We start from the raw sequence: 71,576 nt of genomic DNA on the forward strand, positions 1-71,576 counted from the left end.
TGGGTGTGAAATTTAACTATTATTCTGCAATCTAGAAGCTTCTGAGGTCAGTAATTCTATGCCCTTGGGGAAAATGAGACTGGTTAGTCTGGGGCAGGGGTTTGCTGTGGTCAGACAGAACTGGCGGAGGGGAGTGGTTTCTGAATGGGGATCCATGAGAGGGCTCAGTGGATCATTGATGCCCAGAAATTATTTGCAAAATCATGTGTGTGTGTGTGTGTGTGTGTGTGTGTGTGTGTGATGGTCAGGTTTCCAGGCAGCAAGCATACAACTTTCCTCAGCAGTTCTGAGAGACCTGTGACTCTTCCAAATGAGTTAAGAACTACAAGAGAGAGAATAACAGATATAGAGGGCAACTAATACAGAAGGGATTAGGGACTTATCTTAAAAGAAAACCCTTATTTTAGTAACTAGGGATGTCACTGGCTGTAGAAAAACTACTCAGTGGCCAAATGAGACAGCGTTGTAGGGAAGACATATTATTTGAACCTTATTATTATTCTGTGGATGAAGGCGTTGAGGCTCAGAGAAGATAAGCAATCCAACAGCAGTCCAACATTGCACCTTTGTCTGTATGAAAGCCAGAACTTGAACCCAGGAAATGTGGTTTCCAAACTTTCAAGAGCAACCTGATATTTCATCTAGAAGCTTGTTAAGCAAACAAGTATTCAAATAAGCATAATAATAAAGGTAATTCCAGCAAGCAAAAAATTTTAGGTGGTGACAAATCTTCAGATGGCATGGTAGACAGAATAGTGGCCCCTAAGGATGTTCACGTTCTGATGCCTGGAACCTGGGAGCATATTAGGTTACATAGCAAGGAAGGATTAAGGTTTCAGATGCAGTTAAAGTTATGAATCAGCTAGCCTAAAGATAGGGAGGTTATTCTGGATATCAGGGCTTGCCCAGTGTAATCACAAAGATCCCTAAAAGTAGAAGGTTAGGAAGATGTGGCTGCAGGAGAAAGGTACAGAGAGATGGATTATTGCTGCTTTTGAAGACAGAGGAAGGTCCTGTGAGTCAAGGAATGTGGACAGAGTGGATTTCACAGCCTCTAGAATCTGGAAAGGTCAAGGAAATGAATTCTCCCCTAAGGCCTCTGGAAGGAAGTCATCCCTGAGATCATGACATTGGAGTTGAGACCTGAATGACACAAAGGAGTGAATTTAGAAATATCTGGGAGAAAAGCTTACAGGCAGAGGTCATGGAGCAAAGAACCTGCAATGACGATGAGTTGATGACTCCAGAGACAAAAAGTAGGTCAGTGTACAGACTTGCTTCTGGAAGTGTGGTCCATGGACCAGTGGCATTGGCATCACCTGGGAAATGGTTACACGAGTAAATGTCCTGGTCCCATCCCAGCCCTATAAAATCCTTCCTAGGGATGGAATCTAGAAATCTGCTCTTGGTAAACCTTTCTTGCTTGCAACAATCATACTTGCAGAAAAGTTGAAAGCATAGTACAAAACATTCTGTTTTCTCTAGTCATTTAAGAGCAAGGTGCTGACCTGATGTCCTATCACCCTTTAATGTATGTTTAATCTAAATAAGGACATTCACCTACACGATCACAACACCACAACAGAATCAGGAGGTTGACAATGATGCATTGTGCATCTAACACCCAGATTTCTCCAGGTGTTCCAATAACGTAGTTTGTAGCAAAAAGATCTGTTTCAGAACCATGGGCTGTATTCCATTTTCGTGTCCTATTAGTCTCCTTTCGTCTGGAAAAGTTCCTCAGCTTTTCCTTGACTTTCAAGACCTTGCGACTTCTCAAGACTCCAGGAGAGTTACATTGGGTCTGTCTGATGCTTTCTGATGGTTAAATTCAGTTCATGTGTCAGTGGCAGGGATGGCACAACAATGAGGCTGCAGTCTTCTTGCATCCTGTCTGGTGGCTTCAGTTTGCCCTGTTACTGGAGGTGATCACCTTCATCACTTAATTAGGATGGTGCCTGCCACACTTCTCCACTAGAAAGTTGCTCTTTGTAATAAGTGTTTTGCAGGGAGGTATCTTAAAATTATGAATTACTTGATTCCTCATCACATTTTCCATTTATTAATTTATGTGTATATATCTATATGAACTCATGGTTTCCCATTTTATTCAATGGGTTCTAATCTGCTACTACTGTTGTTTAATTTGATGCTCAAACCACCTCCTTATTGACCAGTGAGACCACTCGGGTTCTTTTGACATGTCCCCATCTGTCTTCAAACATTTTCTTGCTTTGGGTACAAGACGTCATAGGTTCAACTCGTACCTTCCCCGCCCCAGGCCTGGAATCAACTATTTCTCCAAAAATCCCTTTTTTCTTTTTAGTGGAAAATGGTCCTTAGAAGCCACAATCTAGGTGCTAGGTATGTTCTTTGCTATTAGTGTCAATGCTTCAGGCTTTTTCAGAGGACAGAGCTAAATTATATATGTAAAATTATGTATTATATTATATTTTCAATGATTGTATAGGTGTATATATACATATATATATTATGTATTATTACATATTATACATGTTTATAATATATATTATTATGTATTAGATACACACATTAGATTTACATTTATTTCTATATCTAGCTCTAAATATTGGAAACCATGAGTTCACATCGATACATCTAATTCAAATTTAACATCACTAGTTTCATTGTCCCTTCCAGTGTCAGGAACTCTCTTCCCCAATAATGACAAGCTTGGTGCATGAGTTTCCCAGGGCGGTTGTAAGAAAGCACCGTAACCTGGATGGTTGGAACAGCAGAAACATGCTGCCTCACGGCTGCAGAGGTTGGACGTCCAAGGTCAGGGTGTTGGCTCCATCTGTTGGCTGCGAGAATCCGTTCCATGCTTCTGTCCCTCCTGTGGTTCTCTGGTAATTTTTGGTGTTCCTTGGCTTGTAAACACATTTCCCTGATCCCCGCCTTCATTTTCCCCCTGCGCGTGTGTCCGTGTCCAGATTTCTGCTTCCTGTAAGGACATCAGTTACACAGGATTGGGGCCCACCCTGTGCCAGCATAACCTTGTCTTAACTAATTACATCTGCAACAACCCCTTTTTCAAATAAGGTCACATTTTGAGGTACTGGGGGTTAGGACTTCCACATGTGAATTTTGGGGAGACATAATTTAACCCATAACATTCAGCCTTTACTGTCTGTGATGCTGACTTGATCAGTCGTCCTGAATGTGATTAATCTTACGTCTCAGCTGGCACCTTCTATTCCCCTACTGAACTCCCCTGGATCTGAAGTCTCCTTTCAGGCCCTACCTCTGTGTAGGTGTCATCTGCCCCACGTGGGTGCTGATACCCCCCCTACAGGGATGCCCTCCTTGCCTTGCTCAGACTTGGGCTCAGGCTCTGGACACCAGGGTGCTTCCTCAGTGAATACCCCATCACCCCATCCTTCGCGTGATGTCCTTTTCAGCCAGTCTGGTCCGTCACTTCATGCAGGGGTGCCCCTCTGGGGTGGTATCCTTTTCGCCCTGTGTGGTAATGATACTCATGTTGTCTCACTCCCTGCCGTGTGGATGCCTTCTTCTCCCTGTTAGGGTACAGAATGCCCCCAGTATGGGCAGTCCCCGTGTGTCTTGCTCTGAGCCACCATGGCTTTCTGTGCCTCACTGCAGATGTGTGTGTGACAGAGTGTGCAGGGAAGGCATAGAAGAAGGGGGCTAAGGAAGGAAAGGGGGAGGAGGAGCAACTGGAATGTGTGGTCACAAGCTCTCCTATAATCCACATGCATCACAAAGCTGTGACCCCTGGCGTGGAGGTCAGTGAGCTGGGGGCTACCACAGGATGGGGCTGGAGGGGTGGCAGAGCCAGGTCCTGGAGGGTCTTGCAGGCTTTGGTGAGGAGGATCTATTCTATTTGTGTATTTTTGAGTTGACAAAGATATGTTTATCTGGGGCAGCAATGCCACCAGGCACAACACGAATTAGCTCCAAGTCTGTTCTACCGAGAAGAGCAGGAGCCACCGGCCACCCGAGTCAGTCCCTCACCCCGCCCCACACCAGTTCTGCGTTTAGCTTTTAGCCTGCTTCAGCCAGTCCCCTCTGAAGTAATAGCAATGCTTTCCCGACAGCTCCCTCCCTCCCCTCCTGCTCCCCAGCCATACTTCTCACAAGTGTTCCCTTACTCTGTTCTTCACGTCCTGAATGCTATTCACACCTCCACCCAGTGCAATCTGGCTGCCCCTCAGGAGTTTGTTTTTATTCTGTGTACACTTGAAGCCACTGGAGGGTTTTAGGAGGATAAACATTACTTGATTTATGTTTTAAAAACATCCCTCTGGCCACTTCATAGGGAATAGGTTTGAAAAAGCCAAAAGAAAAAGCAGAAAGGGTAGTTAGGAAGCTAGCAGCTGAGAGGATGCTGGTGTGGACAGGGTGGCCGTGGGGGGCTTGATGGAAAGGGAACCAATTGGGGGCGTGTTTGGGAGATGGTGCCGGCAGGACATTCAGATGGACTGGGTGTAGGGGTGAGGGAAGGAGAGCAGAGTCGCAGAAGATGTCCAGGGGCTGGGCCAGAGAGGCTGGGTGCACGGCGGTCGTGGGAAATGACTGGTGTTGGAACAGATTTGGAGCCAAGGGGCACCCAGGAAGTCCATTCGGGTCGTATTTTATTTGACAGCCTCACCTGTATGGCAATATCCAGCAAACTGCTAAACGTAGCCACTTGGAGCTTTGGGATGGGGCCAGGGCTGAAAGTTCAAATCCAGAAGTCGTTTGGCGGATAGGTCTCCTGGAGGAGTCACTAAAATAGCGTCGACTTCAAAATGTGGCTTCCCCATGAGATGCTAAGGAAGGCTGGGGACAAGGGTCCTGGGAGGGGAGGAAGCACTGTCCAGGGGGCAGCCAGCAGGGCAGGGCTTGTCAGCGAGCTGTGGACAGGCTGCCGGCCACCACTTGTCAACACTGGTCTCACACCAAATTGCTGAACAGAAGAAGAGCTGACATCCTGGGATGAGTTTGTCCCCAGGGTAGTCACTCCCGTGTGGGACCACTGCCAGGCCCATCAGACCAACTCCTGAATGGAAGAACAAAATTTTGCCCAGTTCGATGATAAGTTCAGGGCCTGACTCGGAGCCCCAGGCCTCAGAAGGCAGCCCCTGTCGCTCTCCAGTTTGGAGACTCTGCAAGCATGCCATTAGTGGCTGCCCCTGTAAGTGCAGGGCACTTGAGAGTTTCAAATTGTGCGAACATCTGGGACCCCATATAATCTCCACAGCCGTCCTCAGAAGGCTAGAGAGTTTTCTTAAAGCTCTATTTTATAGCTAAGGAAATGAAACTTCAGAGGTTCAGCTTTCCAAGACCATACACCCAGGACACAGAGAGCCAGGACTTCAGACCAGGACTGTCCAGTTCTAAAACCTCCACCCCACCTTCTACCTCTGTCAGAGCCCACTGTGGCCTCTACTGCTGACCTGTGAGAACTGTCACCAGCAGGTCCTCATCAAGAAAACAACCAGGTGCTGTTTATCCCAGGACTGACGTCTTGTTCTCTCATCCCCAGTCCCAGTTCTTGCCCTTGGAGAGACTGCACTCTTTCTGAAGCCCTTGGCTCACTTTTCTCCCACCGGAACTGTGCTTCACCCCTTCTGTGCTTGTTGGAGCCCGTATCTTCCAACGCCACACTATCTGCTCCGTTACTGGCCCTTGGGTCTCAGCTCCCCAGTGCTTCCTGAATATTCAACCAACCGCTTCCAGGGAGGTCTCCCTGATTGCTCTGGCCTCCCTGAACTTCTCCAGGGGTCTCCAGATGGCAGCAGCCTTGACCTCTAACCCCTGTGTGCCTGTGACACGTGTAACTCAACCAAGAACCACAGCATGTGATTATTCACAAATGGCCTCATCTGGACTGTTCTGACTGTAGTAGTTACCTCAAGCTCAGGGTTTTCAAGGTCCTGAGGAATTCAACCTTTCTCCTTAGTTCAGTAGACCTGATTCAGCTCCCTCTGTGCCAGCAGAAGCAAGTGAATCAAATGTGGACTATGCATCACGGACTCTCACAGGACTTTGAAGGTCACCTACTTCAACCTTCTGACTGATGCTGTCCTGCCCTCTCTGACACCCTTCCCAAAGTCAAGCTTCTCCCAACACCTGGTGCTAACTCTTTGGGAAAATCATTCCTTCTCTGACAGATACCTTAGAATTTATTTCTCTGTCCCCCTCAAAGGTTACCTCTGGCAATAGCCTCCCCTGCCCCAAAGTTACTCAGTATAGGGTCACTCCTGCCTGATGGTGGCCATATGAGGGTTCAAGGCAGTGATCTTGACCCTGAGACTTCTCTTCTTCAGAAAAAGCATCAACTTTCCCATCCTGCGTATCATCCCAAGCTCCTCCTTTCTGAGACAGGCGCCAGGGTCTTTGTTCTTAGGGACACTTTACTTTCCACACTCAGTGCAGATTCAGACCAGATTCAATAAGTATTTATTGAGTGCCATCTCTGTGCCAGGCATTGGGCCAGGAGCTGAAGATGAAGCAGGGAGCCAGGGACAAGACAATAATCCAGATGGAGCCCACATTTCAGTGGTCAACTGCAGCTACCACCATGTGATAATCAGTCTCAAAGCTACGACTGCGCATGAGTTCTTGGCACGATGAATAAGAGCTGCTCCTGAAAACTCATGATCCCATTAGCTTGACCTGGTTAAGAGGTCTATAATGAATCTCTCTCTCTCTCTCTCTCTCACACACACACACACACACACACACGCCCTGAAAGAAATTCACCAGTTTCTGATCCTTACTGGCAAATCTGTGCATGTTGTAGATAACAATGCTGACCTGAGACTTACCCCATTCCCCTTTACCCTCTGCCTTGTCCCAGAGGATTCTGGGAGTCTTGTTCCTGGCAGGATCCTCTGACAAGATCTATGGGGCCTAACAATGGGTCTGTTGAACTGTATTACTCTGGGTTAGGTAAACATTTGTCACCAGCCACTGTGGTTAAATAATTACCAGACCACATAATTCAGAAATCATGCTTCTTAAAAGCTCCCCATTTATTGTAATACCCAACAGAGAATGCTAATCCGTTGTACAGATTACATTTTATTTTTCTAGACAGGAAGCATTTTCTTTAGGCACATAATGACTTCCTTGACATACTAATGAAGGAATGTGAATTTCAAACAGCCTGGAAAGCTGGAGCATTCTCTCTTATCTGGGGGCTGGCCGCATGGAAATAGCTGGAGTAACTGCTGACTGGCTGGGCCGTGTCATCATGGAATTAACTGCTTACTAAGACTGAAATTTACCAAATTAAATTCTAGTGGGTAATTTCTGTTCACATAAACAGCAGAAATTAAACCATTGTGGCTGTGGTAGATAGGCTGTTACGTGAGGCTGACGTTATATTAGGGCAGTGCTGTGGGGTCAGGCAGAGCCAGGAGATGGTCAGCAGGAACCTTGTCCACAGAGCTGGGGAGGGGAGCTGCTGAGCTCTGGAGTCAAGTTGGGGGCTTCCCACTCCATGTTGGTGTGACCTAGGGCTTGTCACTGGAGGCTTTCTGAGCCTCAATTTTCTTATGTGTAACTGGGCATGATTAAGGCTACTTAGAGATGGCAAATGGATTGCATCTCTGGAAGACTTTGGTTGCCTGCCAAGGTCTGGGTAAGCATGGTTGGTATTGTTATGTAGCTCCCTGTCTGAGGAAGCTGAGCTGGAACAATCAGGAGTAAGAAAGAAAGCTCTCCTCTGGTGCCCTACCTTTCACACGGGCTGGAGGTGGCTGCTCAGAGTACTCAGAGGACCGAGTGCACCTCTGGTAGTGAGTCCCACTGGACATGACCAAACTGTTGATTAGTCCAGTGATTTAGTGGTCAGTTGGATTGATTACAGCCAAATGGGTTGCTATGATGCCAAAACAATGGCTAAAAAAACATAATGTTTGTCTTTTGGTCCTGGGTAAAGTTGAGGAAATAAGAAAGAGTACTTTCTCACCTGTGAATAGCACATGTGTGCGGTAGATCAGATTTTTATTTAAAATTATTCGCACCCTCTTCCTCACCTTTGTGGAAGGTTATTTCCTTACTCCTTAATGCTGGGCTTGGCCGTGTGACTCAGTATGGAGCAGGAGCAGGCTCCTTATAAGCACTGAAATGTGCCAGTGCAGCTGGGCTTGCCCCCCTGTACCCCTGCCATTGCCATGAGAAGAGCTTCTCCCAGGTCAATGCCTCCTGCTCATCCTGGGCTCTGGAATGAACATCCAAGAAGTAGACCAGAGCCCAGCTTGGTAGCAAGGAACCAATCCTAGCCAAAACACACACCCTAAAGCAGAAGTGCTCAGCCCAGCCCAGCCAAGTTCAGATAACCTTAGCTTACCTATAGATAGGTGAATTAAATAAATGCTTCTTGTTCTAAGACCCTACAATTTTTGTGGTTGGTTGTTACACAGCAAGAACTGACTTATACAAGGTGCTTTCATATCGGCTGGCTCATTCAATCTGATGAACTATACCCCCACCACCATGATACAGAATAGATCATTTTAATTCTCTTCTTTATGTGAGGAAATTGAGGCTCAGGGAGAAAAAGTGACTTATGGTGGTCAGGAGATGAGGGAGGCCTGTCTTTTAGTGAAAAGCAGAGTGTTCTTTCTTATGTACGACAATGGTCTCTTTATAGGGGACCTGGGAGCCCAGTGAGATCCCTGGCTTCCCAAGGGAAACATAAGCTTCTTCTACTTCACACTTTTACCGAAGGCCAATCTATCAGCAGGGCTGGAAGGGCTGAGTGACCTCCTGGGGGCAGTTAATGAGTGGCCTGAGGTTCACACCTCAGCGTTTCCTATGATTTGGGCTGGTGCCAAAGTGTCACTGGGCAGAGAGAGAAAGCAGTTTGTCATGTGTAAATTTAACAGGCAATAACGCCAGCTACTAAATAGTATATCATTCCTAACGATGTTGTCAGCCTCTAATCAGTCTAATTTATATTGTCAACATGATATAATAGTCCCGTCCAGTGGGACCTTCAGAAATACGGGATCCAACAATGTGTGAGACCAACGTGGGTTTCCACTGGTTCTGACTCCGGAAGTCACCTTAGGATTGCCGACTCCCACGGCAGAGAGCAGGGGGAGGGTCTGTCAGCTGCCCAGCACAGGGCCTGACACGTGGCAGACAGGCAGTGGGCAGCTGGTACTGCTTTTTGCTGTCATGCAGCTGAACCAGCTAGTACTGGACATCTTGCCCTTAGAGCAGCGGAGAAGGGAGGTACTGGATGCAGAACGACTTTGTCGTGGTTCCTGCTCCCTCTTTTGTTATCATACTTTTAAGAAAAGCCCTGTGAGGTTTACAAAGGTGATTTTCAATGCAGTACTTATACCCCTCTACTGATAAGGCAGGGGGGCACTGAGCACAGAGTAGGTGCTTAGCGAAGGAAAATTCTCTATGTGCTCATTTCTTACCTACCTAATGAGTTAGTCTATGGGAAAGTTATGCAAATGATGAATTTCCGTGCAAAAGTAAAGATAAGCTGATTATATTTTGGAGAAGTTTTCATGTGCTACATATATCTTTTTTTACCCATCATCTCATTTAGTCCTTCCAATGAGCTCAGGTGGAAGAACTTAATAACGACTCTGAAAGTGAGAAAACTGCAACTCAAGAGGCTAATGACTTGACCAAGGCAACCTGGCTAATAGTGGCAGAGCTGCAAAGGAGCCCGGCCTCCCTTGTCACAGCCCTGTACTCCCTCGACCCCTAGTGGGGTCACGACCCTCTCTCCCTAAATAAGCATTTGCTTTAGAAACTCTTGGATGTTAGGCATTGGCTAGACAAGGCAGTGCCTCTGTTTTTTAACTTTTCATTCAGATGCTTTGTTGCAGTCTACATATGGTCCAGCACTAAATTCCCCACCAAAGGGCACCATGTTCCAGCACCAATTTAGCCTGCCTGAGCTGAGTGCCCTAGTCATTCTCATGGCCCCCTTTCTCTGGGCTCGCTAAAGTAAATTTGAGGTCTCTTTGAGACCACGAAGCTCACCTGTGGGCTCACAGAGCCTCTGGCAGGATAAAGAACAGCTCAGAGCCCTGGCTGGTGTATCTCAGCGGACTGAGCGCAGGCCTGTGAACTGGACGATTGCAGTTCACTTCTCAGTCAGGGCACATGCCTGGGTTGCAGGCCAGTTCCCAGCAGTGGACACATGAGAGACAACCATACATTGATATTTCTCTCCCTTTCTCCTTTCCTTCCCCTCTAAAGATACATAAATAAAATCTTTAACAACAACAACAAAAAGAACGGCTCAGACTCCAACACAGTGGCCCACAACCAGTAGACAGCACAGAATCCACTGGTTTCTTGGGGGGGAGGACTGGGGTTCAGCAGGGAGGGGGCTGGTCTACCTACAGTTACTAGCAACAATGACCAGACAGAGATCACTTAGGACACGACTCTCACCTCCTCACTGGACAGTCGTCTGGGCATTTTGGTTGGGATCATGGCGTGAAATCCTTTAAGTAACTTCAGCTTTGCTGTCCTCATGGTTTAAAGCAGGGCAGGCAAGTGTTTTCTGTAACGGGCCAGAGTAAATAATTCAGGCTTTGCAGCTTGTGTGATCAATCTCAGTCACAACTACTGATCTTTGCCCCATGCTCCTAAAGTACCCCTAGCCAAATGTAAATGAATGGGCATAACTGTGTCAATAAAACTTTATTTACAAAGAGAGGCAAGGGGCCAAATTTGTCCTACAGACCATAATTTGCCTACCCCTACTATAAAGATCAGAATTTTGCTGGGAACTGGTCTGTATGCAGTCCATGGAGCATGTGAATGCCCTTCCTTTTGCCCCGCCCCCCAAAAAAGACAGGATCATGATTGGCCAGTTAGAATAAGGGACCTCTGCCATGAAGATCAGAATTTGGAAAGTGCCCAGGCTACTGTGGGGCCACCTCTGGCTATCCTTGGCCTTTCTCTTATTGAGAGGGGCTTCCAATGCATTACTTCTGAAAATACACGTGGCTAATGAAAAGAGTGTTGATGGGGTACATAAGAGCAAGGAGGGGCTCCTTGACCTGCACGCCTGCTGGCCAGGAACCCCCGCTGTGTTCCCAGAACCGCTGTACTCCCTACCCTGGACCTTATCTCACCTCGGGGTTTTCATTTTTCTGTCTGCCTTTGCCACTGAGCTGGGACCCCTTGAAGGCAGAGTTCACACCTAGTTTGTTGCCGTGTCCCGGGCCCCACGTTGGGCCTGTTAGGCTACAAGTGGTTGAGTAAATAAATAAATGAATAAATGAGTGAATGGATTAGTGAGTTTCAGCAGGGGAGATGAGGGTCCTAAAGAGCCAGGCTGCAGCATTTTGGTTGGAGGAGGGGAAGGCTGGTGCAGAGGTGACACTGGGGATGAGGAACCAGCAGACCTGCTGGCTGAGAACTCCTTCACCTGCAGCACCGGTTCCTAGGTTGTTTAGAAGGGAGCCAGGGCTTCGGTGTCATTTTGATGCATTATGGGCAGGGACCAGGAGACGTGATCCTACCCTGACATTTATCCCTCCAGCCCAAGTGCTTCCAGAAGGAGCTACACAGACAAGGAGCACAAGCAGGGTGGGAATGAAAGCCTACATGGGTGATCTGTGTCCCTCTGTCCCCCAATTACACACACACACACACACACACATGTCAAAACCCTCCAGTCCCTCAGAATGTGATCATATTTAAAAATATGGTCTCTACAGAGGTAATCAAGTTTTTTTTAAAAAGGTCATCAATATGACTGATGTCCTTATTTTTTTTGAAGAAAGGAAATTTGGACAAAGAGAGGTGTGCACAGAGGAAAGACGACGTGGACAGGTATGAAAGACAGCCGTCTGCAAGCCAAGGAATGAGTTCTGAGACAGATCCTTTCTCAGAGGCCTCAGGTGAAACCCAGCCTTCCAGCACCTCCATTCTGGACTATTAGTTTCCAGAACTGTGAGGGATGGACATAAATCTCTGCTGTTTAAGTCACCTAGTCCATGGTACTTGTTTTGGCAGCCTGACAAGCTAATGCAAGGTCCTTGCCTTTAAGTAACAGTATGGGCAGCTCATGTGCTACATACACCCCGACACAGAGCCTGGCAAAGTGGGACCACGTCACCCAGGCCTGCTCCTAAATAGGAAAGAGATGGCAGGGGAGGGGGATGGACTTGGAACTTGAACAAAAACTACTTTGCTTCCTCTCTCTTTGGTTGGATATGTGATATTAGTTGTTCAATACGGTGCCATTAGCCACATGGGGCTGTTTAAATGTAAGTTGAATAAAATAAAGAATTTAATTCTGTGTCTTTAGCTTGTAGACAAGATGGAATGGTGGGGACCAGACTTACTATCCTGCCCAAAACAATAGCAACAAAAAGGCAACTGATAGTGAACATGAAGCAAGTAAGTACAGCGATCTCTGGGTTCCTGGAAGGTGTGCAACAAACAAGGAGGTCCAGAATCACCCCAGTTTTGTGCCTTGACTAACATTCCAGACAATGGTGCAACCTGTCTTTTTTTCTTTCTTTCTTTTTTTTTTTGGTGACACATGCATGAACTCCTCCCCGACCCCGGTCTTTGCACAACAGTTCCAGCACTTCCACCAACACCATGAGTACTGAAAAGGCTTATTTGGGGTTGTTTGTTTGTATTTCTATGAGTCTGCAGGCAACACGATCCCACTGGGGTTATGCATTCAAACACCTGTGTTTCCAAGTTGTTGGGAGACTTCCTCTCTGGGTGGCAGTGTCACTAATGGGGCACATAGCCAAACTCCTATGTTTCATTCTATTTTCTTTTCTTAGGGATTACTGTTTAATATTTAAGTTTGTTTTATGTTTTTGTACAATTAGGTAAAATATTCACATGGTTCCAAAACAAAAACGTAAAGCAACCTGTATTCCAAGAAGCTGACTTTTATCGCCACTCTCCTTCCTCACCCTGTCCTTTCCTGTCTCCTTGGGTACACTTTAAAGTCTTTCATGGTTTATCCCTCCATTAAAATAGCAAACAGTTATGTATTTTCATTTTCTTACTTTCTTATATAAACCATGTACACTTTTTTCACCTTGTTTTAAATTTTAACTTAATATCTTTCTTTTTTCCTCTTGCTTTTTTTAAAACCTTAAGAATATACCCCCAATGGTTACCGCAGAGCAGTAAAAAGAGGTAACCCCCATGCTTTTATAGTGCATAGTATTCTTTGATGTGCACGCATGATCGTTTTTTCCTCCCAGTCTCTCCACTTGATTTGCTTCCTGTGTTTTGCTACAAATACTAAGGACTCAAATGTGAACACAGCACCATCTGATTCGATAGCCAGGCCTCTTGACCTCCATGCCAAGTTCATATTGTTCTGCTCTTAAACGTACTTACCAGAAAAGGGTTTTCAAAGCACGGCCTAAAACAGAAAGCCTGGCTTCATCCCTGTCTTTCAATGATCCACTAAGGAGTCTTGGTAGTTTGTGCTCTGTTCCAGGTCCTGAAATGCCAGGAAGGGTTACTGGTTGGGGTGAGCCTGGAGGCTGGGGGATGGAGAAGTGGACTGAGGCAACAGATTGATGAGACTAAGAGAACAAGACCAGGGTGTTGGCTGTGTAGGCAGAGAGGAAGGGGTGAATTCTGAGTGTCCCTTCTCCCCTCTAACCAGAAGCCTCTCCTTTTTAACCAGGAGCCTGGAATTTCTCTTCCTTCCCCTCCTTCCCTACTGAAGGGAGGAGGCACAAGCTTCTTGTGTACTTCAGCCACAGGTATATTAATTTCATTGAGTTCTGAGGCCAGGATGGCTCTATGAATCCTGCCTCTCCTTAAGCTAATGGGGTGGCATAAATAACTCCGGGAAAAGTGTTTGGCCTGGCAGCTCCCAAGTCAGGCCTGAGTTAATCCATCCTCTGCCCATGTGTAGCTGAAGGCTTGGATGTTGGGTGAGAGGCTGCACATGTTGGGGGCTAATTGTCTCCTAGCAGATGTCACTGCAGAGAGCCTGTATGACCTCTGGTCAGGGGAAGGCAGGACTGGGGAGTTAGGACTCTGACCTCTGATGCTTTCCTTGGCCTAGAGACAGACAAAAATCTAGCTTGTTCATGGAGTGAGTTTGGGCAGCTCTCTGACCCTCCTACTGATCTCCTGGGAGAGGCTGGTTCATCTTCCCATAGCGGGGGTCAGGGGTAAAGCACCAGTGCTGCCTGTCTGCTGTCTGCATGTGGCCCCAGCTGACAGCTCCCCTCATCCAGCCTTGTGAGAGCCTCCATGTCTCCTAGGAGATGGGGTGACAGAGGGTCTGGATGACACAGGGTTTGGGGTGACACACATCCCTGCAGCCAGATCTTGGATCCACTATTACGTGATCTGAGACTTTGGGCAAGTTACTTAACCTCCATGATTCTCTTTATTTATTTATTTATTTTTAAAAATATACTTTATTGATTATGCTATTACAGTTGTCCCATTTCCCCCCTCATTCCCCTCCACTTTGCACACCCACTCCCACCCACATTCCCCCACTTTAGTTCATGTCCATGTGTCATAAGTTGATTAGCTTCTATATCACCTTCCCCTGTCTATTTTCTACCTACCATCTATGCTACTTATTCTCTGTACCTTTCCCCCCTCTCTCCTCCCACTCCTTTGTTGCTAACCCTCCATGAGATCTCCATGTCTGTGGTTCTGTTCCCATTCTAGTTGTTTGCTTAGTTTTTGCTTTTGTCTTAGGTGTGGTTGTTAATAACTGTGAGTTTACTGTTCTTTCACTGTTCATATTTTTGTCTTCTTTTTCTTAGATAAGTCCCCTTAACATTTCATATAGTAAGGGCTTGGTGATGATGAACTCCTTGAATTTGATCTTATCTGAGAAGCACTTTATCTGCCCTTCCATTCTAAATGAAAGCTTTGCTGGATAGAGCAATCTTGAATGTAGGTCCTTGGCTTTCATGACTTGGAATACTTCTTTCCAGTCCCTTCTTGACTGTAAGGTCTCTTGAGAAATCAGCTGACAGTCTGATGGGCACTCCTTTGTAGGTGACTGTCCCCTTATCTCTTGCTGCTTCTAGAATTCTCTCCTTCATTTTGGTCTTGGCTAATGTAATTATGATGTGCCTTGGTGTGTTCCTTCTTGGGTCCAACTTCTTTGGGACTCTCTGAGCTTCCTGGACTTCCTGGAAGTCTATTTCCTTTGCCAGATTGGGGAAGTTCTCCTTTATTATTGGTTCAGATAAGTTTTCCACTTGTTGCTGTTCCTCTTCCCCTTCTGGTACCCCTATAATTTGGATGTTGGAACGTTTAAAGATGTCCTGGAGGTTCCTAAGCCTCTCCTAATTTTTTCAATTCTTGTTTCTTCATTTTTTTTCTATTTGATTGTTTCTTTCTTCCTTCTGGTCCACTCCCTTGATTTGAGTCCCAGTTTCCTTCCCATCACTATTGGTTCCTTGTGCATTTTGCTTCATTTCACTTAGCGTAGCCTTCATTTTTTCATGTAATTTGTGACCAAAGTCAACCGATTCTGTGAGCATCCTGATCACCAGTGCTTTGAACTGTGCATCTGATAGGTTGGCTATCTCTTGGTCACTTAGATGTATTTGCTGTGGAGCTTTGATTTGTTTTTCCATTTGAGCCATTTTTTTTTAGTCTGGTTGCTCCTGTTACATATGAGGGGTGGAGGCGGGGCAACCCAGTTGCTGGGTTGTGATGCTGTATGGGGGAGGCGGGGCCAGAGAGGGAACAATGGCGCTTGCTCCACTCTCTCTTGAATTTCCGTCCCCTCTGCCACTTTCCACAAGCAAATTGGGCCCCTCTGGTGCTGGTTCCAGGTATGTGGGCTTGTGTACGTTCTAGGACCCTGTGGGTCTCTCCGATGAACTCTCCTGTGAGGCTGGGAGTCTCTCCCAACACCTCAACCCCCACGGGTGTTTTCAATCAGTGCTTTTAGGTTTTATTTCTGGGCACTGGGGCCCTGGGTTGCACAGTCTGTCTCACTGACTATTTTCATCTACTCACAAATGTGTGACCGCGGTCAGCCAACCGCCTTGTGCACCTCACTGGGTCTGCTTGTTTCCACCCTGTGCCTGGGGTCTGCCAGCCGCCACCTGCACACCCGGGCCGTCCAGCCACCACTTTTTTCCTGCCCTGACCCCTCTGTGCCAGCCACTGACTCTGCCCCTCTTACCGGTCTGGATGAATGGTTGTTGGACTTCTGTACAGCTCAATTTTCTGTCCGTTCTGGTTGTTTGTTTGTTTTTTTTGTTTGTTTCTAAATTTCTGTTGTTCTTAATTTTGGTTGTGCGAGGAGGCACAGTGTGTCTACCTATACCTCCATCTTGGCCTGAAGTCCTGATTCTCTTTATTTAGTTTATAAGATAGGTAGAGAATGATGAAGGCAATGATCTAGCCTGGCTCTATTTAGCAGCGAGGCTTATAAGGACTTAAGGAGTGACCATGTGTGAAGTCAGAGGCCAGGGCCTGCCACATCCATCAGCTGTGCTCACTGTTAGCCATGGTTGGATCTCCCTCCTTGGGGTCTTGTCTGTCCTGGTTTTTTGGGAAGCATCCTTGGGCATCCACAGAGGCCCCAGTCTTCCACCCAGTGTCCCGAGAGAAGGGCAGGGCTGAGAGTTAAGGCCCCCTCTACTGGGGCTCTGAGGTTCCTGCCAGCAGGCCTGGGAGTTGTCCAGCTTCCAGACCGGGCAGGGGTTCTCCATCAGCCCCCTGGGTGGTCCCTGATGGTGAGCCACTGTGCACTGTGCTGCTGCAGGCAGGGGACCGTGACTTTTGGGCTGAGTCACCTCTCAAGCTCCTTGCTCGATGCCTGGGGGACTCTTAGGAAAGTGAGCGGGGGTTCACATACCAGAGGACACAGTGTCCTCTTCACTGGTGCACAGGCCTTTACAGTGCCCTTTTACCCCGCTTTGAGGTCTTTTGAACCTGTCTAGAGTATGAGGAGGCTGGCAGTTCAGAAGCAGTCCCATTTCACAGATGGAGATGTGGAGACTTGCAGAGGGGATGTAGCTTGCCCAAAGGCCTGCAGTCAGGGCAGGCAGACCACCTTGGGGTCCTGCAGCTGTCCTGCAGCTTTCTAGCTTGTTCAACCTTCCCAATCCTGGACTGACATGGCCCCCAGGGCTCCCCTCTGGCCTACCTGCTTCTCCCAGTCCTGCGCCTCTTCAGTCCCAGAGAGCTGAGTTCAGGCTGCTAGCTGGGCACAAGGAGCAGAAGGACCCCACAAGACTCCGAATGGGAGCAGAACGTCTGCTTTCAAAGGCCCCAACCCGTGTTTATTTTCAGAAGTCACCGGGATAAACCCAACTCCCAGAGATGGAGGTCCAATTCATTACGCTCAGATGATTAATTACAGGGCAATTAAATATTTGATTAAATTAATCCTGAGGTGTTTAAACATTGTTTTGCAAAGAATGTTTGCTCATTAATTATAAAGGCTAAATGCACGAATTAAATAGGAACGGGGGAAACTGGGAACTTGCCTGATGGAGGCTCTTCCCTGGAGAGGAGGGAAATTTCTCTGTCCTGAGAGTTGCTCTGCTTGGAGTGTTCCACTGACACCCTGCTCTCTGTGCTTCCATGTTCTCACTCACAAGCGTGCCCAGGGAGGAAGCAGGCCTGGAAGGAGCCCTGAGAAGACTGGGGTCGGCAAACAGGAGATTAGCCCTGACTCGGTCACCGACTTGCCATGTGCCCTTGGGGGAGGCCCTGCCCCCTCTGCCTCAGGCTCTCGGTCTTCAAAAGCACACAATGTTGAGAGCATCAGCTCTCCCATTTCCTCTGGGTCTGGCTCTTGAGGGGTTGGAATACAGCTGGGTCTGTATTCCCATTGCCAGTCAAAAAGAATGTCTATTCACCTGCTGGTCCCCACGTCTGCAGGCTCCTGGCATCTCTGGGAGGCCTCTCCATCCACTGGATGCCACTCTGACCAGCTGGTGACTGTGATGCCAAATAAAAACAAATCTCGACTCAGAGAGGGAAATGCTCTGGTCTCAGAAACCTGCAAGCCTCGCAGAAGCACACAGAAAAGGGTTTTTCGTTCACAGGGCAAAGAGGGGGGATGTGAATGGAGATGAGCAGAATCTTTGAGGAGGAAGCTGGACAAATGAGGGGAAGTGACCAGAAGGGTCTGACAGTAAGTGTCCTGCTATGTCAGTGATTTCAGGAGAGTGAATAAGGAGACAGAGAGGGGGTGGAATGAGGGGTCATTCCACTTCTTTCGTGCTTGCTCAGGCTCAGGGGCAAGCAGAGTTCAGGGGCCTATGGGAAGAGAAGGCTCTGCCAAGACGGAGCAGAGAATGAGCAGCGGGCACTTGTGGACACTGGACTGAGGACAAGCCAGTTTCGATGGTGGTGGGATGGGAGCCAGGCCAGCATGGGGGAGCGGATGGGCAGGAGGTGAGCAAGGAAGTAAGTGCAACCAGCTCAGCTACGCTTCATCGTGCGGCAGTAGGCAGATGGGGCGGTGGCTGGACGGAGAGGAGATCATAGAACGATGGTGGGGATTTTTTCAGGTGTGAAATCACGGAGTCTATTTTTAGGCAGTAGCTAGTGATTCATTAGGGCAGGAGGCTGTGGCATGGCTTGCACTTGCAGGCTCTGCTCTTCCCTTTCTATCTGTTACGGCCACCTCTGGGTGGCCTTCCTCCTCCTTCAGGGTCCCCAGGGCTCTCACCGCTCAGGACAGCACCCACCCCTGGAGGCAGGGCTGCCTGCAGGACTCCCTGAGTGGCAGTCAGAGCCCTGGACCTGCTGGACATACCAGGGAGCTGCAGGCACGGCTGTCGGAAGAGCCCTGGGCCAAGGCAGGAGTGCTGGGCTCTCTCCCTTGGTCTCCCCTAGCTGCCTGCCTGTCAGTGGGCTGGCTGCTTCTCTACCCTGGCAGACATCAGCAGCTCTCACTGCTGTTTTGTGAACTAGGCCCCTGCAGGGCCTCGTTTTCCTGCTCCAACCTCCACACAGCATGACCCTTGATGTCCTAGTGATACAGGGTGCAGCCAAGGGGGGTGCCCAGAAAAGATTTGGAATGGTGTCCAGAACTCAAAGTGTACAGGAATATTGGAGGAAATATTAAGATATCCTCACCCCACCCCCCAGGTGTCAGTTGGGGGAAGAGACAAATGGAGCAGGGCCATTGAGAGTTGTTTTGCATAGCAACAGTTTTGCAGCTAACCTCTGGAATGGTCATTTAACATATCTATAACCTTTAACTGGTTTCATAGATATGTTAAAGAGCTGTGGCCAAGTTTTGGGGCCGGGGAGAAGTGAGTGGCAGCTACCCAGGATGGGAACTGGGGCTGCTTCTCTGAGACAGAGTGCCTGCGAGAGAGGTATGTGGCTTTAGCAGAGTGAGGAAGCCCCTCTTGGCCAGGTGAGGGGGAGAGCCACGCTATTTAGGAAGATGTAGACCCCTGTAGCCATTAGGAGGGAGAGCCATGCGGTTTCAGCAGAGTGCAGACCTCCTCTTGGCCAGGTGAAAGGGAAGACCACGCAGCTTTGCCAGAATGGAGATCCCTGCGGCCAGGTGAAGAAGAAAGACGCGCGCTTTTGGTGGAGTGCGGCTTTGGTAGAAGAGGCCCACGCAGCTTTGGCGTGCTCCCTTTGGCTGAGTGGACTGGAAACCAGGAGAGACTTTGACTAGGACTTGGTACAAAGAACTCTTGCCAGTGAAAGGTGCCACATGACTTTGGATTAATTGGAGATCCTGCCTGGACAGGCAGACGACACAGCTCACGTGCTAGCAACCTGAAAAACGGACGTGTGCTCTTTTCCTGATTTACAGTACCCGGAGTTGGGACAGTTGGGAGAAGGGAGCGCTGTGTGTGTGTGTGTGTGTGTGTGTAGGTGTATATCCTTAAAGACTTTAATATTTTAAGGAAGGCACTAGGCCTGAATAGCATTAAATAAACATTTTGTTTCCTTTTCACAAATCTCTGGCATTGAGAGATGTGTTTCCAATTGGCGGCGGACAGAAGAGCTCTATAGATATTAGTGTATCGTCCTTGGGAGGGGCCCCTGTTTTCTGTAGCAGTTTTTGGCACCCCTCGGTGGGCCAAGTATTGCCCCCCGCCCCGACCCCTTGTTCGGTAACACTAGGTCCCCCAACCAGTCCCCCAGACGCCTCCTGTGCTGTTGTTTACACTCTTCTTTTTCCCTAATGTTCCCACTGCTTCCTCCTTCCCTCCCATCGAAGGCAATTCAAGCCCACTTCCTCCCCCCATTCTCCAGCCCTTCTCTGGACAGGCTCCCAGGATTCCATGACACAGAATGAGCTCAGTCGGCATTCACCTCCCACCTCCAGCCCCTCCTCACCTGGCAGGCACAGTGAGTTCACTGGCACTCCAGGCGGAGTCTGAGCTTGGGGCCTGGGGTGGGGGGGCGACCCACAGTTAGATTCCTTCTGTTCCACAGGAAACAGCCATCACTCTTGGAAGCTCCAGATTGTCACTCCCACACCCTCAGGGCAGAGCCAACAAACTTCCACCTTCAGAACCAAAGCCTCCTCCAAAGGCAAGCCTAAGCTCCCTGCACACCTGCACCCCCCGCCCCACTGGCTGCTGTGCTCAGCTTTTGGGTCACCAAGAGGATGAGAACATTCAATTTGCTGTGCTTGTGAGGATTAAAATAGCAGAGGGATTCCTGGTCCCTACCCAGCCCAAGGTGGCCCCTGCACACTCCACACACCTGGAAGCTTCACGTTGCTTAAATCAAACGCACACTTAACTCCCTCAGCTGTAGACATTTGAATTCTCTATTTCAAGCTTGAAAGAAGAGGCGATTACCCTGCAGGAAGACAGTGCGATGTGGTAAAAAGACCGTTAGGTTTGGAATCCTGTTGGAATTGACTTGGGAACTTTGCCCTGCTATTTCCTAGCTGGGTGAGTTTTAGGCGATCCATTTATTCTCTGTGTGCCTCAGTTTCCATCTGTAAAGTGGGGATATTAGCCATAACCCCAGTGTACCTGCCTCACAGGTTTCACATGGAATTCAGGTGAAGGGTCCGTGGGATTGTTTTAGAAACTTGTGGTCCGCTGGGTGGTGGGAGTGAGGAAGTGACTGGGCTTGGCTCACACCGACTGCCACCACCAACTGGGCTGCGTGGCGGTCACCCAGGCCGTGCAGGACATGGCTCTCTTTTCAGCTGGGATCACAGAGAAGCAGTAACTGTTCCTGCTAATTGGAGCAGAACAAACATCTCCTGCAGTGAGGCAGAAAGAAGAGGCCTGGGGCAAGTGCCTGGGGGCAGACTGCTGTGGGTGCAGAGAGGGTGGTGGGTGTTGGCAGGCCAGAGGGCGGTCTTGGCTGTGGGAGGGAGAACTGGTCATGGAGGTCCCAGTGTGTGTGGTGGTTACCGTTGTGATGTGCACTTGGGTCTCAGTTAAATTTTAAGTAAAACTCATTGAGCTCTCCTGTAACAGAGTGTAGCTATGTGTGTGTGTGGGGGGGGCAAATGGGGATTTGTAATGGGGTCCAGAACTCAGTGTGTCTAGGAAATATTAAAAAGAAAAAAAATATATAGGATGTCTGTCACACTGACAAGTCTGAGCTGGGGGATGGGACACATGGAGCAGGACATTGAGAGCTGTTTTGAATAACAACAGTCTTGCAGCTAACCTCTGGCATGGTCATTTAACATATCTATAGCCTTTAACTGGTTCCATAGATATGTTAAATAGCTGTGGCCACTGCTTTGAGCCAGGCATCCTGAGTGACTTCCACCCAGGATGTAACTGGGAGGCAACTCCCCCTGGTTACAGAACCTGGGTAAAAGAATGCAGATGATTGGCTCCACCACATGGGGCGGCGCCTGCCTGGACTTACTATGGCAGCCCAGTAAAGCTGGAAGAATACGGGAATGTTGGCAGGTGTAACTGAATGTGGGAGGAGTTGGAAATGGGGCTGCAGAGGAAGATTGGCACTGGGATTTAAACCCAGGTGCAACAGCCACGCGGGGCTTTTTGGGACCACAGGGCTTTGGCAGAAGTTGGAACCGTGTAGCTTTAGGGTGTGCCCTTTTTTGCCATGTGGCTTAGGAAGCAGGAGAGACTTTGCCTGGAAGAAAGGGGTGAAAGGAGTCTTGCTGGTGGGCCATGAGAAGGTGCCACGTGGTTTTGGATTAACTGGAGATCGGGGTGGAGACACAGATGATGCTGCTGGAACGAGGGGCTGCCTGAACCACAGACTTCTTCTTTTCCTGAGATAGGTGCCCTGGGCTGGGCAGAGGGAGAAGGAAGGGCTGTGTGTGTTTGTGGGTATTCTAAAGGACTTTAGTATTTTAATGAAGACACTAAGTCACTACTCTAAGTCTGTATAACTTTTAAATAATTCCTTTCCTTTCACCAATCTCTGCTATTGAGAGCCGTCTTTCCCTGGCATTGGACAAGGTGAACCTAGCACGGGGGTGGGGATGGGGACCCCGGAGCACAAGGGTGGGTCCTTTCAGTAATAGTATTTCATTCACACCCCACCACAGGTCTGTTCTGTAACACTCCTTTCAAAGAGAAGTCTCCATCATTTTCAGTTAATCTTCTGGTCTTCACAAGAGGGACTTAAAATTTAAGTCAGGCCCTGGTCCGGTAGCTCAGTTGGTTACAGTGTTGTCCCCATACACTGAGGTGGTGGGCTTCATCCCTGGTCAGGGCACATACAAGAATCAACCAATGAATGCATGAATAAGTGGAACAACAAATTGATGTTCTCTCTCTTTCTCTCTCAAACCAATAAGTAAAAATTTTTTAAAAAATTTAAGAGTCAGTTTTCCAGATGCATCTCTGTTTTACTACTGCCCTTGAAACACCAGTGCCCTGGAATGATCACAAGCAGAAAGAATTCTATCTGAAAACACCTCTCACCTGTGTTTGCTGGTTATTGCACAACTGGAAGCCACACTCAAGGGCTGGCAACCTTAAAGATGCTTTCCTAAAATGACAACTCAATGAAATAACAAGATTGAAATTCCAGCTTTGTCACTGGAGGAAAATGTCACTATTCACTCAACATGAGGACCAAAATAAAAGGCATAGTATCATCTTAATAGTTACTCTGAAAATAATTCGATGACAATCATTTTAAAACATTATAGTGTCAGAATTAAAAGTATCTTCAATAGAATAAAGCATACCTGTTTTAAACCCCAAAGCAGCACGGGTAAGGTAACTTCAAAATTAGGAACAAAAATGAATTCCTTTATCTTTACACTAATAATGAATGAACAAATTAGTTTACACCCTACCCAGTTCCTGAAAGGAGTAAAGGTAGTTCAAGTTGCTCTTGTTTGGAATCCTGGTTAGTTCAGTAAGAAAAGATAAAAGAAAAAACAGACAACACAAGAACCTCTGTATGGAGAGTTGGATACAAAAGAATCAGGAAAAATATACTCTGGTTTCTCTTCAGATCGCATAAATCTTTCTCCTTTTACAAAAGAATCAGGAAAAATATACAAATTGAAGAGTTTAAGAAAGAATGCTAATACAAGCGGCACACAAAAAACTGGCAATCCCTCTAAATACCAGCAATTGCTAGAAAACATAATGAAAAAATCCGTGTATGACAGAAACAAGTGATCTAACACACTTAAAAATAGCCATAACATATGCCTGGCCTTTCTGAAGAGAATTGCAGACCCTGTGGGGTGGGGGCAGGGTGACAGACGTAATATATTCCAAACGCGCACTCTTGGTGTTGGGAAATGTCTCAGTGCCTTAGGTCATTTTGCAAACATAACCTACCTCCGATCGATCTCAACAGTATTTTTCTGAACTTTACAGGCTCTGGTAAAGCAAACAGATGACAATTTCAAAAGGACAGTCTTTTTTTATTTTTTAACTTTATTTTTATTGTTGGTACTATTACAGACGTCCCCATTCCCCCCTGCCCTTTGCCCACCTCCACCCAGGCCCCATGCCCCCTTCCCTCTGGCCATCACCACACTGTTGTCTTTGTCTATGGATTATGCACATGTGTTCTTTGGCTGATCCCTTCACCTTCTTTCATCCAGTTCCCCCTCCCCTCTGTCAGCTGTCAGTCTGTTCCATGCATCCATGCCTTTATTTCTATTTTGTTTGTCATTTTATTTTGTTCATTAGATTCCACATATAAGTGAAATCATATGGTATTTGTCTTTCACTGCCTGGCTTATATCACTTAGCATAATGCTCTCCAGGTCCATCCATGCTGTCACAAAAGGTAAGATTTCCTTCCTTTTTTTTTTTTACCAGTTGAGTAGTATTCCACTGTGTAAATGTACCACAGCTTTTTTAACCATTCATGTACTGATTGATGGACACTCAGGCTGTTTCCAGATCCTTGGCTATTATAAATAATGCTGCTATGAACAAAGGAGTGCATATGGTCTTTCAAATTAGTGTTTCGGGATTCTTAAGATCTATTTCCAGAAATGAAATTGCTGGGTCAAAACGCAGTTCCATTTTTTAATTTTCCACAGAAACTCCATACTGTTTTTCACAGTGGCTGCCCCAGGCTTCCCTTTTCTCCGAATTCTTGCCAACACTTGTTTGTTGATTTATTGACGATAGCCATTCTGACAGGTGTGAGGTGATACCTCATTGTGGTTTTAATTTGCATCCCTTTGATGACTGGTGATGGTAGGCATTTTTCATATGTCTATTAGTCACCTGTAAAAAACCCCCTTTTTAACTGGGCTGTTTGTCTTTCTGGTGTTGAGTTGTATAAGTTCTTCATATATTTTGGAAATTAACCCTTATCAGATGTATCACTGGCAAATGCGTTCTCCCGCTGGGCGGGTTCCCTTGTTGTATTTTGCTGGCTTCCTTTGCTGTGCAAAGGCTTCTGGGTTTGCTGAGACCCATCTGTTCACTCCTCCCTCCGTTTCCCTCGCCTTGGGAGATGCATTGGGAACAGTACTGCTGTAAGAGATTTTTGAGATTTTTACTGCCTGTGTTTCATTGTAGGATTTTTGTGGTTTTGTGACTTACATTTAAGTCATTTACCCATTCTGGCTTTGTGTATGGTTTTGTTTGGTGGTCCTGGTTTCTTGTTGGCCTGCACCTGTTCCGTTTCCCAACACTGTTTATTGAAGAGACTGTGTTTACTTCACTGTGTTCTCTCACCTCCTTTGTCAAATATTAATTGACCGTAAAGGCGTGGGTTTGTTTCGGGGCTTTCTGTTCTGTTCCAAAGATATATGGGCATCAAAGGACATTCTTTAAAAAGAAGGGCAAGTCTCAAGATCTAGAAGGTTCAACATTAGAGCACTTTATAAAATAATAATTTAAAAAATTATTAAAAATGAATGATGGGAAATTGGCTAGCATTGAAGAATTTTAATTTTGAACTCCCCCTTATACCAAAATAGACCACAGATGAGCCCTGGCTGGTGTAGCTCAGTGGATTGAGCACGGGCCTGCGAACCAGTCTATCGCGGTTCGATTCCCAGTCAGGGCACATGCTTGGGTTGCAGGCCAGTTTCTGGCAGGGGCCAGTTCTCTGCAGGGGATGCACGAGAAGCGACCATACATTGATGTTTCCTTCCTCTCTCCTTCCCTTCCCCTCTAAAGATAAATAAATAAAATATTTAAAAAAAAATAGACCACAGATGGATTAAAGAGCTAAAGATCTTTAAAAAATAGAAAAGTTAGCACAAAAGGCAATAATTATTACATTTATAAAGAACGACCCCTCTCATCTTTGAAACGCGGGGAGACCCCACAGGACTGTACAGACCACAGCGAGAACAACGCAGAAGCTCCTCCCCACGAACAAAGTGCAACAGAACGAGAGAACGCCGGGCGGGCAGAGGCGGTCGCCCCAACGGCAGTAACGACGGGCTGATAGCTGTGCCACAGAAAGAGCTCATTAAATTTTTTATGAGGAAGAGAGATTATGACCCAACAGATAAGTAGGCAACACATTTAAGCATGCTATTCACTTGAGGCGAATCGATGTGTTAACAAACACCGGGAAAATGGTTAGCCTTGCTAGGAATTCAGAGCAATTAAAATTAAAGCAGGCTTGAGGTGCGGTTTGATAGTTACTAAAATAGCAGGAAACGTCGCCCCCAAATGTACACTTGCGACGAGCCACCGTGGCGAGGTTGGGGTGAGGGTGTGGGCGGCGGATCGGGTGCAGCCAAACTTGGTTGTCCTCAGAGGTGATGTGACTAGCTCCACTCTTTAAGGAAACTGTGTGCAATGAGTTGAAAATATTTATGTCCTTTGGTCCTATTAGTTTGCTTCTGAAAAGAATAAAATGATCCCTTTGAAGATACTCGACATGGCATGACTCAGTAATTAAAATTTCAAAGTAACCTGTATCCCCAGTAACAGGAAAGTTATTTAGTAAATTAGGGGGCATCCATGCTATTTTGGTTTACACACTATTAAATTTGATTATAAAAATGTACAGGAACACGAAAAACTGTTTTTTATGTGTGGCTAAGCGAACAAAACCCCCACGTGAGTACGAAACTATGCGCATATCACAATTGCGATAAAGAAAAAAGGTGTGCCTGTGCGGACACAGGCTGGAAGGAGAGACATGCAAATGCAAACCAGTTTGTTAGGGTTGGAATTTTCAGTGCCTTGGTTGTTACTGTTGTTTTAATTTAAAAAGTCCAAGGCTTGCAGGATCCACATCATACTCTTTCCCAGCCATAGTCCCCACCCTGGCTGGAATCTGTCCCCTAGGGCAGCCTGGAGGCCCGGTGCCTTGGGTCCGGGCCCTGCCCGGCTTCTCGGAAAGCAGGCTGTCGATAGTCCCAGATGTGGACAACCAGGCCAGCAGCTTCCCAGGAGGCCTGGCAGCCTCTGTCCACACTCCCAGCAGCTCTGAGGCCTTGGTGCCTGCCGCCTCTGCAGGTCCAGTCCCCTGGGGGCAGGACCTGATTGTCGTTCCGGACAAATTATTACTGTGGTTCTCAAACTGACCAGCTTCATCCTGGTGGCTAGGGTTGCCAGGCCGCCTCAGATAGGGGGCTAGAGCCACGGAGCCTAGAGCCAGCAGAGCTGCTTTCCCAGCCCAGCCTAGAACTTCCACCCCGAACACAGCCTCCTTCGAGTCACAGGGACGGGTCCTGGGAGCTGGTGCAGGCAGCCAGGAGCCCACTGCCACAGCTGCCCTGGGCGTTGGGCCGCCTCTGAGAGCCGAGCTACCCACACCTGGGACCCTGCCCTGAGAGGACCTCCTCCCCCCCCCCCCCATTCCCAGAGCTGCATGTGTGTGTGTGGGGGGGTGGTGGTGGTGGTGATGTGGCTGGATTCTTCTTTTTTTTTCTCTCCTTCGTGCCTTGTTCATTTATTGATTGGGTCCCCTGTCCTGGTTTCTGTGGGGACTGCCCTCGGGCTCCCACCATCAACTCTGAGCTTGTAGTCTCTGTGGTCCTTTCTCCAAGACTCTGCTTATAGGGCCTGGGTGCCCAGGGTTATGAACAATAATAAGGGTAAAGGAATAAGCACAGCAGGTGGACTGCACTTCATAGTATACAAAGGGCTTCCATGTACACTTCTTATCTGTGCCATTTGTTCCCACAGGACAGTCTCTGTTCGGAGCTAATCTTAATGCGGAAGTTGACTCCATTGCTGGTTTCCACTAAAATCTTCAGCCTACCAATGATGTCATGATTTCCTAGAGATTCAAGAGAACATGAGGAGAGGTCGCACCGTATAGGATGTGGTCCTTTGCTGGGAAATTTGTGGCAGGCGTGTTTCTTCAGCCACAGATCTTCTCTCTCCAGGCCTGACGCTGGGTGTGAACATCCTCCTTGCCAGAGATGGTCTCTTCCAGCAGGGGGCTCTCGTTCCAGCCACTGTGGCAGCATGGTTTGTCATCCTAGGAGCAAGGGGCCTTCGTTGCATTTATACCATAATAAAACTCCTATTGATTTTAATAAAATTGAAAAATCCCTTTGTGAATGAAAACCCTGGGGCCCCACCCGATAACTGCTGACTTGCTGCATTTTCTCTGCGCCTTGGACACTATGATTCATGCCCGGGCACCGTTTCGGTTGAGGGCTGGTTTCCCCGGCAGAATAAATGTGATCCATAAAAAGTTGCACATTCAAGGACCTTCTGAGGGTCGTGGCTGGAGGGAGGAAATGCTCCGGTGGGAAGGTCAGAGGCGCGGATCATCCTGGAGGCAGCCTGGGGAAGGAGCAAGGCTGGTTTCCACTCTTCCGATGATGCCTGTGTCCTCAGCCCTACCGCTGAGCTCCGTGCAGCTCACGCCTTGTGAGCACCGCCTTCTCCCGCACTGCAGACTGCCCACACTCAACTCTCCATCCCCCCAGTCAGACCACTGTCCAGAGGGGTGCTCCCACCAGCAACCAAATGTCCTGTCCTTCTTGACTCCTGCTCCTGCTCCTTGAAGGACCTGCTGTGCTTGTAACCCACCTCCACCCCTTCACCCATGCTGAGGCCTCCACCTAGCACTGGGTGCCCCGTGCTGTTCCCTGACTCCTCTCTCCCCTCAGTGCACCCAGCAGCTCCCTCTGCAAACTGTTCCCCCCTGGCATCCACGCTGCCCTCTCCACACTGTGCTCTCGTGGACACCGTATACACCTCTCTTTCTGCTTTGGAAAGTAATACATAGCAGGGACTATGTGACGGTCACACTGTTAACTACTTCAGCACTTAATCTTTACAACCATTCCAAGGGGGTAGGTATCGCTATCCCACCCTCTCTCGCAGATGAGGAACAGGCCCAGAGAAGTGAGGGGATCTGCCAAAGGTCACAATGAGGAAGTGTCAGAGGCATGGTGAGCCCTGGGCTTGCTACTAATTTCCCCTTCCGATGGCAAGTGTGCCAAGGCCTGGCATCACATGTCCTTCACCTTCGGTTCCCAGTGCTGCCACTGGGCTGGGACACAGCCTTCAGCAATGTGAGTGGGACCCACAGCTTGTATGGTGACATCCCCTCCTCAGGGGAATTGGTCCTGAGGGCCAAAGTTGTTTTCCCCCCACCAGAGTCTGGAGGGTGTGGATGGCCAGCGACGAACTAGGCACCATGCTTGGCCTGTGGCCTCTCTCGCTGGGTCTCTCTCCGCAGCATCGGGAAAACTTGCTGTGGGAGGCCCGGTGAGGTTGGAGCGACTTGAGGAGGACCCAGTACTCACACACAGTTCAGCCCAACCCCAAAGCCAGGGTCTCCCGCCATGCGCCACTGCCCCCTGCACCCATGTTTTATAATCCTTAGTCCAGGGCTTCTTTAGAACTGCAGACTCTGTCTGCCAGCTCTGGGTATGTCATCTTGAGGGAAATAAAAAGTTATTTCATATCCTACTCATTCAGCAGGACGTAAGATATAGGCCGGATAGACCAGGATCCAGGGGTATTGTCTCAAGGCCAGAGGCCTGGTGGGGCTGCCGTATTCCCAAAGCAGGGGTATGGGTGTGTGTGGCCTTCAGGTGAGGCGTCCACGTGGTAGGGAACACCTCTCCGTGTGCATGTTTCATCCATTTTCCTTTTTCGGATTCCCCTCAGACACCCAGGGGCCCTGGGCAGTCCTGGGCCCTGTGGCTGCATGGCTGCCCCTCTCCGCACCACCATCCCCATCACAGTTGAGGAGACTGCAGGTGGACAGCTGACTTAGGCCGAACCTGTCAGATTCTCTCCCAGCAAATGGAATTATGCAGAGACAATGACCAGCTTTAGCTGGGCCCTTGAACGGAAGTAATACAAAGCCAGAGCTGGGACAGACTGAAGTTGAGAGTGGTTGAGAGTGGGGGGTGGGGAGAGAGAGAGGAGGGGAGGGGAGGGGAGGGAAAGGAGGTGGGGGGGGGAGAAACAGCAGCTGCGCAGAAGGAGGGCGCAGAAACCAGGGGCCCTGGAGAGGCGGGGAAGGAGCAGCCTCAGCTCCTACTCCGTCTCTAGTCTTGGTTGTATTTCCTTTCAAGACCTGGAGGGTCCTCTTATTTTGTATTCCAGGAGACACCCCTTTAGTTTTTCAGTTGCCCCCATTTTTATTTGTGTGAACTACTCCCAGTGCATTTTTGTTACCTGAAACCAGAACCTCGAGTAAAATGTGGGGCACCCCTGCCCCTGTGAGAAGGTGGGGAGGCCCAGGGGCTGTGAGGCGCTGACCGCTTTGTTCTTCTCTTGCAGGAAAAAGTGACCCAGGCTCAGGGCATCAGGGCCCTCGGCCAGCGTCTCTGCCTATCTGAAGGTCTTTGAGGCAAGGCTCAGGCCACGGAAAGTCCACAGAGAGAGTTTCAGATCTACATCAGAAAAGCCTTCTCGGTCAGTGTGTCCTGGGAGGAGGGGGCTGCTCTATGTGTGTCGGGGGGGCTGGACCTCCTGAGACTGGAGCTGTGTCAGAGTGGAAGTCAGCACCTGGGCTACGCAGTGCCTAAGGCCTCTCCCTGCCCTGGCTTCCCCAAAACAATGGCTTCCTGAAAAATGACTTTGTCACCGGTGCTCCAGTGATGGGCCCATTATTCCAGAGGCTGGAGTTCTTGGTGTCAAGGAAATGTGTGAAGTTCCCTGATGTAGGCGGGACTGATGCCTCCCTCCCAGGAAATGGAACCACACAGAGACAGTGACCAGGTTCAGTGGGCTCCCTCAAGGGGCCCCTCACTCACCTTCAGGAGCCCTAGGAAGCTGACCCAAAACCAAGGTTGTACCCTGTGGCTCAGCATTTCAGAATCCCCTGCCTATAAAGCTGACCGAGGAGACCAACCCCCCGCTGTGGCTTGTCCCTGCTCCTAGCGCCTGTCTTCTGTCATGTTGAAGGTATGAATGACAGAGGGGAGATCAAGTCAGGAGCGTCTGGAAACGGGCTGTGAGATCGGGATGAGTCAGCATCGGGTCTGATCAATTCTTAGAGAAATTCACTCCTGGGATAGTCACACAGGAAGGATCCTGGTGTTCAGTGAGGCCCGGATCCACTCCCTAGGTTGGGCTGTGATTTCCCTTCCAGATCCCTGGGTAGAGGTGGCTGGGGTGGCGAAGCCCCACACCTCCAGCCCGGTAGGCTGATGATCACTTCCAGGTGATGTTGGGAGTTTGTGGTTGATGTGGCTTCAGAAAGGGGGCCTCTTCTGTCCTGCGCACCTTGCCCTGGACGTCTCCCTGCAGTGAGCTCTCCAGTTCCTCTCTGCCAGCTTCTCTGCCCCATAGCCATCTCCCTGGGCTGTGTTCCCTCTGATAACGACCCCTCCTCCCATCTCCCCCTGCTGCTTCCCCCTCACCCACAGTGCCTCCCCTTCATTCTCCTGTGGTTCTGGAACCCTCTCCTCTGCACCATGACTCAGGCATCCAAGGCTGTTCCTAAGTACATAACCTCATAGCCTCACAACCTCACAAGCTGATTGCTCTGTACCTCAGCACAGGGCAGCCATGGGGAAGGGGGCTGGGATCTTCTAGCGGGTGTTCAAGTCCACCAATTTCTGACCACATCCCTGGAGCTGACATCCTGTGCTGGGCCCATGAGGTAGTCCTTGCCCCTTTCCTGCTCTGATGTCTGGGCTGCTGCTTTCTGAGCTAGAGGGACATTTCAGAGCATGCTGGCAGCATTTCTGAGGATGTGCCAATGAACCCAGGAGCCCGTGGAAGGGGAATGGAAGGTCCTGGGTTTCAGCCAGGTTGGGTCTTGAATTCAAGAACTCCACAGAAACCGAGGGCAGAGACTAAGTCTGAATTTTGGACTTGAACCCAGAATGGATCTGCAAGCTTGGCTTCTGCTTAGACACTCTCCTCCTGCTTTTCTTAAAAAAGTTTTATTTGTTTATTTATCTCTTTGAAAGAGAGGAGGAGGAAGGGAGAAAGAGAGAAAGAGAAACATCGATGCACAAGCGAAACATCGATTGGCTGCCCCCACACACCCCCAACCAGGGACCCAGCCCGAAACACAGGCGTGTGCCATGACTGGGAATCAAACCAGCAACCTTGAGGTTTGTGGGATGACACCAACTCACTGAGCCACACCAGTCAGGGCTCCACCTGTTTTTTATTGATTCAGTTTCTCCTTCATCTGTTTATTATTCACCTCTAATCTATCATCACTCACTCCTTTATTCCTCATTCATCCATTTTTAAACTTGTATATGCAGTCCTGATCTATTTACTAATTCATATACTCATCCATTTTCTTCTTTTCATTTCCAGCTTTATGGAGAGAGGCACAGGAAACAGGACACACTAGAAGTGTCCAATCAGGTAAGTCTTGACATATGCATGCAGCATGAATCCACCACCACAATAAGGAAAATAAACACACCCATTGCCCGAGGTTCCCTTACACTTTTTGATGTACTCCCACCTGTAGCCAACCACTGATCTGCTTTCTTAGGCTGTAGATTAGTTAGCATTTTCTAGAGTTTTATATAATGGCATGCTATAGTACACACTCACTGTTCTTTCCTCTCTGGCTTCTTTACTTTAGCCAGTGGGGAAAGAAAGTTTCCTCCATGTTGTAGCATGTATCAGTACTTTATTCCTTTTTCATGGCTGAATAATACTCCAAATGCATGGATATACTGCAGTTTGTTTATCTGTTCAGCTGTTGTTGGACACTTGGGTTGGTCCCAGTGTTGGCCCACAAGTCATTGTAAAGACATTGTCTTGCATTTCTCTTGGGTAAACAATCAGGACTGAAACAACCAGATCTTATAGTAGGGGTATGCTTAATTTTTTAAAATTTTATTTATTTATTTATCTTTAGAGGGGAAGGGAAGGAGAAAGGGAGAGAAATATCAATATATGGTTGCCTTTCATGAGTCCCCTGCTGGGAACTGGCCTGCAACCCAGGCATGTTCCCCGACTTGGATTTGAACCTCGATTCTCTAGTTCACAGCCCTGTGCTCCATCCACTAAGCTATGCCAGCCAGGGCTAATTTTTTTTAATTGAAATTTTTATCGAGATAATTATAGATTCACATGCAGTTTTTAAAAATGATACAGAGAGAGCCTGTGTAATTTTACCCATATTCCTCCAATGGTAACATTTTGCAAAACTATAGCACAATGTCATAACCAGGATGTTGGCCTGGATAAAATCCATCCATCTCGTTCAGGTTTCTCCTGTTTTACTTGTGTGAATCTGTGTATACGTGCGTGTTTAGCTACGTACAACTTCATCACATGTGCAGTCACCTGCTCGCCACCACAATTAGGATACCTAACTGTCCCATCAGAACAGCAGTTCCTCATGCTGCCTTTTCAAATTACACACACCTCCCTCCTGTTCTTGCCCCCGGTCCTAATCCCACACAATCACAAATTTGTTTTCTGTCTCTAAAATTTTGTCATTTCAAAAATGTTATATAAATGAAACTGCCCAGTATGCACCCTCTTGGCACTGGCTTCTTTCATTCAGCATAATTCCATGTGGAATCTTCTAAGATGTTGCATATCTCAATCATTTGTGCCTTTTCACTGCTGAGTAATATTCCATTTTATGAATGTACCACAGTTTGGTTAACCATTCATCTTTTGAAGGACATCTGGGTTAATTTCATTTTGGGGTTATTATGAACAAAACTGCTATAAACAAGTACGTACAGACTTTTGAGTGAATACCGCTTTTATTTCTCTAGGATAAATGCCTAAGAGCACACCTGGTAGATTGTGTGGTAATTGCATATTTAGTGTCATAAGAAACCGCCACACTGGTTTCTAGAGCTGCTGTGCCTTTCACATTCCCACCTGCACTGGAGGAGTCATCCAGTTCCCCACATCCTTGCCAGCATTCGGCGTGGGCACTATTTTGATGGATGTGTAGGGATATCTCATTATTGTTTTAATTTGTATTTCCCTTTGTATTTTGATGTTGGATATCTTTTTATGTGCTTAGTTGCCATCTATATATCCTCTTCAGCAAAATACTTCTTTATGATTTTACTCACTTTCCAATTTTATTGTTTGTGTATTTTTACTGTTGAGTAGTGAAAGTTCTTTGTATATTAGAGATACAAGTTCTTTGTTGAATATATGATTTGTAAACATTTTCTACCAGTCTTTTGCTTTGCATTTTAATTCTTTAACTATATCCTTCCAAGACAAATTTTTTCCTTTTGGTACAGTCTGATGCAATTTTCCTTTTTCTGAAACATCCTTTTGGTAACAACTCAAACAATTCTTTGCCTCGCCTTAGGTATGGAAGGTTTTCTCCTATTTTTTCTAAAAGCTTTATAGTTTTACATTTTAGTAGAAGTCAGTGATACATTTTGAGTTAATTTTGTATAATGAATAAAATTTAGATTGAGGTACAAATTATATTTTATTTATTTTTAAAAAGAGGGGAAAAGAGGGAGAAAGAGAGGGAGAAAAACATTGATGTGAGAGAGAAACACCAATTGGTTGCCTCTCATACAGGTCCCACTGGGGACCAAATCGGCAACCCAGGCATGTGCCCTGACCCACGGGCTCAAACCTGTAAGGATGTCCAACCGACTGAGCCTCACTGGTCAGGGTGCATTTCTTTGCCTGTGAATGTCTTTTCTCCACTGAATTGCCTTTGCACCTTTGTCAGAAGAACAGTTGGCATATTTTTGTGAGTCTCCTTTTGGTTTCACTATTCTGTTCCATTGATCTGAGTGTCTCTCCCCACACTGTTTTAATTGCTATGACAATGATATTGAATCAAGTGATCCCTCCCACTCTATTCTTCATCATCAAGGTTGCTTTAATTATTCTGTGGTCTGTACCTTTCCATATAAATTTTAAAATAAGCTAGTTTATGTCCTAAAAAACCTTGCTAGTATTTTGATAGAAATTACATTAAACCTGTAGATCAATTTGGGGACCTTTTAACTATGTTAAATCTTCTAATCCATAAACACAACATGTCTCTTAATTTATTTAGAGATAAATAAATTGATGTCTTCCACCAGAATTTTGTAATTTTCAATATGCTGATCTTGCACATATTATGTTAAAGTATACCTAAGTAGTCCATCATCTTTGAAGCAGTTGTAAATAGTATTGTGTTTTTGATTTCAGTTTCTGTATATATGTTGTTAGTACATAAAATATAGTTGGTTTGTGTGAACTGATCTCTTATCTTGAGAACTTGCTGGGCTTGTTAGTTCTACGAGTACTTTTTGTTGTTGATTTTTGAGACTTTATACATAGATAATCATATCATCTGTGAATAAGAACAGTTTATTTCTTCCTTTCAATATGTATGTCTTTTATATATTTTACTGCAACTGCAGTAGCGAGAATTTCTAGTGCTATGTCAAATAAAAGTAGTGAGAACAGACATTTTGAGAAAGTATAACGTCTCTAACCTTTAAGTATGATGACAGCCACAGATTTTTTTTGAGCTGCTTTTATCAACGGGGTAATTTCTTTCTATTCCTAACTTCCTGGTTTGTTAAAAACTCATGAGTGGGTGTTGGATTTTGTCAAACGTTTTTCTACGTTAATGAAGATGATCATATAATTTTTCTTTAGTTTGTTGATATGGTGGATTACAATGGATTGATTTTGTTCTTAATTTTTTCTTTTTTTTTCCAGATGTTTCTTTCTAATGAATTGACCATTACATTTCCTAAGCTCTGAAATGGTCAACAGACCACAGAAAGACATTGTTCTAGGCTCCTGCTTGAAACCAGCAGCTTCAAGCAAAGTGCTGGCCTTGACTCAGGGCCAACTGATTGATTTTTTTGAATGTTAAATCAACGTTGCATACCCACTTGGTCATCGTGGATAATACCTTTTATACTTTATTGAATTCACCTTGATACATTTTGTTAATTTTTGCATCTTAATTTATGGGAGATATTAGTATCAGTTTAGTATTGGTCTTATAAAATAAGTTGGCAAGTGCTTTTTCTTCTTCTGTTTTCTGAGAGATTGTGTAAAATTTGGGTTAATTGTTTTTAGCTTTACTGAGGTATAATTGGCAAAAATTGCATGCATTTACCATGTACAGTGCAATGTTTTGATATAGATATACACTGTAAAATGATTACCATAATCCATCTAATGAACACATGGTGAGAACACTTAAGATCTATTCTCTTAGCAAATTTCACGTACTCAATACAGTATTATTAGTCAGTCACCATGTGGTATATGAGATCGTCAGAACCCCATCCTGTGTAACTGGAACTCTGTACCCTTTGACCAGTACCCCCATTTACCCCAAACCCCAGTCCCTGACGGCCACCGTTCCACATTCTACTCTCAGTATGTTTGGCTTTTTAAAAGATTTAACATGTAAGTGAGATTATTCGGTATTTGTTTTTCTGCATCTGGCTTGTTTCACTTAGCCCCAGGTGTATCCACGTGGTCTGAAATGGCAAGATCTGCCTTTGTGAAGTGGAGTAGTATTCCATTGTCTCTATGTATTTTCTCTACCCATTCATCTGTTGGAGGGCCCTTAGGATGACGGCATGTCTTGCCTGTTATGAGTAACGCCGCCATGAACTTGGGAGTTCAGATATCCTGTTCTGTTGTGTATGCTCGTGTACCCAGAGGTAGGACTGCTGGGTCATACAGTGGTGCTCTTTTTAGTTTTTGAAGAACCTCCAAACTGCTTCTATAATGGCTGTAACAGTTTATATTCCTCCCAATGGTGCACAAAAATTCCTTTTTTGTCCATATCCTTGCCAACACTGGGTATTGTTTTTTTGTCTTTTTGATGACGACCATGCTGAGGGTTTGAGATGATCTCTCATAGCCGTTTTGATTTGCATTTCTCTGATGATGCATAATGATGAGCACTTTTTTGTATGCCTGCTGGCCATTTGTATATTTCCTTTTGAGAGGCGTTAGTTATTGTTTAAGTGTTTAATAGAATTCTTCCATAAAACCACCTGGGCTTGGGGATTCCTTTCATTGAAGGTTTTAATTATGGATTCAATTTATTTAGTGGTTCTGAGGCTATTCAGGTAATATCTTTAATCTTGGTTAAGTTTGGACAGGTTAGGGTTTTCTAGAAATTGGTCCATTTCTTCTTTACTGTGTTGTACTATGAATGTAAAGGTATTTGTAGTGTTCCCTTGTTCTCCTTTTCATGGCTCCAGGGTCTATGGAGACACCCCCTGCTTCACTGCTGATGCTGGTGAATGGTATTTCTCTCTTTTGTTAGTTTTGCTAGACGTTTGTAAGCTTTATTGATTTTTTTTCAAAGAACCAGATTTTTGTTTCATTGATTTTCTTTATCATTTTCCTATTTTCAACTTCATTAATTTCTACTCTGATTTTTATGATCTTTCTTGTTGCTTTGGGTTTGTTTTACTTTTTTTTTCTAGTTTCTTGAAGCAGAACTTAGATGACTGATCTGAGACTTCTTCATTTCTAATGTAAACATTTAGTTCTGTATAATTTCCTTTCTGCACTGCTTTGAAATGGTCATTTTCTTGATTCTTGATGTGATAAGTGATTTTCGGTGGTACGCTCAACATTTTATCTTTTATGTTAGGAGACATTGGGTAGCATTTAATTGTTTTATTTAGCAGGCAGGCACCCTGTCTGCTTATGCAGGCAGTGGTTCTAACGACAGTTCAAGGTTAAGGCTTGTGTGGTGTGATACTGGTTTGTTCGGTGTACCTGGTGTCACTGTTGCTCCCGCCGTTCCCAGTGGTGCTGCCTGAGAGGGCACAGCCTGGGCCGAGCTGCCCAGTGAGTCTCTTGCATAGGGCGCTTCAGGCCTGTGGGGACAAAGAAGCTCCCTGGGCTGGGCCGCTGGTTGTGGTCGGTTCCTCTTGCCAGGGGGCTTGTGATGGGAACTCCTTTGACAATGCCACTGGCTTCCCTGGTATCTCTTGGCAGGAGAGTGGAGTCTAAGACTTGCCCCAGACTAGAAACTCTCCAAATATGTGTCAAAAAAGTGAGAGTGAATGTATCACCCATCATTCATGCTCTCCTTCCTCCCCTTCACTCATTAGCAAATTCATCCTACTTGTCTCCACTGGGAGACATGGTGCATTTTGGCTGTCCATGGAGCCAGCTCACGACAGTGGAATCGGAAGGCATTTCAGCTCAGTCCAGCGTGGCTGGGCCACGAGGACACTGCCCGCCACTTAAGCACAAACTGCCAGGACCTCTCACGGCTGCTGCTTCCTCCCTGATCCCTTCCGGCAGCTACGCACTCACAGTTTCCTCTGCTGATCAGGTCACGAGAGGGGAGACACGCTGCACCTCAAAGCTTTATCACTCCATTCCAATCTCTCCCTGAAGAAGTGAGCATCTTGCCTCCTCCCATACCTTCTCCCTCTCTGTCTCTCCAGCGTCCCTGAGACCTGGATCTGAGACTTGCTCAGCTCTTGGCAAAGAGAAACGAGTCTTCTTGTCTTTGCTGCACCTCAGAAGAGAGAGAAGCCCTGGCCTTGCCTGGCTGCTGGTGCGGAGGGAGCAGCAGAGTTGCTAGAGGCCAAGAACGAGTTGCTCTCACAGCAGAGGTTCACCGAGCATGAGCCTGAGTTGCACATTGTGCTGAGCCAGACAGACCCAGTTCCTGCCCTTGCAGAGCCAGCGGTCTTGTCTCAGGGGAGACTGACAGACATCAAATAATCAAACACTGAAATGTAATCTGCACAAACTGGGTGTGAGATGGGGTGGGTGTTGTGAGAAAAAGATGTGTGATACGACGAGAAAATAGAACATGGGGGCCTGAGCTAATCTATGCAGTCATGGAAGTGACAGTTGAACTGAGAGAGAAAGGGAGAACAGTATTTAATTGGAGAAGAGAGATAGGGTGTGGAAAGGAGAGAGCATGACAGGCAGTGAGAACAGCATGTGCAAAGGACCTGTGGTTTGAGACACAGGAGACAACTGTATGGCTGGTGCACACAGAACGAGAACAGACCAGTAGGCAGGCACCAGGTCATACAAGGTCTTGTTGGCCACAGGAAGGATTTTATTCTTTTTTAATGGTCATTTTGTTTATTTTATTTTATTTTAATTGTTGTTTAAGTACAGTTTTGTGCCCTTTACCCCCATCGCAGCCCACCCCCCAGCCTTCCCCATCTCCCTCCCATTTCCATCCCCAGGATTTTATTCTTTATCCTAATGGTTTTCAAAAAAAGGGGGATGATGTGATCTCACCTGTGTCTCGAAGAGGTCGGTCTGACTGCTGTGTGGAGAGAGGATTCAGCAGGTAAGAGCGGAGCTAGAAAAGCAAGCTGGCTGGCTAAGGCCAAAGCCCTGGCCAGAGATGCAGTCAGCCCGGTCTAGGGTGGGGAGGGTGGGAGGAAAGCAGTGGGCAGGGAGTGTAGGAGGTACAGCCACCGAGACCCCTGCACGATCTTGGTGGGGTGTGGATGTAGAGGGTGAAGGGCGGGGCCTCACAAAGAGCAAGGCCCAGGCTCGCCAGCCATTTTCTAAGAGAGAAAGGAAGTCAGATTTAGGAAGAAAGACCCTGACTGCAGTTTTGGATTTGTCAAGTTTGTGGCCTTTTTGTGATGTCAAGTAGACAGGTGGGCACTAAGTCTGGAGCCCAGAGCAAAGACTGGAGACAGAGCCTGAGGGCGGTGACTGAAGTCATGGCTGAAGGACAGTCAATCACCTGGGGAGAGAGTGGGGGGTCAGAGGGGAAAAGTGAGGGAGGAGACAGAGATGCGGGAGGCAAGGAATGGGTGCAACAGTAGACACATAAAAACATCAAAAGGAAATACAAAAAAAAATTAACAATAAAATCCTGGGGAAGAAATGCCTTTTGGTGTGAGTCACAAAGCCCAGAAGGCATAAGTAAAAAGATAGGTCTGAATGCATCAAAACGTGGAACATCTCCGAACAAGGAAGACAAACAAGGTTAAAAGACGAGCAATGACTGAAATGCAGTATTTGCAATATATTCAAAAGACAAAACTAAAATCCCGAAATTCCATAGGAAAAAGACAACCTAGTAGAACCCTGGGCGCAGGAATGAGCAGGGAGGAAAGTGTGACCCACGTTCCCGAGAACCAGCTATGAGGCCTCTTTGCCGTCAGTGCGGCAAAGGCTGAACAAAAGAATCACCCGCACTGTGGGGATGGAGACGCTTGCATCTTACTGGCGAATATGTTTGCAGGGCAATGTAGCAGAACCTGTCGAAACCGTAAGCAGAAACACCTTATTTAAAAGCAAACTCATACATATGCCTCAAAATACATTTATGTACAAAGAAGTTTATTGCAGTATTTTTTTAGAGAGGTTGGAACACTGGGAAGTCACATGACTCTGTATATACCTTACATGCGGTGTGGGCCGGCTCCTGTGGCAAAAGCACGGTGTCTGTGGGCGTGAGGTGATGACTGTGTGCAGCACTGTCCCTGAGGGAGGAAGTAGGAAGGTGGGTGGGGGGGAGGGAGTTGGAGGGAGGTTTTACGTACTGTTCTGGAAACTTCTGCCTTGTTTGAATCATGCATAACAAGAACATGTTCTTGTATTAGCTGTGTAATTTTAAAACTTACAAAAAAATACAAATCCTGAATTGGCTTCTGTGGAAAGAGGGCTGGAGAGACAGGCCTGGTGCTGGCTGTCTCCACTGCCTCTGCTCTGGCCCCTGCTGGCTAGAGAGTGGGCATTCTGGTGCCGTGGGCCGCTTGTCCTCAGGCCCCAGGTCCCTCTTGGCCCAGGTGGCTGGCCACAGGTCGCTCCTTCACGGGCCAGCGTGGAAGCCCGCAGCCTGCTGGAAAGGGGTGCCGTGGGAGGGAGGCCCGGCACCACTGTACGGCATGCTCCGACCCCCTATTTAAAAGCTGACTCCCCATTCATTCACAGAACCTGGCAGAATATTTTCGAATAAATCATGAGCATGGCAGTTACATTCTCTAAACCACACTGGAAAAAAGATTACGGTATTTACTGTGGGGACAGGAAGATTGATTCCCGCCCAGAAAATCTGCCAGGTTCTTGATTTAGGGAGTCAGTGATCAGCACAGGTTAGCTCTGATTTATATCAGCTTGCTTTTCCACAGGTTCCTCTCCTGCTCCAGGGCACACTTTGGATGGGACAGCTCGGGAGTGGCTACTGTCCTGCTAGTCCCTTGCAGGATGTCCCACAGGCTGATGGACAGAGGCAGAGATCACTGCCCTGCAGCTGCCTCCCACTGTACCCTTCAATCTGATCCCTGCTTGGTACCCCTGTCACCTGCTGGATGGAGCTCCGCTCCTCAGCCTGGAGTTGCAGGACCTTCTACGTGGAGATTTGGCCACCTCTGCAGGCCTTGCTCCCGCCACCCCTGTTCATGCTACACACTCTGTGTGTGCTTTCTTCACCGTGTGCCTCCTACATGACCCTGTCCTACGGTAAGGGACACACACAGAAACCAGGCCCCATCCCACCCTTGGCTGGCTCAGAGTCTGGCACAGGGCTCAGGCTCACACTCAGTTCCATGTGGTAAGTTCTGTGATGGGTGAGCTGAGCAAGCAAAGGAGAGGCAGCCTCCACGCCTCTCCTCCTCTGTCCTCTGTGTGTCCCCAGTGTCCCTGGGTCACTCTGTCACAACCCTTGTCTCACTTTCTTGTCCTCGTTGCCTTACTCCTTGTTCATGAATGCCGTATCCTCATTTCTTCCAAGCTAAGCATGAGGCCTGGATGCACTTGGACTCATTAAATGTCCACTGACCTGACCTGAATGATCAGCTGCCCTTGTCCTAGATGTAGCCCATTCTTGGGAGTGAGCACCTGCTAACCAGGAGTCACCAGTGACTCTTTGTAGGGATTTCTGAGGGGTCTGTGGGCAGTGTGATCAAGGCCACTCATCCTACAGGTCGGTGGGGTTTGGAACAAGTCGTGGACTCAGAGGCTCCTCTACCTGCTCAGGAGACCCAGCCTTTCACCCCCTCAATGCCTTGCAACAGGCCTCAGCCTCCTCTATTTCCGTTGAGAGAGTATAATTCCAAAGTCTGTTTTCCCTAATTGGATTTGTGGTTTTGTGGTTTTGTTTGGTTTCTGGCTATTAACCACCCCTCTTTCTGGGGTCTCTTCAGCTCTGCCCCCGACTCCCTGCTGCATTTTTTACCCATTGTCTGTGGTGGATATTGCCTGGATCTACCATAACCCTGGCCAGGAGAGAGACACCGAGGTTCACTGAAAAGAGGGTACAACACGGACCCTCAGTCCAGCTGCACCACATATTGGCTGGGTGAGCTGGGGCCCAACGCTTTATGTCTCTGAGTCTTGGTTTTAGGTACACTAGCTCACTTCCTATGACTGCTGAGAAGTAACCCGTGGGAAGGTACTTCATCTGTCTCTGATGACAACATGGAGTCACATCTTGATAAAGTACCCAGTTACCACTGACAGCAAACACTTACCTACTAGACTCCTACTGCCTGGGAAATCCCGTGGGGCTAGTTCTTGTTCATGAGTCTTAATTGCTCGTCCTGGCTGTCCCTCCACTGCCCTGCCCATGATGGCCGATGGGGGCTGTGGTGTCACTGCTTTCTACCAGGGACCCCAGTCCCTCATCATCCCAGATGCAACCCCAAGCACAGGGCTGGCCTTTCTCTTGATTCTCTGTAGCTCAGCCGAGAAGAAACTTCGACTTTAGATACCTTTTCCTGAAGGTTCTATGTTCAGAGAAGGGAAGAATAGTACCAAGAGGAACTTGTTCCTGCTCTAGAAGGGGCTGTGCTCAGATTGGAAGGACCCAGACCCTGTCGAGCCAGGGAAACTTCACTTCCAGCTGCCTCATGTAACAAAGGCCAGCTCAGCTCAGGGAAGGCTGGAGTCCCCTCATTCCCATCTATCATCCCGCCTCTTTCCCCACTTCCTTCCCTGGGGCCACTCATTTCCCAACATGATTGACAGAGGGAATATCCAGTCCCTTCAAGGGAAGCCCCACTCCACAGGTGTCAGGCTATTGACCTCAAATAACTCCATTCCCAGGACACTGGGTCCCATCCAGTTCCCTTTCCCAGTCTTTCCTCCAGCAGGAGGTCAGGCAGTGATGTCAGCATGCTCTCTCTGAGGTCGGGAGCCTCTCTTTGAGTTAGCGCTCTGCAAGGGACCGGCATTTCCTCAGGAGCCAGCTCCAGTTTGCAGCACATTCATTTCATGCAGAAGCAAGAAAAAATTCTTATAGCTTCTACTCGTACCCCTACCACCTTTTTCCCTCATGGGGAGGGGGATGTAAGTCACTGCTGTTAAACAGAAGCCTAAGGTAATTCTTGGTTTAAAAAATTTGTTTTCAGGTTAATGGTAATTTTATGGTTTTCTCCACAAACAACTGGTGAGTATTTGTGTAACTAAAAGGCACATCATGGTGATTTTCCTAAAAAAAGAGTTTACTCTCTAAGATAAATGCCAGATTCTTAGGAGCAAATTCAAAGGTGTTATGGCTTTTTCTTTTAAACACAAGAGACCACACTTACCAACTCAACATGCTAAGCTTTTTTTTTTTTTCAGTCCTCGCCTGAGGATATATTTATTGATTTTGGAGAGGAAGGGGGAGAGAGAGAGAGGTTGTTGTACAAGAGACTCATCCACCACTTGCCTCCCATGTGTGCTCCAACCAGGGATTGAACCCACAACCTAGGTCTGTGCACCAGCAGGGACTGAACCCACAGCCTTTTGTCATATGGAATGACACTCCAAACAACTGAGCCACTCAGCCAGGGCTCAACATGCTAAGTTTTTATGAATCACAGTGTCGAGTGGCAGGAAGCAGGACCCCTCCCTCCAATGCATGTGAGCCATTTTAAGGATTACAGATTCCCAGGTAGTCAGGAATCCTGGAATCATCCAATCTATCCCCAGGAATCAGGTGACCTCCTAGTAACATCCCTATCAGGTGATGTCCCAGGTCTGGCTTGCATGCCTTTCATGAAAGGGAACTTGGTCTTTTCTGGACTGGTCCATCACTGGCCAGCTTCCACAGCTGGCTCAGGCCCAGCCCTTGGGAACACACAGAACCTGCTCTTCCTGGGACATCACCCTATTGACGTGCCCACTGTGAACATAGTGTCTGACTGTCTCTAGGCTGAGGCTGAGCGCCCCGATTTTCATCCCACCCTTTCTGCCCTCAGTCCCCCAAGCCCAGGCCCACGGTTTTCTGTGATACAAAGTCTCCGGTCCCTCCCCCAGTCTGACCTTCTCCTGGGGACTTGGCCCATCTGCCTGGCTCTGTTCCATTATCTGCCCACTGCGGGCAGAACCAGGAGTCAGTGCTGCCGTCCGAATTCTGGCAAACACACTCCAAACTGAGGCAGGTTTTTTCTCATTAGAATTTTTACGGCATATTTGTTAATAGGCTGAGAGGTGACCAACACAAGACTTGCAATTACAGACGCATCAAGGCACACTCTCATGGGTGCCTGTGGTGTACAAGAACAGTCTGCCTTGTCTAAGTGAAAGCAGAGTGACTTTGATGTCAACACAGGGAGACTCTGGGGGCATGAAGCCTGAACTCTACCCTCCCTGCTCATTTGCCAGCTGCCTCTCAGTGCCCTCTCCAAAGCAAGGCTGGTCGACCAGTACTTTTCTGGGGAAGCAAACCAATTTGCCATAAATTACTTCAATGGTGGTCAAGTTGTCACATGGTCAATTTGGCCAATGACCAATTTGCAGGCTGTTTTTTAAAATTTGTGTTTTGCCATAGCAATTTTGCCATTTATGATTGAGTTGCTGGTCGCAGATATTGAGTTTGGGGGAGGGCTGCCTGGAGGCAGAGCTCAGAGGAGCAGAAGCCCTGTGCCTTCTCACGCTGGTCGGGCTTGGACGATTGGAACTGTGCGCCAGGACCTGCAAACCGCGCAGGCGCAGAAGACCACTGCAGCGATGGCGATGGAAAGCCGGGGAGCAGACCTGAGCGAGACCTGGGGCAGGGGTCTCTTCCTGAAACAGATCCGGGCGAGAGCAAGGGGATTTTAGCACCGCAACGAAAGAGAATGCGAGCTCCTAAAGGGGTCCAATGGGAACTAAGTAGAGATGTTTGGAACTTAGAAGGAAGTGGCTCCTGAATTTCAAAATATAGACATGAATTAGAAGATTGTTTCTTTTGAGAATTAAAGTAATAGTTGTCTTACAAGATCAGGTGTAGAAATATGTGAAAATACAGAGCTTAAATGTAAAGAGGAGAGAGAGAGAGAGAGAGAAGGAGGAGTACCAGGCAGAAAGGGCTCTGGCGTGTGGGAGGGGGTAGAGTAATCATCGATACCTTGTTTTAATATAGCAACAGAAGAATATGGGGTATTTTATGTGGGTAAGAATTAGGACAATCAGCATGAGAAGAATGAAAAACAAGAGAGAATTGTCAAAACAATGGAGAGTGGGGAAGATAGGAATAAATAGTCACTTGACACAGTGAGATAAATCAAAGAAAAGGAGAAAGGAAACAGCAACAAAGTACAATAAATAGCAACCACAGTGTAAGATGGAAGAAATGAGATGAAGTGTCCCTTGTTGCTGTGAAAACGGTTGGCCAAATTCCCGATTCGGGGCAGACTGAGTTCAGAAACCAAGCTGGTTTCCATGGTGTTTATAAGACTCTCACCCAGAATAAAGTGATTGAGAAAGGTCAAAAACTAAGTGGTGGGCAAAAAGATGTCCCCAATTGCCTCACCCCCAACAACAACCACAAGGAGGAGGGGTGACAATAGTATTGAAGTAACATTGACGGTGAATGGCATCAGACAGGACCAAGGTCACCATGCAATGGAAGCAGAGTGACAGTAGCAAGTACTGTTGACTGAACTCCTGCCGTGGGCGCAGCGCTGTGGGCTTTAAAGAACTTAGCCCCCACCGCGGCCCAATAAGGTAGATAATGTCATTATACCCGTTTTGTAGAGGCACAAATCCAGGCTTGGGGAATTGGCCCAAGTTGACACCCATATTCTTTTCTTTTAAAGATTTAATTTATTTTTAGAGAGAGGGGAAGGGAGGGAGAGAGAGAGGGAGAGAAACATCGATTGTTGCCTCCTGCCTGCGTCCCAACGAGGGACAGGACCCTTAACCCAGCCACGTGCCCTGACTAGGAATTGAACTGGTGACCTTTTGCTGTGGGGATGACGCCCAACCCACTGAGCCACAACGGTCAAGGCTGAAAACCACGTTCTTACCCAGCACCTTCTTCACTGGAGATAGACATGACCTGGTCCTGGACCTCCAGGACCAGCACCTATGAAGAAGCCAATTGCCCCTCTATGATACAACCTTTGGGGGATATCACCCATTTAAACATTTTTAACAGTTTTCAAGATACCACCAATGGATTTGTTTTCAGTGAAATGATTCCATCTCATTAATCATGGCCACTCTACAGTCTGAATCTTCCATCTCACCAGGAAGTCTCTCCTGAGCTTGCTCAGGCCCCGCTTTCTCTGCTTAGTAAAGACACATTGAAATGACACAGACTCATGCCCATTGAGCCCCGAGGGCCAGATCAATGGTCTTTCTCCCCGAGAACGCCCAGGTGCCTCCATCCCACGGTCTCTGCAGGTCAAACACCTGCAGGGCAGTGGAGGGTCAATGCATCTGAAAGAATCTGGTTCTGTGAGTCGGCATCAAGGTAACTATAAAGTCCTCTGGTTAATGAAAAGTAGAATGTAATTAAGATAAAAAGGATTTTACAGCAGTCCCTCAGTGCCCNTTAGTAAAGACACATTGAAATGACACAGACTCATGCCCATTGAGCCCCGAGGGCCAGATCAATGGTCTTTCTCCCCGAGAACGCCCAGGTGCCTCCATCCCACGGTCTCTGCAGGTCAAACACCTGCAGGGCAGTGGAGGGTCAATGCATCTGAAAGAATCTGGTTCTGTGAGTCGGCATCAAGGTAACTGTAAAGTCGTCTGGTTAATGAAAAGTACAATGTAATTAAGATAAAAAGGACTTTACAGCAGTCCCTCAGTGCCCTGGCTTAGCTGAGATAATACATTAGATTGGACTTCTGCTCCAGCTACCAGGGTGTGAAGCTGAAATGAACTCTGTGCTCGGTGGCAATTCATGCTTCACATTCATCCCGTCCGACGCTTGTCAGTGCGTTGGCTGCGAGGTCCCACGTCCTCCGCAGTCACCAGGACAGAAGGAGGAAGTGGACACCATGGTGCAGTCTCCACTGCCATAGATTCCAAAACAACAGCCGATGTAAATGACATGTAATGTGTCTAACTGGTATCGAATTATCAGGATGTTAAATTACCAGTAAAATGTGAATGACTTTAAATACCTGATATTGATAAGAAAGTTGTTATCACTGAGTAGTTACTTACTCCTTGTGCCAATTTTGGTTAAGAACATGATAATCAAATTTATTTTTTATAAAACCTTCAGTCCTCTGCTACCCATTAATTGGTATCTAATTGGGTTATTCGGTTAATTTTTTAATAGGGTATTTGTAGGGAGTCGGGTTTGGAGAGTCCTCCCAGCTGCATTTTCAGGGCCCCCTTGGGCTTTTTGGTGTCCTGGGGCCCTCGGGGGGAGGCATCGGTCCTGAGGCTGGAGATGACTGATGAATTACAGAGGCTCTCCTGCTGGTAGAATGTTAGGTAATCACTCGGGAAGCTTTTAAACATTCATATGCCCTGAACACCCCTACCCTCAAACAACCCAAATTAGGCTTTCTGGGAGTGGAGCCTAGGGCTCAGAATTGTTTTCAGCTCATGGAGTGATTCTGTGTGCACGCAGGGGGAGAGCCAGGGGGAACTGAGTGGAGGTATGAGTGGACTCTGTGCCCTGTGAGGGCTGAAGGTCCAGTGTGGCCCCTGGCACTTGGACTGTGCTCCTGCAGGGGAGTTCTGCTCATTCCTTCCCCAGCCACTCTCTCCACCCCCACCTCCCAGGCATCTTGTCATGGCCTTTCCATGTGCACTCTAGAAGGAAGACTCCCCTTCATCCAGCCAGCCCACCTGAGCTTGGTCTGTGGCCCCAGCCGCTTCCTCTCCCACCCACCCCTCTTCTCCTGTCTTCCTGTTTTCTTTCCTGCTTTCTCCACTCTGAGTGTGGCCCTCACCCAGCCTGGTGGCTCTGGAGGCTTTCCTTCTCTGGCCACACCGTTCAGGGGTGGCCACGCTGGCTCGGGAGGCAGTCCGGTCCAGTTCCCTGGGGCAGGCACTGTGCTGGCTTGGTCAGCGTGGAATGTGCAGTGCCCAGCGGAATGGCATGTGGTATGCAAGGACTTGTGGACATGGGTGTGCAAGCATGAGTACACGCTCACCTGTCTCACCTTTGTGGGGAGGCCCTGTAGTGTGGTCATTGTCAACATTGCCGCGCCGGCAGCAAAGACAACTTCCTGTGCGACTGCATTTATGTAAGATTCTAGACGAAGCAAACTAGCCGGTAGGGATAGAAAGCAGGCCGGATGCTGCGGGGTGCATGGGTGGGGGGCAGAAGGGAGCTCTTAAGCGTGATGGATGTGTTCATTATCTTGGTGGTGGTGATGATGCTGTGGATACAGACACACGTCGAATCTCATCGAATGGTGCCGTTTAAATATGGGAAGCTTAGTATCTCAATAAAACTATAAAAGGATTAATGAAATACACTCCCTCCCCCCAAAATGAATAAGACTTCTGAAGTCAGTCTGGGTTCTAATCCCAGCTTCCCTGCTTTCTAGCTGGGGTGACCGTGTAAGATGGCTGTACCTCAATTTCTTCACCTGTAAAATGGGAATAAATATCTCCTCACCTCATATACGATGCAAAATGAATAAGATGGTAGTTGAAGTAGGGGTTTGCAATTCTTATGTCAGTGCCTGGCACATTCGCACTGGGCAACAGATGGCATCTCTTGTTAGTGCTGTTGGCGGGCAGGCACTCCCATGTGGTGTGCAGTGTCTGAACATTTGCAGGTCTGTGAGTATCTGTGCCTGTGCATGCAGGAGGGAGTGGGGAGGTCTGTGTGTCCTGTATGTCTGTGAGGGGGCTGTGGATTCCGGCACACGTGTGTGGTGAGTTCAGGCGTGAAACCTCCCCGTTCCACACCATCCATCACAGCCTCCTCCTCCTCCAGGCTGTTATGGGTATTGATTTTTTAACAGTTACTAAACTGCTACGTTTACTGACTCATTCAGTCTTTTATCATATCCAGTAACACAGTGCATTTTGGAAATCACATCACCCCAGTTCCTTCATGGCTTCTGCAAATCAAATTTATTTTACTATTGAAAATGTCAGAAGGATTCGGCCCGAGGAAACCTGGAGCTTTCTGGGGTGGCAGGACCCTGAGGCTGGCCCTCAGGCTGCAGTGAAGGAAGCTACAGCCACCCCTTTCCACAAGGACTGAACTTCTGAGCATTCGCTAAAGCTGGGAGGGAGTCAGAGCCCTGCTTCCGGCCTGTCTGCGGTGGGCCCACTCACGCAGGAGGGGGAATTAACAGAGGCCTTTGGGGGTTGACATGGCATCACCAGGACGACTTTCTGGGCCCTGTCTGCGCTGCCCTGTCCTGGTAGCCTGGGTGGTGAGAGAAGTGTCAGTGTCCACTGTCCTTGCCTTCAGAGAGGTCAGAGAGGAGCGAGGCAGAGATGAGGCCCGCCCCCGAGCTCCAGGCTAGGTTTGCACGCAGTGATGTGAGGAGAGCTTCCCAGGGTCGACTCTGGGACCCGACTGCTCTGGGCTGCCTTGCGTCCCAGTTCTGTGCAGCCTTGGACAGGCTGCTTAGCTTCTCCAAGAGTCTTGTCTGCAAAATGGGGAGAAGGACACCTCACACGTTGGCTTCCACTTCCAGATTCTCAGCTGTGTATACTGAGTCTGAATTTGAGTCTAGATCTTATCAGAGGATTCTGGCATCTTTGTAATAAATCATAAGTGTCGTGTCTCAGGGGCAAGGCCCATTCATTCCCATGTTTTCAGAGGAGCGAGGAAGAATAAAGCTAAAAAAACTTCACTGAGCACCTATTGTGCGCCGGGGCCTGTCCTAGTTAATAGGGTCCCTGGTTTGCAACCCTTGGGACCAAGTTCCTAACTTCCTGGCACTCACCACCTTATGGGACGTGGACACAGTGGAAATGCTGGAGGCAGTGGTGTGGTGGGGACGTGGGGTGGTATGTGGGGACCGTGGAAGGTGAGGCTGAGAGGCCAGTCACAGCCAGCTCATAGTGGTACTGATGTAAAATGACATGGGCCTTCTGCTGGGAGGTACTTGTAAGTGTCCCAAGACCACCCCCATGTGGGTGATGCGCTGAGAGGACTCACAAGACTCGGCCTATAGTCACACTTGTAGCCAAGGTCTATCACAGCCGGAGCAAGATCAGCAAAGGGCAAGGGTGCATGGGCCAGAGCGGGGCAAGACCAGGCGCCCGCTCCCACGGGGCCCCTCCCAGAGGATTTGCACAGGGTGTGGGACTAGCAGGGATGACACATGTGCAGTGTTGTCTGCCAGGGAAGCTCATCAGAGATGATGAGTCCAAGAATTTCATTGGGGACTGGTCACTTAGACAACTTGGCCTAAGACTTACAAAAACCCCAGACTCCAGTAAGGGAAGCAAATATTTAGCGTCAACCACTTTGCTTGCCTAAGCCCTGTGGGCACAGGGAGACCCTCAGACCAGTTAGGGTGAGCACCCTCCCAATAGCAAAGCTCCCAGACACCGGGAAGGGCCGGCCTGCAGGCGGGCCTGGCGAGGGAGTGCTGCCTCGGGTCTGCAGTGTTGCCTCTTTTCTGCACACAGGGGCTCAGACCTGGGAGCTTAGCCTGGAAGCCCACGTGAGATGGGGCAGGGGGTGGGGCTGGGGCAGACTGGAGGCAGGGAGACTGGTGAGAAAGCCAAGGCCAGAGTCTTCTGGAAAAACCACCTGGCCTGACCTGGAGCAGGTGTCTTCCTTATACTTTTGGTTACAGGTGCCCACGTCAGAGTGGCTGAAGAAAATGAAGGAGTATTTACTCCATGGATTCACAGGTGTCTCACAGAACTAACTCAAGGACGGAGAATCCTAGGGATCCAGTCAGGAGACCAGAACTGGAACCCGTAAAGCCATCGGGGAAGGGAAGGAGCCTCTTGGCTTCACCTCTCTGGGACCACAGGAGTCTCTTTCTACTGTGTCCTGCTCATCTTCTTTTCTCTTTCTCCACAGATTGACTTTCTCTATGTCTTTAATAGCAGCCACAAAGTAGAAGTTCCCCATCTCTCCCGTATTCACCTATTCTCTGTCCTTGCAAACAGCCTAGAGTGACACTGGCATGTCTCAACTACAGTAAAAATGTCCCAGAGGATAGAATCCGGCTGGTGCACCCTGGGTCATGTGTGCTCTTGCTCCAGCGAACTATGGCCGGCTGAGAGTTGTGTAGTATTAACATGGCTGCCCATGAGTTGGTACAGGTGTTGGAGGGAGAATGGTCTTAGGGTTCCTGAATCCCAGTTAGCAATCAATCATTTAAGACAATTCTGATGAATCTGAGTCCACTTAGGGACATAAAGTAACTGAAAAATCAGGAGAGTGAGAATTTGACATTGTTAGTAGGAAAACTTCCTTGTGCGATGGACATAAAATAGGCAGTAGTTGTAACTCTGACAGAGGGTTCTCCTCTCCAGGGAGACTCTATTGTGGTAGTTCTGAGAGTGAAGCGGCAAGTCGTGGACTGAGAAATCTTTTTCATCATTACTACTACCTAACCGTTACTTGGAGTGAAGTCCTGAGGGGATAATGAGCCACAGAAGATGGGGGGGGGCTGTTCTCAAGATCACAACATGTGTCCATGGAATCATCTAAAATCTCTCACTCACGTGCCCGATAAACATTTCCAGAGTTCCTAGCGGGGCAATGTGGATCTTTAGGGCAGGGACACAGTACACATTCTCCTTTGGAGAGTTTGTCTAGTTACCGGCACAGAGATGTGCATGGTTTGATAGAGGGCATAGCAGGAATGTCAGTTCAGGGTTTTCTAGTTGTCAGCAATGGAAATGAACTTTGAGTAACTCAAAGGAGAAAAAAGGAATTAACTGGGAGGCTATGGGGTGACGCACAGAATGGAAGGACACCCACAGCACCAGACTTTGGCCTGGTCAGGTAAGCAAGTAGTTCTGAGGACCCGGCAAGGTAGAGGAAATGGGCGGTTCCTTCAGGGTTCCAGTGTCAGGAGTAAGGTCACTCCAGGCATTTTTCACCTTAGCTCATTTGGTGACAGTTTAATACCCTGGAAGGGAACCTCTTTGGGCCATGGGAGCATCCCTGGGCTTAGTCAGGGCCCCTGGGCTGGTGGTATAGCAAGGCTGTACCCCCAGGAGGAGAGGTAGCTCCCCACAAAACCTACACCCCATAACTAGAGTCAGGGGGAGGGGTGCTGGGTAGGAAAGTCAGGACTGATGGCTGGTCCAGTACGCATTCTTTTTTTTTCTTTGGCATCAGGTTTCTTTTTAGTGGACTTACGGCCACCTGATACAAAGACTACCTTTCCCAGAATTCCTTGTCAGCAGGCACAGCCACAAAACTAAATTCCAGTCAATGTAATCGAAGTGGAAGTGTCATATGGCAGCCCCCATAAATTGTCCTTAAAAGAGAAATTCTTTTCCACCTTCTCCCTGTCCATGCCAGCTCCATGGAGCAGCGCCGAGTGTGACAGAATCGTCATTCTAGCTGCCCACCTGGACCAACAGCCCTGGCGCCGTCCCCGGGAGTGACTGAAGAGAAAGGCAGAGTAGCCAGGACTCCAGAAGGTCATAGAACTGCCCTCACGACCCTGGTCTTCTGTGTGGGGGTAAGTCAACTTCTATTCTGTTTAAGCCAGGTTATTCGCAGACCTGTTACTTGCAGCTGAGCCAAAATCTGTACAGCAGGCGAAATAACAGAGACCTGCAATAAGAGGTCATTGCAGTTTGCTGTGGGAACACAGAAGAGGATGGGACAGAATCTACCTGGAAAAATCAGGGAAGCCTTGACAGAGGAGGTGACACGTGAGCAAGGTGTTGTAGAAGGAACTGGACATTTCAGGCTGGGAAGACGGGTTAGCAGTTTCTGTCCCTCTCTGGAGCCCTGCCTGCTCTGGGGATTTGGCTTCTGGCTCGGTGATGTGTTCTCACAGTTTCTGTGATTGAACACCATACTACGCACCAGGAGAAATTAGGAATTTACTGAAAGTGGAGGCAGTTGTTATGGCTCTGCGACATATTTTAGTTCTGGAAGGAAGCCAGTGTCTGACTGCATTCCCACAGGTCTGAGATTGCAGGAGGCGTCCCAATGGGACCGAGTGTGTGCCTGTTTGTGCGCGTACCCCTGAGTGTGCTCGTGTGTATCTGTGTAGGTCACGTGGGATGTGCATCTTCAGGCTGACCTTTTCCTTTTTTTTTTTGTCAAGAATCAGATGGATATTTCTGCTCTTGCTTGATTCAATTTCTTCGAGGTGAAGAGGAGACAGTGTACTCAATACCTCTTTGGCAGTTTCTGACAGGGGGGATATATTAGGGCTAGTTCCAGGGCATAGCAGCTCAGTTCCCACAGCCTCCAGACCCACGCAGCTGCTCACCGAGAGCCACCGTGTGTGCAAAGGAGTTGGTGAAGAGGTGAGCACTGGGAGGAGCCAGTCACCTGGCAGCAAATCCGTGCTGTGCTTGTCCACTGCTGTTGAGTCGTGGCCTTGGTCTCCACCAGCCCCCTGCAGGGCTGGGAAGAGGCAGCACCTGGTCTGAGAACCTCACAGTAACCAGACCCCATGCCCTGAGCATAGAGGCCAGCAGATTCCCACAAACAGAGCTGTAGCTCTGGGTTCAACTTTGCCCCTCCTTGGATTAAGGAAATGGCTGGAAATAACTCTGCCTGGGGGAGGCCTCCTTCCATTAGGCAGAGACGGGAAGGATGGACTTAAGGCTTCCCACTGTAAAAGGAGTCCTCAGGCAGCTGCTTGGAGAACCTGACGGCTGGTCTGTGGGACGGGGGCTCTGGAGGAGGAGGCAGTCAGGAACGAGGCCCATGTGGTCTCCTCCCCTCTCCTGGCCCTCCAAGGACCATTACAAGAACGCAACTTCATTCAACTAATGTTCGATAATTTTGTCTCTTGGACTAGAGTCAGACCAGGGTCACATCCCGCCGTGCCAAGGACTACCAGAAACACACATGTAGCTGAACCAAGTTGGATTAGGCAGTTGTTGCAACAAGGAGCCCACCACAGGGAACCTTGAGGCATCCAGTTAGAGATTATTAGGAAGCACTTAGAGGATTTGGGCTTGTGTTAGGAGATTTTGGGCAAGGTTCAGGGAAGTGAAGCTTTGCTCTGGGCTGGATGCTGTCAGGAAGTGAAGGTAATTCTATGACTTGGTGTCTTAATAATTCCTTTCTATAGGGCGAGAGGAACAGAGAGAGATCGAGGCTGTGGTTGATAAAGAAGCAACAGGCACTCCCATTAGGCAGGACTGGAGGATATTTGGTGATTTTCATGGTGTGGATAACGTTCAGATTTTGTCTGTGCTCAAACATGACCATGAGGAGTTTCGTTTTAGTTTTGCTATCAGAGTCTCTTTGTCTGATGTTGGCATCCTGTGAAATCATTTGTGTTCATCAAGAGACCGCCAAGGCTGACAGCTGCCCTGGGGTGCTGACCCCCAGTCTTGGAATGGGGGCTGCCTAATGGTGGTCATATCCTCGGTTCACAAAGTCAGCTATGCAAATAAAAGAAACTTCATTTTTCTGTAACAGAACCCAATTTCCTCTTCAAGCCTTCCACTCAGCTGGGTAGTGGGAACTTCTGAGTCAGGTTCTCCCCGGCTTTTTCCATGGTGACATTTCTGTGTTCAGGAGGGTTGACACAGAAGTGGGGCGAGGCTGACAACTTGAAAGGAAAATTCTAGATGATCTGCCTGAGGTGGGGTGAGAACTAGAGTGAAGGCGTGGTCTCCATGGAGCGGAGGGCTGCATTTATAGATTAATGCTACAACTTGCAAAAAATTAAAAAAAATAAACCTTAAGTGGCTTGCTCATAATTTAAAGATACAGAAGCTAAAAATAGAATATATTACCTCTAATCCAATAGAGAAGAAATATCTGCAGTAACAACAAAAAACTTGGTGAAGGCCATGGAAAACTGGGAAAGAAAAATTAAAAAACAGAAAGCTCAGAAAGTAGAAAACATGACAGCAGAATTAAGTGTAAATACATCATTAATTACAATAAATGCAAACATATTAAATTTACCAATCAAAATATTTTTTAAATTTGCTTTTTAAAAAGCCAGCTGCATGCTATTATAGAGCAAAACAGTTGAAATTAAATTACACCAACATATTAAACATGAAGAGATAAAATGATAATGAGTCTGAAAAAGAAATTACTGTCAATACTTAAAACTGAACTTCAGGTGAAAGGTATTGAAAGTGTCGATGTCAAACGTCCCACTGCAGGGGGACGTGCTGACAAGCCAACATGCATTGTGGGTGGATTGAGCACATCCTTCTTAGAAGCTGATAGATTGAAAATAATATACGATCATGTATGCATATAAATGGAAGTTTGAACTGCACAAATAGAGAATTCATGTGAAAAAAGGTATATGCACTAGATCACAGAGGAAGTCTCCATAAATTCCAAAGAGTTTTTGTTATCAATAAGTTCTGTTGCAAGTTTATGGCATATTTCAGCATGCAATAAAAGTATTCATCAGCAATGAAGAGATAGTTTATGTATATGCTCGGAGACTAAAAACACAGTTCTAAATTAGCCATGGCTTAAAAAAGGAAACTATAGCAGAAATGAGCAAGTACTATGAATTGAAAATAAGGCAAGTGCCACATATCCAAGCTCGTCTGATGTTGTTTACCTGGTTCTTACAGGGGTGATTTATAGCCTTGAATGCATTTATTTAGAAATCATAACAGCTGTGCATAATCTAAAACCCAGTCAAGAGTCTAGGAAAAGAATAAGAGAAACCACAAAAAAATAAAGGCAGAGATAAAAATGAATAAACAATAAAGCAAATAGACATCTTCAGGAACAAAAACAACAAAGTAAGTGAGTTGCTTGCAAAGGCCAATACTTGAACAAACCATAAGACACTGATCAGAAAGAGAGAGATTGTAGAAATGAACGATATTCAGAATGAAAAGAGAAAATGTCCACAATCAGACTGGAGAGTTTTTTTAAATACCCTAAATCCCCACGAATGAGCACATGCCCATCTGTGTGAAATTCTGGAGTGTGCTTCTTCGAGTTATTTCCACCCCCACAGCACAGGGCACAGAGCCTGGGACAGCTCAGGCTCTCAGCAGAGATTTGCTGACTTGCAGGGTGGAAACGAAACTCTGGGGAAATTTCATTTCATTGTGGTAAGACTCATTTCACTCTGTTTTGAGAAATGGAATTAGCCAAGTGGTATTTGTTTGGAGTGAGGGGAGTTTGATAGGAGAAGGAATGGTCAGAAATCAGAGAGAACCGTTCACTGGGGCTCTGAAGCAGAAGATCATCAGGTAAAGATAGTAGAAGAGGGAATTCACTGATGAAGAAACAGCATTTGCCAAGACAAGGAGCCCAGTCTGGGGACTGTTGGCTACTTGTAAGCTGTGTAACTTACAGCAAGTCCTTCTACCAACCTGAGCCCCAATTTTCTGGTTTGCAAGCTGAGGACAGTCAGAGTGGAACTAGAGACGAAATGAGGTAATGGATGAAAGCCCCTGGTCCAGGGCCTGGCAGGGTCTGCACTCAATGAGTGCCAGTGGGGGTGGTGACGACAATGACATTTATTAGTATTAGCAGCAGAGCCGCACGGGTTGTGTGGGATGGAACAGGAAAGTTCAAAGACAAAAAGGAAAGGAAAGTCAGATTGTGAAGAGTCATAAATGTCAGCCCCAAAGGTGGACTTCATTCCAGACATGCCAAGGAGACATCAAGGACTTTGAGTTAGGACTTGCTGAATAGAACGTGGCAAGTCTAGTGAAAGGGAGGTGATGAGCAGCCGTGAGGAGGGGGGAAGAAAATGTTTGTAGGTCCTGACCTCCCCATGTGCCATGGGTCCAATGATCAAGTCAATCTCTCCTTTTTTCCCCCTTTTTTAATATTTCAATTTCTTTTCAATTTTCCTTGTTGTGTGGCATCAGCTCTGTGTGTGTGCGCACACTTATGCCCATGTGCATGAATATGTGCTTAATTATTGGAGCCTATCACAGCAGAAGCGTTATACAAACTTGATCCACGGCCGTGGTGATGGGCATCCATCTATTGTGTGGGTAAGAGCATAGTGGAGGAGTATTTACCGGACTTGGCTAAGTAGAGAAGACTCCTGCTTTGAGGGAAGGCTGGGATGGGAGCACGCCTGGCATTCTCCAGCCATGTGCATTGCGGAATGGCTGGCCTTGCAGCGTAGGGAAGCTTCAGAGGCTGCAGCCAGCTGCTGCATTTGATTCCCCTGTCACTCTGCTTCCTGAATGCACTGGGCCCCTCAAGGGTGCAGAGAACCCCAGCCCTGATGAGTCTTAATAAAACGCACTACAGGAAGTCAATCTCCTGTTGAGTGAGGCCTGCCTGCTTGCTTGCTCTGTTAAAATAACTATGCTTTTCTGCAAAAAGCTAATTCTTAGAAAAATAGAGGAACTGGTTGATGAGTCAGTGCTGCTGCGTCAGCTAAACCACACTTGTAGTTCATCTTCTGGACCGTGTGGCCTCCGCAGTTACACGTGAAGCCTTCTCCATGCACTTAACCCCCTTCTTTTACTATCCTTGTTTGGTAAGTAGGGGCTGAACTGATTTAACAAATGTTTATGAAGCACTTACGACAATTCAGGCCCAATGTGGGGCATGAACAATCCCTTGATGGATAAGATGGATTCTTAGCCTGCAAGGGCCTGGTGGGGAAGCAGGTGAACAAGACACAGGTAAATGGGATGAATTCAAACTGGGGGATGCGCGAAGGGCAGGGGGAGCACTGGAAGTGAGGACCCTCCCTTGGCCGGGCAGGTTTTGAGTGGGGTGAAGGCTTCACTGAAGGGCAGCATTTGGTGGAGTCTGGAAGGACGAGGACCAGCTCTCCAGATGGGTGAGGGGCAGAAAGGGCGACATGGTTCATCTGAGGCAGAAGTGGGACTTCCGTGACCGGGAAACTTCAAGGAGGCCCATGGGCTGGGACAGAAACGTCCCCTTGCTCCTGAGGAAGCCTGCTCACAGTTTGGACAGTCCAGCCTGAGAGGCACTGGGAGGCTTTGGCAGGGGGCTTGCTGATGGAAAGCATCATTGTCATGGCCACCACCCACATCCTGACACCACCAGCACCATTACCAACACCATCACCATCATATTATAGTTAACACTCCGGGAAGAGCCATTTTCTCACTTTCCCAGCGTTTCTGCCCTCAAAATAAACACAGGAACTTCAGGTGTTTGCCCTTGTCTCCACCCAAGGGAGACCAAGTGTCTTATCTGGTCGTGAGGTCAGCATGAAGCTCAGTCTCTGCAGACACACTATGCTCTCTTCTTTGACTAGTCTGTGGCAGGATAATGAGAAGCTAGGGAAATTCCTTGACAGGTGCAATAAGGGAAGCATAGACAAAATAATTAAACAAGGCCAATTTGTCTTCCCTAATCAAGGACACTTAGAAGCAAGTGATTTACACATTCCAGCCTCAGTCCAGTCCCTCTTGGATGACATCCTTTGAAAATAAAACCAACCAGAAAATAACCCTGACCCCTCTATATGCACATTTTGGTGAATCAATATATTGGAGGACACACTGGAAAGCTAATGGATATTCTGTTGAGACAATTCTCTGAGATCTACCCTGGGACTCCAGCCTGCCAAAAAAAGATAAAAACCCTTAAGATGAAGGACCCCTGGCGCTCTCACTAGAGCACGCCCACGCCTTGTATCTCTGCTCTCTTTCTCCTAAAGTCTAAGGGTTACCCCAGACCTGTAACCAGTGGAGCGGCGGGCAGCAGCAGCTTGTCCCGGGCTTACTCCTATCCCTGTCTCCAAGGCCCCCCTTTTCCCTGACTTCCCATTGAGCTGACAGTGGCTCTGCCTAAGCTCTCCTGCTACTTCTTTTACCTTAATCCTCTCCTTTGTTTCACTGTCCCAGCTTTAATAAACATACTCTCAAAATCACCAGGACTAGTGTTGTGTAATTTTTCCTACATGAAGCCAAGAACCCACATAGTACCGGTCTGAGGCAGACCTGCTCTGGGCCCTGTCCTCACCTGGCATCGTGACCACAGTGGCAGGTGTCCTTTCCTCTAATGTGATAAGCTCATCCAGGAAGTCATGGGTGGTTACATTTAAATTGGGTAGAAAGCCCACTTTTGTTTACCATTCTTAAGTATTATTCTCAAAGTTTCACCAGATCAAAAGGAAGAGTGTTTTGTTACCTGTTTCCTGTACTTAGTTTTTGATGGCTTCGGAAACTAGAGAAGCATATCTGTTACTTATTGCCGTGTGTCCGGGGTCAGCTGCAGCCAGCCAGGTGGCCCTGCTGATCTTGGCTGGGCTCATTCACATGTCTGGAAGCAGGTGCACTCTTGGCCCATCTGGAATGGCTTGTCTGGGCCAACCAGGGTGATTTGGCTTTCCATCACCTGACCCTGTCCCCTGGAGGCGAGCCCAGGCACGCTCTCACAGTCGTGGCAGAGGGGCGAGAGAGAAGGCGGCAACGGGCAGCTCTGCAGAGACCTAGGTTTGGAGCAGGCACATCATTTGTGGTGCGTTCCACTGAACACAGCAAGTCATGTGGCAGGTCCAGACTCAGTGTGGCCGAAACAACTCCCCTCAATATGGAGAGGAACTGCAATGGGCACACGAATGTGCAATGGGTGGGAAAGCAGAATGGGAGTGATCGGTCACTGTCACCCCCCTCAGGGTCTCCAGCATCATTGTCATCGTCTCCCACTTTCTCCTTCATTGAAGACCCTCTGTCCATGAGGTGCCTCATTCTTCCTCTCTGGAGGATGTGGACTTGTCTCAGCAGCTCTGAACCCTGGGTCCAGTGTCCTTGACACAGGAAGGAAAGACACCACTTTCCTTCTCTACGGGAGGAGACTGGAATCCAGAGAGGTCAGCTCCTCTGGTGAAGGTCACACAGCTGACCTCCTACCTTTGGTAGGAGTCCCAAACCCTCCCCTACCCCACAATTCAGTGCCAAATGTGCACCTTGACCAGTGGTTGCAAATGTCCGGCTTGTCTCTGGCCTTCTCTCCATGCACAGAACAAAGGTTCCTAACACAGAGCCTCTTCCAGCATCCAGGCTGCCTCATCCCCGAAGCGCAATTAAAATGAAGATGAAGTGCTCTTCCTGACAGGTCCTGCTCCCTGGCAGCCACTGTGCCAAGGACCCCGGCGGGGCTTCTGCTGTGGAGAACTCTTCTCCAGCTTCCGCTCTGACAGCAGCTTCCTCCGGGAGCCTCTTTATAATTCCTTTGGTAATTAAAACAACAGATGTTATAATTAAAAGGCTCCTCATTAAATCACGAATAACTGAAGCTTGAGGTGGGTTCTCACTGAACAGTGTCATCGAGTCACCTTTGGAGGGAAAGAAAGGCTTGTGAGAGGGAAGGTCTCCACCTGGCCCGGAGCTGCAGAGGCTGCGGCGGGTTGCGGTTGTTGGCGAGGGGCTGACAGACAGGGCAGAAAAGCTGGGGCCCAGAGAAGGACTGTGGACAGGAGAGCAGAGACCCCCTGAAGGGGCTGGGGTGGAGGAGACGGTCCAGCAGGAAGAGCCTGGGCGGGGGGCCTTCTCTTGCTCCTTCTCTTGCACCCAGGAGCTCCCAAGAAAATGGAGTCCCGGAGAACGTGAACGGGGGTTAGCGTCTGATGGAGACTCAGGACACTTGGTTCTCATCCTAGCAGGGCTGCTCACCACCTTGCTGTCCCTAAGCAAGCCCCATTTCTGAGCTGCAGCACCCTGGTCTGGGAAATGGGCAGAAGGACACCTCACCAGAGCTGCTGGAACACAAGAAGTTTGTGAGCATATAGCTCAGCGCCTGGGGTGCAGCCACTGGGGTGTGAACCACCGGGGCTGCTGCAGTGTGCTTCTGAAAGGCCCTCACCCAGGGGCTACCTGAGTGTGACTGTGTGTGAGTGTGTCCCATGCTGGCCTCTGGCCATGCTGGATCTGGAGGGAACTCTCGACAGCTTGGGGCAGTGATAAGAGCCTGACCCGGGCTCTTCCTTGTGGGGAGGAAGAGGCGAGGCTCTGCCAGCTGGAAGCACTTGGCTCCAGCCCTTGCTTCTCCCAGCTTTGGTCTTGAGGTGACTCTGTTCTCAGCCTGTCTCCTCAACTGCAAACTGGATGCTCTGCACAGTTGCCTTGAGCACTGAATGATAAAATAGTAAAAGTAAATGTTCCTGCAGTGCTTAGCACATGCAGGGAACTTTCTAGAAATTTACCCATGTGAGTTCATTTAATCCTCACAACCCAGTGGGAGGGCAGGTGGGAGAGTGAATAGATCAGCTGGGTAGGAACCTGGGGTTGGGGGTGATGGTGGGATTTGGTCAGGTTAGTGGGGGCCAGGCCAGGCCAGGGCCATGCCGGGTACTTCTGGAGTAACTCCGTTACAGATCAGAGGTCCAAGCAGGGGCAGTATTTGGCCCACCCAGGGACACCAAAAACTGTTCCAGAACAACAGGCTCCGCCTCCCTCCCCCCAGGGACGGTATACTAATACTCTCCTGACCACCTACTGAGCTCGTCTGTCCGCCGCCAGAGGAAAGACGTCTCTCAATGCCAGAGATTTGTGAAAAGGAAAGGAAGGGTTTATTTAAAGCTGTACAGACTTAAAGCAGTAACTCAATGTCCCCGTTAAAATACCAAAGTGCTTTTGTATACTCACAGATGCCCATAGTGCTCCCTTCTCCCCCTGCCCTAATTCGGGGTACCATATCTTAGGAAAAGAAGCACGCGTCTATGTTTCAGGCCGCTGCCATTGTCTGGTGGGTCACCATCCAAGCAGGATCTCTAATTAATCCAAAGTCATGTGGCACCTTCTCATAGTCCACTGGCAAGAGTTCTTCGTAGCCATTTGTCCAGGCAAAGTCTCTCCTGCTTCACAGGCCATGAGACCAAAGGGAGCACCCCAAAGCCGCGTGGGCCTCCTCTACCAAAGCTGCAGGGGTCAGCACTCGGACCAAAAGTGTGTGGCTTTCTTCTTCACCTGGCTGCAGGGGTCCCCACTCTGGCAAAGCCACATGGCTCTCTCTCAGTGGCTGCCGTGTCTAGGTTTAAATCCCCGCGCCAGTCCTCTGTACCTCCATTTCTGACTCCTCCCACAGTCAGTTATACCTGCCAGGATTCCTGTATTATTCCAAGTTTACTGGGCTCTCATTGTGAGTCTGGACAGGTGTGGCCCCATGTCCTGGAGCCAATCATCTCCAAGCTCTCATGCAGGCGCTGTAATGGGGGCTGGGAGTTGCCTCTCAGTTACATCTTGGGTGGAAGTCACTTCTACCCCTCTGGCTCAGAGCATGGCCACAGCTATTTAACATATCTGTGAAACCAGTTAAAGTTTATAGATATATTAAATGATCATGCTAAGGGTTACCTACAAAGCCTTTGCTGTACTAAACAGCTCTCAATGGCCCTGCTCCATTTGTCCCTTCCCCAACTCATACCCATGGGGGGGAAGGGGGGAGGACATCTCAATATTTCCTGGACACCTTGAATTCTGGACCCCATTTCAAATCCCTTTTGGGGGCCCCATCTTGGCTGTGCCCTGTTACAACTCCATGTGGCTTAGGGGAAGGTGCAGACCCTGGCACGCTAGGCCCTGTCCCAGCACCATCCTGAGCCTTCTTGGCCATCGCTGTGGACCACCTCAGGGCAGCCCATCCCAGCCCACAGGCACCAGGTGGGCAGCTGCGAAGGGAGCCAGGGCTCCTCCTCCAGCTAGGCTGTGGGGTCCATCCCACTAGCTCAGAGAAGCACCAGGTCAGGGGATGGGATGGGGGTGGGTGGAAGAAAACCAAGGTTATGATCTCAAACATCAGAGCAGGAGAAAGAGAGTACATTACAGTGTCATGGCCTTCTTACTCTCGGCTGCATCCCATCCACCAGCACCCAGAAAACACTCGGTAAATATTGATTGGATGGATGGATGCATGGATGGTGCATAAATGGAAGGGAGGGTTAATAGGTAGACAGAGTAATGGGTGGGTTCTAAAGCTACCTTTATCGGGTACCTACTATGTGCTGGATACTACATACCGTTCTTACCTGTTTCTTACAGTAACCCTGAAGCTGTGACCTAAGTGCACTCCCCTGGAGAATGACAGCACTGTGAAGAACACTCCAAGACTGTGTTTTTCCCACGATGCTGCACAAATCTTGTAGGACCACAGCTCAGATCAGCTTACCAGCCCTGTTTAGATGGACTCTAGTCTTCCCTCTGCAATTCCCCGATACAGCCAACGGGCGTCCACATGCCCTCCATGCCAGGCCCTGTGCTGGGCGCCAGGAACACGAGGATGACCAGGACTTTTCTCAGCCCTTAAAGAGCCTGCGGTCTGTGGACAAGAGATACTGGCCACATAGAAGGGTGTTCTGAACTTGGGGGTTGTCCAGAGACCAGGGATGTCCAGAGGAGGGACAGACTGGCTTGACCTGGCATCTCACCAAGACTCTGGTATTTGAACTAAATCTTAAAGGACAGGTAGGAGCCAGCCAGAGGGAAGAAGGGGAAAGCCACTCCAGGTAGAAGGAACAGCGTTCTCAAAAGAGGCATAAAGCAAACTTTAAGTGTAGGCTGCTCGCTGGGGGCAGCGATGGGGTGGGATGGCAGGAGATGAGGCAGAAAGGGGAGGTGGAGGCAAAGTTATGGAGGAAGAGAGACACCATTAGACGTCCAGAGCTGAGGGATGCAGTGCTCGTATGAGTGGTAAGAAAGCGAGGTTGGGGTTCGGGGGTAAGGATGAGCAGATGCCGGTTATTCCGAAATTGCAGGATTTTGATTGGGATGAGATGACCCCTGGAGACCACCTCCAAACTCTCTGGTTTCATAGATGGTGGAGTTGAGGCCCAGAGAGTAACTGGCTCAAGGCCACACAGCAAGCAGGGAGCTGACCAGGACCTGGAGTAGCAGCCCGGCGGGGAGATGGGCATTCTTTGCCTTTGTCTGTTGTGACTCCTGGGTGGTGAGCAGAAACCAAGTGGCTGGCTTCGTGAATTGAGGAATCCCAGCACGTCCAGGAGGTTTGTGTAAAATGATGCTCATAATAAATTTTCCCCCTTGAGGACAATGAAATATAAAAGGAGGGGGTGAGTGCTTGACAAGGGCTCTGATTAAGGCCAAATACAGATATTTTCAACAGTAATGGCTGCAGGCGCCCCTGAGAAACAAATGATGCAAAAGTCAACGGCTCCAGGCCAGGCTGGGGGAGTGGGGGAGTCCCGGATGGCTGAGCCCGAGGCTGAGTTGTGTATGGAGAAGGGAGTTGCGGGGGGAGGCAGAAACCTGTGATTGCAGGGCTCCTGGCTCCCACTCGGAAGGAGAAATTCTGCCCATCGTGCCCAGGCTGCCCCCTGCCCCCTCATGCCTACACCCCACGATCCTCTGGTTGAAGGCCCCCTGATTCCCTGTGTCCAGGACAGCGAGACTGTGGGATATAGATTGTGCTCCAGGCATTTTTTGCTGTGCACATTTGTAAAAATGGAATTCAGTGAATTACATTGCAGTGGTGTGTCTTTGATTTTTTTTCAGACTGGCTTCAACAGTGCCATTTAGAAATAAACTAAGTAATTTAAACTCGTATAAATCTAGAAGTGTATAAAAAATTTACAGCCTGAATCCGAAACACCATCCCCATAAACCTTCCTCTGGTCTTCTGTTCTACCCCCTAACAGGCTTGGCCCATGCACCGCCTTCTCCCTGAAGCCTTCCTGGATTGTACCAGTCTGCGCTGCTATCCCCAGACCGATCATTCCTAATTACACAAATAACATCTGAATGCACTGTTATTATAAACATTCAAGCAGTGACAGTGAAAACGCAAGCAGAACTTGACCGCCTCCCTCCACCCCCAGACCCAGGCCTCACCCAGGGGTAAGTGACCACCATTACCCTATGATGTTTACTGGTCCAGGCCTGCTCCCATAATTCATGTACATGCAGATATACAGGCACCTCTGCAAAGAAAGAGCTTCTTTTCGAGTCCTTTGTTTTGTTTTGTTTTGTTTTGTTTGTTTGTTTGAACGTAACGAGATCACACCAGGTGGGTGTCCTGCTCAGGGTCTGATGAGGCTGCCGTGGTGATGTCTGCCGGGCTGCGCTCTACCTGGAGGCCCGACCGAGGAAGACTCCAGCTCGGTGCAGCTTATTCAGGCTGTTGGCAGAGTACGTTCCCATGCGGCTGCGTGCCTAAGGCCCGGCTCTCCTGGTGGCTGGAGACCTCCCTTGGACCAGGGGCCACTCACCAGTCCCTGCCACCTGGGTGAGCCCCCTCCCTCCCCAGCGAGTGAACAACTTGGCACTTCACTTCTTCAGCACCAACAAGAAAGTCCCTCTGCGGTCCGCCGAGTCAGTCTTCGACAGTATGACACGGCGTGGTCAAGTGACTAATGTCCTTCACCTGTTTATCGCTGGCGTCACCTCGGTGTGTGTCTGCCCTAGGGTGGTCATGTTCCTCTTCCCGGCTCTGGTGCTGGCCCCAGAGTACTGCACTGTCTTGTCCTTGCCTTCTTTGTACCGCCCAAATCTTTGTATGTTGTCTCTTTACTGAGCCGCCCTCAGATTACCCTGTCTGAATATGCTGTCTGTGGTTGATGTTTTAATCCTCACCCGAGGATATGTTTATTGATTTGAGAGAGTGGGGGAAGGCAGGGGAGAGAGAGTGAAAGAGTGAAAGAGAGAGAGAGAGAGAAACATCAATCAGTTGCCTCCTGTATGCACCCCCGTTGGGGACAGAACCCACAACCTAGGTATGTGACCTGACTGGGAATTGAACCCCCAATATTTCTGTGCACAGGACAGCACTCCAACCAACAGGGCCACCCAGCCAGGGTGCTATCGGTTCCCGTGCCTGAGCCATCATGAAGACCAGTAGCCAGGACATAGCTTGTGAACTACTTAATAATGAAAGGTAGACTTCGAGGAGGGGGTGGGGATGAAAAGAACAAGGGAGTGGTTGTGAATTCTTTCCAGACCCAACCCGTGGGCAGAAAGTCCAACTTTCACAGTATGGGATAAAGATAAACACGCCTTCCTATCTCCTCCAGTTCCACGAAGAAAGATTGTCCTTAAATACCGCTTCTCCTCCCATGGGAAGTGAAGTGACCTACCTGGTCAGCTCTCTGGGGATGAGGACCTGGGTCTGCCTATGGAGTCTACCCTCCACCTCCTTGGAGCCCTGCCTGTCTGCAGAGAGCGTGTGCTCTGGGTCGCTGCTCCTGCTCTGAGTTTTCATGGGAAGGCCTGGCATCACGCCACCCTGCCCATGACTATGTTAATTCTCAGGTTCAGAATATGCAAGCCCATGACTTAGCCACCTAGATGGCTATGCCACATCCTCCAAAACCAACCTGTGAAAGGTATGGTCACGGATAGACCACGCGCTCTTCACCTGCAAGACTCCTTCATGTGGACTAGACATGCACCGCCAATACTTAGAGAAATTCACATGAAGTTAGAGTTGCCGTTTTTCCAGTGAAAATAAGGAAAGTTGGAAAGTGAAAATAGTGCTGGCATGTTGCCGTGAGAGGCGAATCTCTTCTATTGTTGTTAGGGGTATCAGTTGGGGCTATGATTTATTGATAATATTGATCTGTGGGGTAATGGTGGAAGAAAATTTTCTTATCAGTTAGATATACCTACTGATAAACTTGTGGGTAAAATGCAATGCATTTATGGGTAAAATGTTATAATGTGAAATGCTAGCCAAAACCCCCCGAAAGATTGGGGGAGATGTTAGAGGAAAATAACTTTAATATGTTGATAATTATGGATCCTGGATGGGGGTCCATGTTAATTATTGCAGCGTATGCCCTTTGGTGAATGTTTAAAAATTCCCATTTGAGAATGGTTTAAAAACCTAGGTTACTGGATAGTTTTCTTTTTTAATATTTTATTTATTTATTTTTAGAGAGGGGAAGGGAGGGAGAGAGGGAGAGAAACAACGTGTGGTTGCCTCTCACACGCCCCCTACTGGGGACCTGTCCTGCAACCTGGGCATGTGCCCTGACTGGGGATCGAACTGGCAACTCTTTGGTTCGCAGACCTGTGCTCAATCCACTGAGCCATTACTGGATAATTTTCTATAAAATGTATCTATCTGCTTGTGGAGATTGGGATAAAATCACTACTCACGACTGGCTAGCTCCATTAGACCCTGGGCTAGCTCTCTAGTGCAGACTGTCCTCGCCTGATGGCTTCAGAAACGTTCAGCTTCCGAGATGGCAGGTGAGTCAGGCCTCCTAAAGGAAACTGTCTCTTCTCAGCCACACTCTTCAGTCTACATGCACCAGAAAGAAAGCAACTACTGACACTCAAAATAAAAGAAAAGTTGGCACAACATTTTGGAGTATGATTCAGAAATACAAATCAGATGCCTTAAAATATTTGTAATTAGTCATTTCACTTTTGGGTTTGAATAAGCAAGTAATCTGAAACCCAGACGAAGACTTGGGCACAAACACTGATTCCAAGACGACGAGTTGGGAGCACACCTGGAGGAGAAGACCCCACAAGCTCAGGGAAAAGTCACCTGTGGTTCGGCCAGCCCAAGAAATATTGTACGGCCACAAAATGGTGTTTTCAGTGGGCACTTCATGATGGCAGAAAATCATCGTGATGTGATGTGAAGGGAGGGAAGCCGAAAAGTCTTGGGCCTGTATATGGTGCCAGTCTACGAACACACGGAGGACAAAAGAGGGGCTGACCGAGGGACGGGCTGAGCCTTCCTCTACGTCTTCCTGTTTCCTTGTCTTACTGTCAACAGCCCATCCTGCCCAGTCACCCCCTCCGCCCCCACCAAAGGTTCCTCTTTCTGGGATGGTTGGTGTAGCCAATGTGTCTGTGACTTTCCAGAACGTAGCATGTGCTGCAAGCTGTTTCTGCTAGAGTATACTTCCTCAGTCGCTCAAAACAGGATTCGGCTGCCCCGGTATTCCCGTGGCTGTGTGGGCGGCCGCAGCCGGCAGAGGAAGCGCTGTCCTGCGTGTTCTCTCCCTGACCTCTCATCCTGTGACTTCCTTCAAGAACTCCCACTGGGTTTTTACAGCAACGTTTCTCTGTTTGCCCAGAGGACATCTGAAGGGCCCCGTCCCTCTGCACCAACGTTCCGCTCCTGCCCCCGCTGCTGTCCCAGCACAGAAGGCGGGCTTTAAGTGCTTAACCAGGTCAGGCACCAACGTGAACTCTAGCATCGTCTGGTGTGGATGTGCCAGGTGGTGTAGCCCCTCCCTTTCCGTCTGGCAGTGGGCCCTTGTCACTAAGGAAATGACTGTTTTTTTCCTGTAGAGGAATAACAGGAAGGTGCCTCAGAAGAGGGAAAGAGACGGGGCTGTTATGACCAGCAGCGTCTAGGGCAGCAGAAACTGTAAGACTAAGACGCACAGAGACGCTGGATGGAGTTGCCAGAGAGAGGGACTGCCCTAACCCTTGTCAACCCACCATCCAGTTCCAGCCCCTGTCCAGGTTGCTGTGGGGGCTGGGCACGGAACCCAGGAGGTCTGGACAGATACAAGGGGCAGGGAGAGTTCTCTGGAGGGGCCCAGAGAAGGCAGCCTGCACTGGGACCTTGTGACAGTGTGTGGTTTACATAAATAGGAACACAACTGCCCCAGTGGGGGAAGGTGGCTTTGCTTCCCAAGTAGCCCTAAAGTGGAAGAGGAACTTGGAGCAGGGGGCCGATCAGAGATTAGAGAGGTTCCTCATTCATGGCAGCAGTGTTGGGGGCGGGCAGGATGAGAGCTTTAGGGGAAGGGTGCAGATCCCTAGCTGCCCCAAGAGCAGGAGGGGCAGGCCAAGCCATCCCACTGCACCCTGTTACTATTCAGAGTCTGAGCACAGGCTGTGGGCTGTGTCAGGAGCTCGGTCTGGGGCTGAGATCAGTGTTAGCTGGGGGCCAGGCGGACCTGTGTCCATGGATGGGGTGGAGACTTCACCGGAGACCATGGTTGGCATGTAGTCAGTGACAAGTTTATGGCCCACATCAGTGTCCACCCTGCAGCCAGGTCAAGGTCAGTGCCTCCTGAACTTTAGGAAAATCAACAGGCTTAGTAGGGCAGGCACAGGGCTTGACCATTGGACTCCAGCCTGTTTGGCCCTGGTGTTACCTCTGCACATGAGACTAAGGGAAAGGACAATTTTGAGAGTTGAGGACTCAGAGCCAAACCCTCCACAGTTTAGTGCCCTAGCCTCCTCCTCGCCCCATCTCCCTGTCCAGCCCCCCTCAATTGACACAATGTGAGCCTGGCAAGTTCACCATGGTGGAGCCCAGTAAGGAGGGTGTCTGGCCCCCACCGTGGGGCAGCTCACAGTCTGGTTTGGAGGGTTGCAACTTGGAAAAATAAGAGCAATTCCATAGGCTGTGGCCCCAAGGAGCAGGAGCTCCAGAAGGCTGGGGCATCAGGGGAGACTTCCTGGAGGAGGTAGTACTTGCACCAAGTGGTGAGATTCTGGCAGACAGTGAGGCAAGAACCCAATTTCCTCAAGAGACAACACAGAAAAACCTGGCAAACCTCCCCAGAGCCTTTTCTGGGTGTTACTTTACTTCAGATACAATATTTTGATAGTTTCCACATAAGATGAATCAGAAACATATGCATTAATTTCCCCTTAAAAATATACACTGGTACTTGGCAAAATGCAGCATGGGATTTGATGAATGTAAGGCAGTCGAAGAATTGTATGGGATCCAAGACGGGGAGGTCTCAGAAGCTGGAGCATCTTGTAGCCTGGACCTGGAAGCTGTTCCTCCGATTCGCACACGGCAGGGGCTGAAGCACAGTCACCTGCCCCAGGTGCTCTGTCGGGGACATCCTAAAACCTGAAGCTCAAGTCCACAGTCAGATCTCAACGCATTCCTTCTGCAGAGGACCTGACACAAGCTAGCCCCATCCTGGCTAAACAGCTGGTTTCTTGGAAAAGTCAGTGACACTCTGCTCCTCTGAACTGTCTTTTAGCATTTGTTGTGATCAAACCTCCCCCCTCCTCTCAAGCGGTCCTCACATCCTGTGTTAAGAATTGCTGCCTACACTTCCTGATCCACGTACACGGAGCGGTTTGTCACAATCAAAGTCTGGTGTTTCTTAGCTCCAGGCTCAAGATGAATCCAAAATCCCCTTTCACAGCTGCGTCGTCACCTGTCTTACTACAGTACGAAAAAGTCCGCTGAAGGCGGTGCACTCCCGGTCGTGGTCTCTGAATGAGCTCCCTTCACGACAGGCAGGGCGATGCAGAAGAAAACGGTCGTTTCCGAAGAGCAGTTCTTCAGAACACAAATGCCGCCAATGTGACCTGGTGCTGCGGGGTGGGCAGATGTCACACCGGTTAGCAGCTTACTTCTGTGTGACAAATTGTTCCAAAGTAATGGCTTAAAAAACTCCGCAGTTACGTATTTTCAAGCTCTCATCGTTTCTATGGGTCAGGGTTTTGGAGCAGCTTGGCTGGGAAATTCAGGCTCCGGGTGCCGTCGTCTGAAGCCGGACGGGAGCTGGAGGCCCTGTGTCCGAGGCGACTCACCCACGTGGCTGGCCCGCTGGTGCTGCAGTCGGCAGGAGGCTCCTGTCGCTCTCCGGGTGGGTCTGGCCACAGGGCTGCTTGAATATCCTCACAGCATGGCAGCTGGCTTCCCCAAGAGAGAGCAACTGAAGAGAAGAAGTCAGAAGCAATATTTTTTATGACCTAGGTTTAGAAGTCATATGTTTGGCTGATAACACAGACCCGATACAACATACCTGTGTATCTAAAGGCATGAAACCAGGCAGGGCTGGTTTCATGTTCATTGGAAGCTGTCTTGGGGGCTGTAGGTTCTGTTTTCAAGGTAACTCATGCCCATCCAGCTCTCCCCCGGAGGCAGTGAACCACACCATTGCTCTCTGCTCATTGTCCAAGTCGCCAGCAGAGGCTCCTCTGCCCATGAAATGACCCACTGGGATTGGTCACCCACTCAGGGATCAACCTGCAACTTACAACGGGCCATGTTAAATCAGTAGACTGACCCTTCCTCACTAAGGGAGTCCCAATGCTCGGTGTCAGATGTTGGGGAAGCTGGAGCACTGAGGAGGAAAGAGTCTGAGAATGAGCCAGCAGGGGCAGCAGTGATGGACGAGGGGTCAGGAGCCTCGAGTCCTGTGTCAGAAAAGCGGTGGACATGGTGTGTGACGGAGAGGGAAGGGCCCTCTCAGAGGCAGTCCAGCAGGGCAGTGACGCAGGCGGCGCTGGAGTTAGAGACCTGGTCACCTCCTCACTCAGATGTGACTTCTCTGAGCCCTGCTCACTCACATGCAAGGGTTGTTAGGACTAAGTGTCCAGCAAGCCCTGACTCCAGGGTGTGGGGCAGGGTGAGTGATGGACGAGTGCTGTTGTCACTACGAAGCGTCACCACAACTGGACTAACCCACCACCCAGCCCTCCCCTGGGTCAGCCCTTGTCGCTGGTGTTTCAGGGATTATCCTGTTACCTCTCCAACGGACCCCTGGGCGTCCAGCTTCCCTTCCTGCCATCATTGCCTGCGTCCACGCCCTGGCGGACAGCTGTAGCCACACAATGCGATCAGATTCACATCTTCCAGAGTGTGGGTGTAGATGCAGGTGGGTTGGAGGAGGATTTGGTGAGGGATAGGGAAGGATGAAGTCTGGTCTGGTTGCCTCTGTTTTATCAGTGAATTAGAAACAAGGTCACCAGCTGGGAGAGAGAGAGCGCGAGCGCGCCATCCCTGGGCCTGGCCCGTGTCCCAGGCTGAGATCAGCTCTGCATGTTCTTTGTGCAGCAGCCTCTGTGGTACCGCCCGGGCTG

At 48.5% G+C, this 71,576-nt stretch overlaps 1 long non-coding RNA gene and 1 other non-coding gene across 2 annotated transcripts; one reads left to right on the forward strand and one right to left on the reverse strand.

Moving 5' to 3' along the window:
* The first annotated feature begins 20,597 nt into the window (after positions 1-20,597).
* Positions 20,598-45,622, forward strand: LOC118975583 (uncharacterized). Its single transcript, XR_005064097.1, has 5 exons — positions 20,598-20,828; positions 30,027-30,161; positions 32,028-32,078; positions 40,772-41,193; positions 44,050-45,622. It is a non-coding gene; the product is annotated as an uncharacterized LOC118975583 (long non-coding RNA).
* On the reverse strand, positions 35,380-35,517 carry LOC118975608 (small nucleolar RNA SNORA2/SNORA34 family). Its single transcript, XR_005064100.1, has one exon. It is a non-coding gene; the product is annotated as a small nucleolar RNA SNORA2/SNORA34 family (small nucleolar RNA).
* Positions 45,623-71,576: the final 25,954 nt, after the last annotated feature.

This window comes from Sturnira hondurensis, unplaced genomic scaffold, assembly GCF_014824575.4.
Source record: "Sturnira hondurensis isolate 20B ecotype Veracruz unplaced genomic scaffold, ASM1482457v3 Scaffold0020374, whole genome shotgun sequence".
Lineage (NCBI taxonomy): Eukaryota > Metazoa > Chordata > Mammalia > Chiroptera > Phyllostomidae > Sturnira > Sturnira hondurensis.